The sequence below is a fragment of the Fusarium oxysporum genome, chromosome 3 (genome assembly GCF_000149955.1).
Source record: "Fusarium oxysporum f. sp. lycopersici 4287 chromosome 3, whole genome shotgun sequence".
In the NCBI taxonomy this organism is placed as follows: Eukaryota; Fungi; Ascomycota; class Sordariomycetes; order Hypocreales; family Nectriaceae; genus Fusarium; species Fusarium oxysporum.
Genome location: NC_030988.1, coordinates 5,245,630 through 5,311,631, shown reverse-complemented (window position 1 = coordinate 5,311,631; position 66,002 = coordinate 5,245,630). Strand labels below are relative to the sequence as shown.

General features: G+C 47.4%; 17 protein-coding genes across 27 annotated transcripts in view; 7 read left to right on the top strand and 10 right to left on the bottom strand.

Moving 5' to 3' along the window:
- FOXG_21831 (uncharacterized protein) overlaps positions 1-1,333 on the top strand; it is a gene marked incomplete at both ends in the record, with an annotated part of 4,686 nt that extends 3,353 nt beyond the window's left edge. Inside the window, 2 exons of the mRNA XM_018402200.1 lie at positions 1-663; positions 812-1,333. The exon at positions 1-663 is cut by the window's left edge and continues 1,712 nt beyond it. Coding sequence (XP_018254964.1) covers positions 1-663; positions 812-1,333 — 1,185 coding nt within the window. The remainder of the gene's footprint in view (positions 664-811) is intronic.
- A 1,442-nt stretch (positions 1,334-2,775) lies between these two features.
- FOXG_14926 (uncharacterized protein) lies at positions 2,776-3,769 on the bottom strand (the record flags this gene model as incomplete). The annotated part of the gene is made up of 1 exon (XM_018394997.1): positions 2,776-3,769. The coding sequence occupies one exon, from the start codon at positions 3,767-3,769 to the stop codon at positions 3,110-3,112; it is 660 nt and encodes a 219-aa protein (XP_018254963.1). The 3' UTR covers positions 2,776-3,109.
- A 2,152-nt stretch (positions 3,770-5,921) lies between these two features.
- On the bottom strand, positions 5,922-8,923 carry FOXG_14925 (uncharacterized protein). Of its 4 annotated transcripts, XM_018394993.1 has the most exons (5): positions 8,638-8,923; positions 7,394-8,553; positions 7,212-7,330; positions 6,921-7,155; positions 5,922-6,868 (listed from the first exon to the last, which is right to left on the bottom strand). In XM_018394993.1, exons 1-5 carry the CDS (start codon positions 8,845-8,847, stop codon positions 6,202-6,204), a joined length of 2,391 nt encoding a protein of 796 aa, XP_018254959.1. In that variant the 5' UTR covers positions 8,848-8,923; the 3' UTR covers positions 5,922-6,201. The 4 variants fall into 4 exon arrangements, with proteins under 4 accessions (XP_018254959.1, XP_018254960.1, XP_018254962.1 ...); XM_018394994.1 differs by having other exon boundaries at positions 5,922-7,155; XM_018394996.1 differs by having other exon boundaries at positions 5,922-7,155; positions 7,212-8,553.
- A 570-nt stretch (positions 8,924-9,493) lies between these two features.
- FOXG_14924 (uncharacterized protein) lies at positions 9,494-14,444 on the top strand. Of its 3 annotated transcripts, XM_018394991.1 has the most exons (4): positions 9,793-9,843; positions 9,894-10,076; positions 10,124-13,577; positions 13,640-14,374. In XM_018394991.1, the coding sequence occupies exons 3-4, from the start codon at positions 12,312-12,314 to the stop codon at positions 14,222-14,224; spliced, it is 1,851 nt and encodes a 616-aa protein (XP_018254957.1). In that variant the 5' UTR covers positions 9,793-9,843; positions 9,894-10,076; positions 10,124-12,311; the 3' UTR covers positions 14,225-14,374. The 3 variants fall into 3 exon arrangements, with proteins under 3 accessions (XP_018254956.1, XP_018254958.1, XP_018254957.1); XM_018394990.1 differs by having other exon boundaries at positions 9,494-10,076; positions 13,640-14,444; XM_018394992.1 differs by having other exon boundaries at positions 9,494-10,076; positions 10,124-14,374.
- Positions 14,445-16,519: 2,075 nt separating this feature from the next.
- Positions 16,520-17,477, bottom strand: FOXG_14923 (uncharacterized protein). The gene has a single exon (XM_018394989.1). The coding sequence runs from the start codon at positions 17,317-17,319 to the stop codon at positions 16,741-16,743; it is 579 nt and encodes a 192-aa protein (XP_018254955.1). The 5' UTR covers positions 17,320-17,477; the 3' UTR covers positions 16,520-16,740.
- Positions 17,478-32,276: 14,799 nt separating this feature from the next.
- Positions 32,277-33,546, bottom strand: FOXG_14922 (uncharacterized protein). Its single transcript, XM_018394988.1, has one exon. It carries the CDS (start codon positions 33,263-33,265, stop codon positions 32,333-32,335), a length of 933 nt encoding a protein of 310 aa, XP_018254954.1. The 5' UTR covers positions 33,266-33,546; the 3' UTR covers positions 32,277-32,332.
- A 359-nt stretch (positions 33,547-33,905) lies between these two features.
- FOXG_21830 (uncharacterized protein) lies at positions 33,906-35,348 on the bottom strand. The gene is made up of 4 exons (XM_018402199.1): positions 35,114-35,348; positions 34,788-35,051; positions 34,499-34,731; positions 33,906-34,447 (listed from the first exon to the last, which is right to left on the bottom strand). The coding sequence occupies exons 1-4, from the start codon at positions 35,294-35,296 to the stop codon at positions 33,997-33,999; spliced, it is 1,131 nt and encodes a 376-aa protein (XP_018254953.1). The 5' UTR covers positions 35,297-35,348; the 3' UTR covers positions 33,906-33,996.
- Positions 35,349-37,192: 1,844 nt separating this feature from the next.
- Positions 37,193-38,288, top strand: FOXG_14921 (uncharacterized protein). The gene has a single exon (XM_018394987.1). It carries the CDS (start codon positions 37,217-37,219, stop codon positions 37,931-37,933), a length of 717 nt encoding a protein of 238 aa, XP_018254952.1. The 5' UTR covers positions 37,193-37,216; the 3' UTR covers positions 37,934-38,288.
- A 1,293-nt stretch (positions 38,289-39,581) lies between these two features.
- Positions 39,582-40,103, top strand: FOXG_21829 (uncharacterized protein; the record flags this gene model as incomplete). The annotated part of the gene is made up of 3 exons (XM_018402198.1): positions 39,582-39,673; positions 39,806-39,916; positions 40,037-40,103. The coding sequence occupies 3 exons, from the start codon at positions 39,582-39,584 to the stop codon at positions 40,101-40,103; spliced, it is 270 nt and encodes an 89-aa protein (XP_018254951.1).
- Positions 40,104-40,533: 430 nt separating this feature from the next.
- Positions 40,534-41,200, bottom strand: FOXG_14920 (uncharacterized protein). Its single transcript, XM_018394986.1, has one exon. The coding sequence runs from the start codon at positions 40,996-40,998 to the stop codon at positions 40,597-40,599; it is 402 nt and encodes a 133-aa protein (XP_018254950.1). The 5' UTR covers positions 40,999-41,200; the 3' UTR covers positions 40,534-40,596.
- Positions 41,201-41,372: 172 nt separating this feature from the next.
- Positions 41,373-41,708, bottom strand: FOXG_14919 (uncharacterized protein; the record flags this gene model as incomplete). Its single annotated transcript, XM_018394985.1, has 1 exon — positions 41,373-41,708. The coding sequence occupies one exon, from the start codon at positions 41,706-41,708 to the stop codon at positions 41,373-41,375; it is 336 nt and encodes a 111-aa protein (XP_018254949.1).
- Positions 41,709-41,752: 44 nt separating this feature from the next.
- FOXG_14918 (uncharacterized protein) lies at positions 41,753-42,755 on the top strand. The gene has a single exon (XM_018394984.1). The coding sequence runs from the start codon at positions 41,978-41,980 to the stop codon at positions 42,575-42,577; it is 600 nt and encodes a 199-aa protein (XP_018254948.1). The 5' UTR covers positions 41,753-41,977; the 3' UTR covers positions 42,578-42,755.
- A 310-nt stretch (positions 42,756-43,065) lies between these two features.
- FOXG_14917 (uncharacterized protein) lies at positions 43,066-45,911 on the bottom strand. Its single transcript, XM_018394983.1, has 2 exons — positions 43,747-45,911; positions 43,066-43,689 (listed from the first exon to the last, which is right to left on the bottom strand). The coding sequence occupies exon 1, from the start codon at positions 45,376-45,378 to the stop codon at positions 43,816-43,818; it is 1,563 nt and encodes a 520-aa protein (XP_018254947.1). The 5' UTR covers positions 45,379-45,911; the 3' UTR covers positions 43,066-43,689; positions 43,747-43,815.
- Positions 45,912-46,582: 671 nt separating this feature from the next.
- On the bottom strand, positions 46,583-48,401 carry FOXG_14916 (uncharacterized protein). Of its 2 annotated transcripts, XM_018394981.1 has the most exons (3): positions 48,287-48,401; positions 46,750-48,229; positions 46,583-46,699 (listed from the first exon to the last, which is right to left on the bottom strand). In XM_018394981.1, exons 1-3 carry the CDS (start codon positions 48,337-48,339, stop codon positions 46,667-46,669), a joined length of 1,566 nt encoding a protein of 521 aa, XP_018254945.1. In that variant the 5' UTR covers positions 48,340-48,401; the 3' UTR covers positions 46,583-46,666. The 2 variants fall into 2 exon arrangements, with proteins under 2 accessions (XP_018254945.1, XP_018254946.1); XM_018394982.1 differs by having other exon boundaries at positions 46,750-48,354.
- A 295-nt stretch (positions 48,402-48,696) lies between these two features.
- Positions 48,697-50,712, top strand: FOXG_21828 (CAMK protein kinase). Of its 3 annotated transcripts, XM_018402195.1 has the most exons (4): positions 48,697-49,139; positions 49,189-49,395; positions 49,450-50,093; positions 50,151-50,712. In XM_018402195.1, exons 1-4 carry the CDS (start codon positions 48,855-48,857, stop codon positions 50,383-50,385), a joined length of 1,371 nt encoding a protein of 456 aa, XP_018254942.1. In that variant the 5' UTR covers positions 48,697-48,854; the 3' UTR covers positions 50,386-50,712. The 3 variants fall into 3 exon arrangements, with proteins under 3 accessions (XP_018254942.1, XP_018254943.1, XP_018254944.1); XM_018402196.1 differs by having other exon boundaries at positions 49,450-50,712; XM_018402197.1 differs by having other exon boundaries at positions 48,697-49,395.
- A 3,888-nt stretch (positions 50,713-54,600) lies between these two features.
- On the top strand, positions 54,601-56,769 carry FOXG_14913 (uncharacterized protein). Its single transcript, XM_018394980.1, has one exon. The coding sequence runs from the start codon at positions 54,686-54,688 to the stop codon at positions 56,660-56,662; it is 1,977 nt and encodes a 658-aa protein (XP_018254941.1). The 5' UTR covers positions 54,601-54,685; the 3' UTR covers positions 56,663-56,769.
- A 2,572-nt stretch (positions 56,770-59,341) lies between these two features.
- On the bottom strand, positions 59,342-61,931 carry FOXG_14912 (uncharacterized protein). 3 transcript variants are annotated; one of them, XM_018394978.1, is made up of 2 exons: positions 61,849-61,931; positions 59,342-61,790 (listed from the first exon to the last, which is right to left on the bottom strand). In XM_018394978.1, the coding sequence occupies exon 2, from the start codon at positions 60,155-60,157 to the stop codon at positions 59,435-59,437; it is 723 nt and encodes a 240-aa protein (XP_018254939.1). In that variant the 5' UTR covers positions 60,158-61,790; positions 61,849-61,931; the 3' UTR covers positions 59,342-59,434. The 3 variants fall into 3 exon arrangements, with proteins under 3 accessions (XP_018254939.1, XP_018254940.1, XP_018254938.1); XM_018394979.1 differs by having other exon boundaries at positions 59,345-60,376; positions 60,451-61,931; XM_018394977.1 differs by having other exon boundaries at positions 59,345-60,408; positions 60,461-61,931.
- Positions 61,932-66,002: the final 4,071 nt, after the last annotated feature.

Below are 66,002 nucleotides of genomic sequence, written 5' to 3'. Positions count from 1 at the left end.
TGGGTGCACACAATAGATTCTGTACATGGAAATATTACTTGGACTTTGTTTGCCAGTATCGTATTATCCAATAACAGGCCCGATGTGTTGCTGCGCAAGAACTTTCCGATTATCCTTGTCCCATATTCGCTTGTTGCAAGAACCGAGTCTCCCCGAAGGATTTCCAGAAAGTTTATGGATGATCTCTATCTTCATATTGAGTTACCGTATGATATGTGTGTTATCGGCCGCAAACTACCAATCACAGTCACACTGGATCTACTTCAATCTGACCTGAGGGTCGAGTACCTAAGTTATTCGATAGTGCAGAGAGGTGCACGCTGGACTAAAGACAGAGCTACGCATAAAAGGAGCGAAAATATAATCGTTCTCCTTGAGAAGATTTCAAAAGGAACAGAGCCTACTCTAAAGCGGGATGACTCCCCGGATCACCAAGAAACTGATGCGAGACCATTCCCTACGGACATGAGCGACGATGGTATCCAATCATGGCAGGGTATTGAGGAAGATCTGCCAAACGTAACTCATCGAGAACCCACTATCATCGCTGCTGAGCTTGTATTGCCGACTTGTAAGCAGATCGAAGCAGAGTACTCTTTAGACCAAGAGCCTCTAGAGCCAAGTTGTCGAACGGCATTCATCCAAGTCAACCATGATATTCAGGTCAGTTTGACACGCTCTGACGCCATCTCATCTCCCGAACTTTACCAAATAAGAAATAAATCTTCCTATCCTAATTACCTCAGTGACCCTTGAAATAATATACAGCGTTTCATTTATAACAAACAGATGTGCTAATGGTATTTTCCAGATCACAGTAGGCCTATCTCGATCAGATCCAAATCAAGGCGGCTCACATGTGAAATGGGAGGTGCTTGAAGAAATCCCAATCACAATCATTGATTGCCGGATCACCTACATGTCCAACCGTTTCCTCGACCGAATGGACGGTGGAACAATACCAAACCAAACGACGAACAAAATCTGTGGTTGTCCAGATGCGGACAGCTTTGATGAGCTTATGTCAACCGACCACAGACAACTTCCAAGACAGATTTGTATGTATCTGAGGAAGCATTATGGCCAGGACGAGGATGAAGTTCGAGTTCACGAGAAGAAACTCGATGAATTATGGGAAGACACTGTTCCAAACCTAAGTAAATCCAAAGACTGGGAAGTGTTCCAGGACGATGATTCAGCGGATTCGTTTGTGTCGGATTCTTCGGCGAACACAATTAATTGGGCCTTACCTAGATCCGAGAGGAGAACACTGTCCCTTGGTGATGAGGCGCAGAGAAACAGACATGATGAGCTACCTCCGTATGGTAATTGAACTGTGTGACGGGCCTGGAAATTATGGACGTGTTCTTTACAGATAACGTACACGATAAGCGAGCGAGACAAAAGCCCCTCATATACCTTACCTTCTTTCTGATCAATTGATGCTTAACCAAATAAGATGCCTCAATCCAATCAAGAAGCTAGAATACTTCTTGCACTTCAGGCCTATCCTACTCAAGCATGTAGACTAGAAATGCGGCGCGTTTCCACTTCTGCACCAATCAGAATCTCCATTTTCTACTACTCTAATATTCTAGTCGGTAACGGGCCCCGTTACCAGTTTTAGGCCAATCAAAACTATGGAAACTAACATGGATTTTCTGAACCCGTAACGGGCCCCGTTTCTGTTCAGGTCGCGTTTACCAGATCGCAAAACGGGGCCCGTTACATGACATGGTGATCCGTGCCACCTATGCTGAAATCATTGTGACGAGGCAAAGCACTAATCACAGGCAGACTCTGGAATTAGCTGACCTTAATCATAATAACCCTTTCTAGACTGCTGCGTCTCCTTTCTTCTACTGATAATCTCAGCATTTACATCCATCCCAGAAAACCTTTAAGTGTCCTAACGTCTTAGCATATCTTTCCAGGCATCCTCTAGAAGCCTACTTCACTAGCAAAATATTACGCCCAGCCAAGTATAGACGCTTAGGAGACTTGAGCTTTGTTATGATATCTTATACCAAGCTATTATTTGCATGCCTTGTGGTTTTGCATTGAAGACAGACGATGATCGCGTCGGATGTCACCTCAAAGAGAAACATGGCATATCTAAAAATCACCGACAAAAGGTTAATCTACTTGTCATTTCCCTGCATTTTCCCGATCCAGATGAGCTACCAAAGCAAGCAGATAGGTCCGCTCTGCACCTATACCTAGCCCTTCAGTATAGAACGGAGTGTAAGTATTGTGAGTTGCCGTCTGCAAGCCACGATATCCTATCACGGCATCTGAAAAATCATATAACCGGGAGATCAACGCTACGTATACGATGGGAAAGCGATGGCTATGCGATGACGTCCGGGATAATCTGAACTTTCAGGGTTGGAAAGCTAATGACATCCAGCGATCCTGGCTCATCGTAAGCACAGATGATCAGTAATTATTGCGGAATGCACTGCAAACTATCAACCAGTTTCTGCAAGTAGTTCTAGATTCTGTCAGAGAGTTTACCTAGAAACTGGTTTCGGATGAGCGACCGGTTGCATAAGCAAAGATCTTCATTTGATACTAGCGCGCCTGCGGGAAAGAAAGAGCTATTGACTAACTGGATGCGATGAACTCGCCGGGATGAAACCCTGGATCAAGCACGACGTGATATGCCTGTAGCACTTTCGGAGATGCCCTTAACGACCGGTCAGCCCTGAGACCATTGTTTGCGTCGACAGCCTACTACAATGATTGCTGCGAACAATGCGACGAAATGCACATGTTCTGGTCCGTGCATGCTAGAGTCTATCTCGAATAATCGAGTAACACCGAGCCACCCAAACCTCATCGTCACTTCCAAATATCAAGGATATGAACCTTTCCGCATTCTTCATGGCAGAAATCAAGCACTTGCGGTCCTCATAGAGCTCCTCTATGGACCTGAGCTGCATCTCTGTTGTTTGCGGCGTCTGACGACAGTTACCAGTGTTCGTCTTATATTCCACGCACCTAAACTTCAGCAACCTATGATTGTTGAAACCTATGTTCTCTACAGCGTGATAAAATATAAGAGAAAACGGTCAGCCGGTTCATTCTGGCTTGCTCCGCACTGGCTCTACTTACCAATCTCTTGCGTCATCTTAGCGACGGATAACACTTTCTCATCAGTATCCTCCCATAGAAATACTTCTTTCATCATGAACCAGAGCATTCGTATAACCATCGTTGCCGCCAGTATATCTGATTCCTTCCTTTTCCTGGCCGGATAGAATTCAACCAACTCTTCGCGAAGAAAGCCGATCGCATCTTCTAGCCCGTCTAAAGGAACCCCCAAGCGCCCGTCTAGCGTGTCATCAATCCACCGGAAGCCCCTTTTGACACTTTGGCAGAGGCAGCGTTCGGCATCATCCCGAAGGTTTTGGGGCCAATTGTGAAATCCTGGCTCCGACCGAAGTCGTGCCTTAACAAATAGCTTGACATCCTCCTCGACACCCAAGTTTGACATTGAAATGCTATCGGATATACCGGACACGGTCGCCTTGATGTTCTCGTTCGGACAACTTGTAATAAGAAGCTGAACTTTTTCAAAGCGTATATCCGTCTTGAGGGTTCGCACAACTTTGAGTAAACTGCGGCGCGGTATGCCTACATCTTCTCGATCAAGAAGAGAACGGAGCCGGTTGCTTTGCTCGACTGCCTCAATAACGACGAATAGATGGTCCAAGTCTGCCAGAAGATCGTGGAGAATTTCCAGAAGCTGCTGCAAGTCCGGCATCATTCCGCTTTGGAATAGTTTGGAAACATTCTTTGGAACATCGTTTTTCTGTCGGCAAAGCTGACTGACAAGCCATCGAAAAAAAGGTATCGCTTCATCTTGGTTTCGTTTATTGGAGCAATAGTAATAAATGCAGTGGACTTTCTGCTCGCCTTGTCTCTCGTACACCTCACTGATTTGGTCAATGAGATAGGCAGCAAGTACTGTTTTGCCCGTGCCCTTGATACCGTGTATCCATAAACAGCGCGTTTTCAATTTGAGCCAGTCGTTCCATTCCCCACATCCAAAAACCCAATTTCCAGCTCCTTCTTCGTGTAATTCTCTCGCGGCGTCGTGTTCAGGCGATGGATCGGTGTGCTGCAGCCAATTACAGGTCTCTCGAACTTGAGACTGTGATAATACGTGCTTGATGTTTTGAACATCCTGGCTAGTTGGATCTGGGTGAGCCTAAATGATTGCGAAAGGAAAATGTTACAGGTTCAGGGTCTAGGTTAGGTTAAACTTGAAATCCAGCAATGAAAGTATTCCTGTCGCGAAGGCTTTGTTAAATATCAGCTGTCTAGCCTGGACTCCTTCTCCTACACAAAACACCATTATGACTTAGAGAGCGGCATTATTTCACCGCTGGACGATATCGAATCAGAATCACATGCAAATATAACATAATTCTCAGTATGCGGAAACCCTTAACATCCCTACAATCAAGTTCAGGATTCTCAATAACGAGTAAATACTAGCCACTACTTCGTAACCCTGCACTAAGATTGAGTTTAATGGAAAATGGCTCTAACTCTTAGTCTTAATCATTTATCTCAGGGCTGATCAAGGCCCCTCGAGGGGAGCGGGAACTCGCGCGGCCTGTGAATCCTATAGAAAGAAGAAGAAGAAGCCGAGAGTACGACCTCATTTGACTTACTTATTGGTTTAATCAAGTAATCATGCAACCTAACGCAAGTGCAGTGCAATGGCGGAAGGCCTATGTGCAAACCCTGCATTGAAATCACAGCTTGCGTCTACAGCGCCGATGAGAGCGAAGATATGTCAGTCATGGAAAGACGCAATGACGAACTGATTACTCTGTTGGAAAAATACACGAATTATACGGCATGACAAACTCACAGTCGATCGAGGAAGCACGAGAGATTTTCAACCACATACAGACCAACGATAATCCCATTGCCGCCTTCCAGATGGTCAAGGCCTCAGATCTACTACTGTAATGCACCTCGAGTGAAGATACAATGCTATGATACGCTTCACACGGAAAGCATACAAGTCCGGCTCAGAACCTTTCGTGATAGGGGGCAACTTGTTCGACCTAAGACTCAGGTTAAGGTTTTCAGGGTAATTACGGATGCTGACCTCAAGCGCAAGGAGAATATTGCACGGAAAGCGACTAAATCATTGAATGCAGCCATAGAGCTGTAGAGGCTCAGTTGTGTCACTACAGGATTAGCAAGACAGCTGTTTACAGTCACAGTAACCCCATTTATGGATTACGCCTTAAACGTCGGAATGCATGCCTGCTAGTACTGAAAGCAAGCTCTATCAATCGGGCTCAAATAATTCGGGCAAATCCAGCCACCGGGACGTTCCTCACGGCGGCAATAGGTGTAACAGAAACACATGCATACATCGTCAGTGTATATGAGCGGCTCAGAGCGGGCAACCACTGATCTACGCACCCTACAAACCCAGCCCTAAATGCTACGTTTCGCATCCGAAATTCGAGAAGATAGAATCGCTCGCTATTTTATGAGGTAGCAGTAGAACTTGATAAGGCTTTAATAGAGTCGCTAGAAATAAATAACCCTTTTATGTTAGTACCTTGTATAGAATAAGTGTAAACTATAGTTAGTAATCAGGATAGCTTGGGAATAATACAAGCCGGTATAAGACAGGCAGTACGCACCTCAGTAAGAAGTTTTGCACGGAATATGGTAGTCGGAGTTAGTAGAGTCATTGGGATTCCTGCCTTGGCGCATAGAAGGACAAAGCTTAAGTGCTTCTACTTCACACGTGGTATGTGAACGGAGCAGAACTCGTCCTCTGGGGAACTGGCAACAATAGCGTACCTATTAAGACAATTCTCTGATCATAAGTACCAAAGTGTAGGACTATAGATAAGCAACAAAGTCATTATGCTTATAATCGGTAACCCTTACTAGCAGTCTCGCGAAGACTATATTAAGTGCCTTTACAGTTCGATTAGTATATTGATGTTTAAGAAAAATATAGGGGCTGTCATATAAATGCCTACTACGCTGGTATTGACAAGCGTAGCGAAGTCGGATTCATAGCAAACTTCTACAGATGCTTATCGGCCATGGGCATCACAGCATGCAGTGATACGCATTTTAGTGACCCAGAACACATACGCGTAGGGACGAAGCCATTCACCTCACAGGAACAGACAAGGCATAAGCAGGTTTTCATAATACGGCAAAGCCTGCCTCCGCTAGTGCCTCGTCCTTTGAGAGCATTGGAAGCCCCTGCATAGCGGATGGCAAAAAGAGCAGGTCCTCCAAGTTCTCTACTGCCTTTCCGGGTTGGCACGGCGCTGTTTCTCTAACATCTTTATCCGTAATGGTGTCGGGAACAGAGACCTGGGCAACCATAGTGGGCGCAAAGAAATTGACAATACCACCGAATGATCTGCCAAGCCTCTCGTACTCCTCTAGATCTAGAGCAGCGCCTATCTCAATATTGACATCAGTGTTCCACTCCTTAGCCAGATGGCGGAGAAGGTGGAGGGCTTGTTCGGCAACGTGATGGTAACGCGCCATTTCTGCAAGTCCATCGATACCCTGCTTCACTGCCTCAGAGAGGTGAAGGTCAGTCCTCGCTGCCGTGCCTAACTTGTGTGCCTGTACCGTTCCGGCCATGAGAGCAAGGTGGATAATGGATGAGGCCAGCGCGAAGTATGGCACGAAAGACGGCGCCAACTTCAGTGGGTATATCCGCGAGTAGGATGTGAGAAAGCCCTGTATGGCATTTGCAGCCTGTAAACAGACGTCTCGCGGTGATACCTCAGACTCGATAATACGCAAGTTGACAAAGGGCCAAAAGAGCAATAGGGTCGCAAAGTGGTAGTACATGCTAGAGCAATGGTTAATAGTTCAAGCCGTTTTGATAAAATAGATTTTCTTACTGGGCGAACAGCACTGCCGGAGTAAAGTTGTGACCGAGCCGCAGGACTTTGGGCACTCCGTTGTACCAGTCGAGGTACTCTGTATAGATGCCCAGTAGGCCCTGTGCTGTTAAGGTCTTTCTAGGTGAGTGCAGAAGGTATAGAGATTTGTGTACCCGTTCACTTAGCTCGCAGAGGCACTTATATACCGACCGCTCATTAGATGGCTGCTCATACTGTAGCTGCAGTGGCGCATCTAGGTCGAGTCAGTACACTGATCGAAATACATCGTCTCTTACGCCGGCAGCTTACCATCATCTGTGTAAGGAACCCAGACTGATGCCTCAACATCTCTTACAACAGCAGGCTTAGATGGCAGGTGCGGGGTATAGGAACAATTAGGTAATGAACCCGTTACCAGAGAAGACGCACTAGGTAAATATCATTTGTCAGCTTGATGGCTACTTATTACTTCTGTTGTTTAGCGTTCTTACTTATCTAGAGAAAATGCGCCCCAGAAAGTCGCCAACTGAACAGCAAGCTCCTCCTGATCTCCACTATCGGGGGTACAATGCAGGCCCATCTCAAAAGCCAGCCGTATGCTCTGTCCCGCATAATACCGACTCTCTGAGCCTCGACCACGATTAGCTTCTCGAATCGACATGATTCCCAAGGCTTGGATTGTGGTCAGGGAGTGGTGATCTGTCTCTTGGTCAAAGAGCCGCTGCGCCTCTTTAAAGAAGTGGTCGCCTGCCGACTGTGGGTCTTCAGAATCAGTCCTAGTAATAAGATTGGTGGAAAAGCGGCAGCCAAGGGCAAGCAACGCATTAACAAGTAAGGGCGAGCAATATCTGTGTCTTCCATCGCGAAAATCTTGAAGGAAATGCTTTTTGCTAAGAGGTGCGAATACTGGATACTCCCAGCAGAAGTACAAAGCAAGAAGATGTAGTATCAAGTTGATGTTGTTGGTAATGGCGGTCCATGCCGAAGGATGATGCTCCCATTCTCGTTGGTTTAAAATAAATGGAACATGATCTAGCCCATGGGATCGGGGTAGTCCAGCAGGCATAATGTCATCCTGCATGCCCTCGGCCCATGATGCATTCCCAGAGTGTGACGGCCCTCGACGATTTTCCGAAGAGCTCATTACTTTCGGGTCAGAATTACTACTCGTGGCGTTCCCAGGTCCCAAGCTTAGGGGACAAGATGCAGCTGCCGAAGTACCGCCTGCAGACTTAGAGGCGGAAGCGTCACTGAGGTTGGCGTTATGGCTGTCTAGCGTGGCAACGACAGACAACCCACCACCACCCGAGGGCAGCGCCCCACGAAGCCAATCAGATAGGTTTTCGACGTCTTGTCCCTCGCACGGTCGTGTCTTTAACGCCGATGCCACTTGTAGGAGAAGGTCGCCGTCATCCCCCTGCAGAATGGTTGTGACACCATCAGTGCCTTCGCGAAGTCTGCCGAGGATGGCATGCGAGTCTTGTTCTGGTAGATTCATCAGAAGATCGTAGAGCCGTTCGTAAATGTTGGCCCTTTCCTGTATTTCATCGTGTTTGCGCTTTAGGTCAAACAGGTCTTGATCGGAAGCCTGGTAATGGCACTCGAGACCTTTGTTGATACAAGCTTTGCATTTTGGACGTTCGCCACAACACTGCGTGGGAGAGATAGCGGGTTAGCGGGCTGAATCTGGCTGATTTCTCACAAGAAATATAAAAGTATTGAGCTTCGCACGTACTTTGGCCTTTCGTCTCCGACACGGTTCGCAGGCGATTTTTGTTAGATTGGCGCGGGGAAGGAGACGAGGTTGGAGCGATGGTCCTTGACTGGAGTCAGAACTAGTCCCCCCAGAACTCGGCCCTGGAGCTGGTCGAAGTTTACGAAGTTTGAAACCGCTCAAAGGCGATTGGTTGTCGCTAATAAACGGGTGTGAAGATGAGGAGGACATGTGTGAGTATGCAGAAATTCACTGACGTGAAATCATGCGGAGAATGACAAAGGGATAAAATAACGTCATAAGAGGGGTAGACAGCGTCGTGCCAAGAATTTAAAGTACAACAGTGGTTCAGAATGGCAACCAACCGCGCCCCGAATATTAATCCGTGACGCCCCACTTCACCACCTTGACTATCTGCCGCAGGGTAGGCATGATCTGTTAAATAGGCAGCTGGGAATGGGCTCCATGTTCCTTCATCGCAATATTATTCTTGTATCTCCAAAAGAAGGGGGAATTGAACCAACCACTCCCTGGCAGACGGATCAGAGAATCAAGTCGACAAATAATAACATCACCACATTCTGGTCCACATCTTATTCGCTTACGTATCGAACAATTAAAAGCCTTATCCGCTTACCAGCCATCTGCGCAGTCCAGAATCTCGCCACCATATGAGATGAAAAAACCAGTTTCGAGAATAAGAGGTTCACGAATGACACAGAGCTTTATCAAGCCTTGGATCGCATATCACGTGTTAAATATACTAAATGTTATTGAAGTCCGGGATCTTAAATTTGACTGATTGAAATACGATGTCGGCATATTTGATTGATTTGTTTTGATCTGTGAGCTGCGCTGAATGGAAACAACGACGCCCTGTGTATTGCCTAATAGCAGCTGTTAGATTACAGGCTGGGAATGGGATCCACCCCTTTTTTTTTTAGCACAATATGATCCTTGAATCCAGACAAGGAGCGGAAATTGAACCAACCCCTTCCTGATAAACGAATGAAGAAGAAAAAGATAACAATCAAGTCCACGATTAACAAGATCACGACATTCTATTCCACGCTTCGAGACACTCAACCCGGCGTATTTGTGCGTTATCCAACAGTAGTTTTAAAACTCCTTGTTTGGCCCTTATGGGTAGATCATTCAAGCCCCGGCCAAGCTTCCAAATTGAGTTAGCGCATAAGAAGTTGTCACTTGTGACATCATAACATCAGGGTGAGGGACACATTTTTGTCGTCGCACGGTCCAGGATTTATTCAATACAGCTTTTCCTCAGGATTTACCTCGCCGCTAGCTTCCAGTTGCGAATGGAATGCCAACCTCTGTTGGCCAGCCCGACATGGCCCGTAATAATGTATCACGTTCACGAGCCAACCAACCTCTGTATCGTCTTATAGATGACATAATTCGGTCTGCTGGAGAGCCTGCCATAGTACGGCAGATGATCCGTGAGTGAGGCTGAGGTTGTTTATCAGCAAGAACTAACGACAGGAAGCACCTGGGACTAGGATCGATTGGCCAGTTGAAGACCTAGCAACATATGAGGCTCGATGTCATTCGATGACCCCACTGCAGGTTAATAGCATTGTCGATTTTAGCGCTCTCGACTTTGCTGGTGCAGTAGATGATTGTTTGATATGCCCTATATGCATATTTACTATTATGACTCCGGTTGTAATACCATGCAATCATATCTTCTGCCTCGAATGCTTACAGAGGCACTATGAGATCAGCCAGACGTGCCCAATCGATAGGAAGAAATTCCGGGCAAATCGAATTCGGCTCTCAAAGGATATCGCCGAGCAGCTTGGCAACCTTATTGTATTTTGCCCAAACTATCCTCGTGGATGCACGAAGCAAACGAGACGACGGGACGTGCTCACTCATGCTTTGAACTGTTCTCATATGTCCTCATAGTTTCCCTGTTTCTTAGGTCTAGCTATTAGCTACGTATACTCCTACAACCTCGTGCTTCAGCACCAATCGATCATACAAGTTTTGTACTATTATTTTCTCGCAAGGCGCAGCTGCATCCCTCGCTCGCTTCACCACCTTTACCATCCGCCTATGACTCCTTAAGTGCATGCCTGATGGGCTCCGACATCGAGATGTCATTGTTGGAACACGAAATCGGCCCTCACTGTAAGCGATCGCGTAACCCCAACAGCAATCAGGGCAAGACAACATCCGGGAGATCTATAAACATGCCGAACAACTTGAAGAATGCGGAAACACTATTACGATGCCTTAGGTATTGTTCACAAATACCTCTTTCACACTAGGAGCAAGAACAAAGACCGAAGCACGAAGGGCAACAGATAGCGGATGTCAAGCAACAAGACCGCCGCATCAGACTCGATCGACCTAACTGAGTGTACTGCTGACACAGCGCAGACGGTGTATGGTGCTACCAGAATGCATAGGCAGCTATTCAAAGCGGCTCGACAAGCTGCTGCCCGGCAAACGCAAGCGCACACCATATGACGCCCTGAAGAGACGCGAATCTGACATCCTGGTGCAACTATGGACGGGAATGGCACGTGTCAATAGGTATCTACACTGGATAGGCGCATTGGAAACAGACATATGTGGCTGCGGGCAGGAAGAAGAAACGGTGGACCATTTCCTCTTCCAATGCCCACGGTGGGACGAGCAACGAGAACACATGCGAAATGATGTCGACCGGGAAATGATAGGCAATCTATCGTTCTTCCTGGGAGGCAAGACAGCAGAGGACGGGCACAGGTGGAGCCCGAACTTGGAAGCGGTGCGAGGCAGCGATCAAGTTTGCGATAAGCATAGGCCGTTTGGATGCTACACAGACATGAAGAAAAATACTAACGAAGCAAGCAAGATATTAAGAACTAACACAGCACAGCCTCTGGTAGATAGACCAGGCTTCAGCCGCTGACGATGGGACGCTGAACATTTGGAGAATTTGGCCTTCAAGCAGGCCTGTCGTAGGGACAAGCGAGGCAATGTGGCGAGGAGTAGGGATTGGTGAGGTTTGAGGGCCTCAGGGCCAGAAGTCCGAAAAACAATGTAAAGATATTTAACGTTGTGGGCCCTATGAGGCGTATCCTCCCAGGCGGAATAAATTCAGTCAGTCAGACAGGGGTGGGGGCGGGACGGCGTCGGCACCAGGAAGAACGAAGATCCGCGGGCATGATCGCAGCCGGCTGGCCGGAAGCGAGCAGGCCCTAATATACTAAGATCAAAATCACCACCCTTTTTATTGTTCATTCCTATCAGTCCAAGCCTCAACCACTCCATACGGTGACTCATCAACCTTGACAACTGATTCTATTTTAAATTTTCATTTTTTATTTCCTAATCATGACCCCTAAGCTTCCATCTGCGCGCAAACGCGGTAGGCCGTCACTGAACGGCGCCTCATCACCACCAGGTTATCCAACCCAGCGAGCGTTACACGCAGCGCAGCGCATTCATCAAGCATGTGGCATGTGGCCAACTGAGTTCTGCAAAGGTTTTGTACCTGAGACTTGGGGTATTCGACTTATCGAGGGCCTTTCCGCGTTGGTCTCTCTGGTAGTGGCTGCTGAGAACGTGGAGCTCGACGAGCTGCGCCGTAGATTGAAGGTTTTCGCTACTAGCCATCCGCGCTCAGATCGACCGCGACTTCGTAAGTCAGATATGCAAAGGTGAGAGAGTGGTTGCGCAGGATGGGAATTGATACTAAACAAACACGGCGATGGAATGGACGTGCGGATGATCAAGTTGATGAGGATAAGACTGCGGACAGTGAAGGAACCAAGGCAAACTATGAACCGGTTGATGAGATTATCGCGTTAGGCTCTCAACAAGATCTCATCGAATACGAATATGAAGATGAAGAAGAGGCTAAAGAAGATCCCGACTTGAATGTCGAAGAGGAAGAGAGCGCCTCTCATGAACGAAACCTTTGGTCGCGAAGCAGAGACATGGGTGATATTCCGGATGATGAGCCTATGGAGGACACCATGGCGGTCAATCCTAGGTCTGCGCCGGCCAAAACCAATGGGCAATCCAGAGGCAGTCCTATCGCCTCCAACTCAGGCTCCCACGCAGCCGAGTCGAGCGCTCGCCTTCGGCGCAGCTTTCGACCACCATGTCGCTTGGTCCATGATACCCCCCAGAGCTCTATTCGCCGTCCAGGGGGACCGGATGAACAAGCTTCGGCGTCTTCTGCTGCTACAACTCCACAGGCTTTTCAAAACTCGACGCATCCACTCGAACCACCAAGCTTCCAAACGACGGCGCCTCTCACCTCTGCTTCTCAGATCGCCCAGGGTGCTCAACGATCTGGTGTGGAATCGCTCAAGCAAACAGCGTCATCTGTTCCGGACAATCCTCAGACTCCTGTGTCTCTTTCTGCGACAACTCCACAGGGTACTATGCGCCCTCCGCAACAACCAGGCAGCCAGGGATCAGCAACCGCAGCTCAGAGCTCTGTACAGCTTCGCGCACAATCAGCAGCATCTCCACCTACACCCCAGAGCGCGCGACAGCCTGACAAACGATCAAGTAGCCAGCCATCAATACCCGTTACGAGTTCTCAAAGCTCCTCGCCTCCTCGCGCACAAGCAAGCTCGCAGCTAGCACTGTCTCGTCGTACCAGTACTACTTCTCAGACCTCCCAGAGCTTTCAGCAACAACCGAATAACCGGCCATCGGCGTCTACCATTGCGATTCCTGAAGCATCTCTATACTCCCACATAGGAGGCAATCAACCATCGATACCTCGTCCCATCGCCCCTGCTGGGGCTAACAAGCGCCCTGCTCCGTCATCGCCAGCAACAGCATTTACATCCAGCAGCAGCTTCATCAACCAGACAGCGGCGAGCATTACAGAATCACTCACAGCCCCTTCAACCAAAAGAAAAAAGACTGCTGACATTCAATGTCCAAGTTCACAGGTGACTGGGTCATTGGATTGGAACGCTCTTCTTGTAGGCAACACTTGCAAAAACAGTGAATCCGATGCGGTCATCATAAACTAACTTCCTTTCAGCCCACCGGAGACGAATTCAGTGCAAGCTTGAAGGCCGCTTCGGCTGCCTTAGAACCTCATATCAAGAGCTTCGAAGAACTTTTAACATCCATCAACGACGAACACCGCCGACTCGCCGCCGTTGAGCAAAGCCTCAGACTTACAAAGGACGAGCAAGCAAAGGACCAGGAAAAAGCCCAAGACGCGCTCAAGGATGTAGAGAAATCAATTACAACCGAGAACAAGATGCTCAGGGACCTGGAAGATCTCTACAACAAATATCCTGGGGACAACGAACTTCGCACGTTCCTGGATAAACGAAAAAGAACGGTTCTCGAACATGGAGAGGTATATACCGTAGTCAAAAGCCAACTTGACAAGAGTACTGCTGGACTTTTCAACACCGACAGCAAGATTGCGTTGGTTACCAAGAGGATTGGGCAGCTTGACGCTGAGAAGGCCGAGGTCATGAAAGAGAAGATAGGGATTGATACGGCGGCGAAACGATTGATGTTTATGTCTCGTTTTATGGAACCCGGCTGGCAAGCTAGACTAGCTATGGTTGAGGAGGCTTTGGGGGAAGAAGTTATGCGGTCTGCATTTTGATGGGGGTTTCTTTGTTGTGAGTGGTGGTTGAAGTTGTAATATAGGGATATCAGCTTTATTAAGCGTGGCGTTGGTGTGGAGGGGATACCTTTAGTTTATTGGGGCAAGTAAGGTACCGGTATTAAAAGAAAACTATCGAGATTACATGAACTTGCTATCGTGACCCAAAGGTTAAAGTACTACATGAAAAAGATTAGGCATTGAGTGCTATTACGCTGAACTCATGTTAGAGCCATGATATTTTTATGAGATGGTTCTTGAAGAACTGACACTCCTGTCAATACCTAGCTATGGAAGGAGATGCAAGCCACTAACTCTAACTTCAGGGTGCCAACAAGATAACAAAGAACACTATCTCCAGTCAATAGACTGTCACTAGTGTCGCGACACCATTAATAAGTTTTGAATAGTCCGAGATCAAGTCCTTTAGGAAGATGCAAGTGGGCGGGATATTCTACCTTTAAAAGGCTTGTCTTGCTTACCAGTATGAACTTGCTTACTTGAAATAAACTGGGTCATCGACTTTCTTGACTTACTTGAAATACTTGACTTGATACTTGAATTGAGGTCAGCGCTGACCTCAGCTTCAAAGGAGGATGTTTTCGTCTTTGTAACAAGTATATCAATGGGTTGAGGTTGTACTACCTGTTGAGACAGTGTGACTAAGGTGGCCCGACCTACTGGTGGCTGGGATGTGGATACTATTTAAGGAGCTGTGCTCCTCTCAGGCACATGTAACTTAGAACTAACAACAACACATTCAACCATGTTTTTGCTTCAACACTACCAAGTTGGCGAGGGCTATCCAAGCCACCAGTTCACGCCAGATTAGTGGTTAAGAAGCATCATGTCGCAGGGTAGGCATGATCTTCACGGCCTTATGAATCGACTGCGTTAGTAATCTAGCTGTATGCTCCAAGTAACTCTGCGGAATGGAATACCCCGCACGAGAGACAACAAAAAAGAACAATCAACACATTTTGCTGCTGCTCATCACAATCGCTTTAACCCTTTAAGCACGCTCAGTGCGACACATACTAATAAACCAAACAAGATAATAACAACTAATACAGCATAGACTCTGGTAGACAGACCAGGCTTCAGCTGCTGAAGATGGGATGCTGAACACTTGGAGAAGTCGGCCTTCACGCAGGACTGTCTGGGGAGAGTGGCAAGGTGTAAGGACTGGTAAGGTTAAGGATGTAAGGGTAAAATGTGGGGAACACAAGGTAACGAGATACAACGTTGTGGGCCCTATGAGGCGTATCCTCCCGGACGGAATGGATTCATTCATTTATTCATTCTTTGTTGGTTGATGACGGCTGTTATTACCAAAGCGTTCTCTTTCCCAGCAGGACAATATTCTGTTTTCAGTTGGGGCTTTTGGCACGGACTCATCACGTCTCCACCACTAAGCGCCATCCTGACAACGGCCAACTATAACTATGCGTTTCGCTAATTTGGGTAGCGTCAACCGGGGCGAGTTTTGATGGTTCCCACCTTGTCAATGTGGTTACATATGTTGGCGAGAGAAGATCTGCAGGTCTGCAGCCTCGTCCTGATCAAAAAGTCGTCCTCACTTCCACAGCTATGGTCGTGGGTGGAACCTAGCCCCTTAATGTTGTGGCTCGGATTGGTTTGTTTGATATTAAAACAAAGTATGGGGCCTGGCAGGGTTTTAGAAGGACTAAACATGACAGATGTTGGCTTACATGCCCAAAAGCAGCATGTTGCATTGAGAGGCTGAACACAAGGGGGCAACAAGGCCGCTGCAGGGGTCAGGGCAGCACGGATCTTAGCTTACCTTAGCTCCGCGTCAGTTCGCTAAATCAAGGGTCAACGCGCAGACGTAAATTCTATATCTCTGCCAAAAGCAATGTTACATGCGAACGAGTTGATTAAACTTGCATGCATGAGCTCCTCCACCCGAGACTATGATTTGGTTTTCATCCGGACTCCTATTTCGAAAGTGAGGAAGATATGGACAAAGAGAAGCCAACTTATCATAGAGTTAATCCTATTGTGTTTATCCTTTCGTCAGGCGCTGCTACTCTCAGTCTATGTACATATCAACAACTTCCTCGCCGTTACCTTTTGCCTATATTATGAAAGTCTCTCAGATACCGCGGGGAGACGGAGGGTAATCTGAGACGTTTTTGTGTGATCGGTATCCGGCACCTACCACATATTGATACATCATATGGGCTATCCACCCGAGCGTTTAGCTTGGTCAGCTGCCCCTGGAAGCTGGACCACCCATAAGGCTAGGTACTTCACCCCGGGTCACTGCCCTAGCGGCACGTAACTAGGAAGGAAAAAGAAATTAGTATTATGTAGTTTTCAAGCCTGGCGCCACTTGTTTGTTTGCCATTTCTTTGACATCCCTCGTCTCCATATACATCGAACGACTGGGGATATCTCCGCGGCATCCTCCGTAGACCCGTCCTTATCCTGCATTACTTTTGCTCGCATCGCGTGATGGTCCCTGCCTGCAAAAACAAGACCGTTGACTGCGGCTACTCTAGCAACGTTTGCAAGTATCGCTGGGACTCATGGGCGAGGTAGTTCTGTATGAGGGTGCAATTGCATCCTGCCTGCTGTAGAAGTTGCATCTTAAGCTCATACACCTCGACTGTCAGGTCGGCCACGCAGGTGGAAAGATCGCGGTTGATACGCTCCAGGTCCTGCTTGCTAGACTCAAGCCCCTGCTGTTCTTCCCTCTGCTTGATACGGAGCTTGTTGGCAGCAATTCTGTTTCGTTCCCGGATTTTTTTCATGCGATCGTTGTCCTGTTGGGCTGCATGAGCGCCGTTGCTGCTGGTATTGCTCGTGCGGCGAACAGGTGAATATTTCCCCGTCTTCTTTATCTGTGGATTGATATCTTGATCACCCAGGGGAGTTCTTCCAGTGGGTTTGCGAGACTCCAGGTCGTCAGAGTAGCAATTTGTCTTTCGATCTGGTGTCGTTTGTGGCGAGGGTGAGTGCCAAGGGCCCTGGCCGGATGATTCCTTAGAAATTCCATGCTCAGAAACCGGAAACAGGGATATATCCTCTACGACAGGATTGCGACTGTTCCCCGTGTTCATATAGTTCATCTCATGGCTGGTATACTGCCAATGGCGTGTCAAATCAGTGTTGTAGTCATTTAGGGGGGGGCATAAATCAGAGGACCAGTCTGCGTATAAACACTGTTTGTCGTACTGCTCTTGTCTTTTGATAAATCAAACGGGCCTAGCTGGTTTGGCCACCTCCATTGCTCCCATAGAAGGGATTCGGGAGAGTAGGATGTCCCGAAGGTCGAGTTGCCTCCCATGTCTATCGGCCTCCTGAGGGCTCTATCATCCGCGAGGTAAAGGGAGATCGCAGGGTATCTCTATACAAGACGTTCAGCTAATGGTTAAAGCAGCAGGAGAAGAGCGGAAGGGAGCTCTAAACATCCAGAAGCGCCTTAATACTCTTTGGGCTATTGTTCTGTGCTACTGATGGTTATTCTGAGTAGGCGGAGAACCGTATACTGGGAACTCGGGATGACGAGGGGTAAAGAAGCTGATGGTCATATAGGTCGTTGCAAGCGAAGCGGCCCTGCAATATATTAATGGAAAGTGAATACAGGACGCGGAGCGACCGACAGTGAAGCTTGTTTAATTGGCTTGGCACGATCAGGTCTCGACGAGTGGCGGGAAGGGAAAGGCCAAATTTGAGCTTGTGAAACTGCATAGATAATAACCCATATCTCAGTACTCCATACTATTTGAATGGATAGGTAAGGAAGAAATTCCCCTGAAAAAGTGCCTGATCTTTATAGCTAAGATCCTTGATCTCGCATCAGGTCTAGTGGCCAATAACCCGACTCGCCATTTGCCACGAGGGACGGCGCGAGAGGGATGAGGGGCGCTAGCAAGGTATCTGGATCACCGAAACATGCAAGAACCTGATCAGACTATCTGTGCGCTCGCTCTGACGGGCTGGAATGCTCTGCATTCCATCCATACCAGCTCACAAAGGGGATAGTTAAATGAGATCAATACAATCAGTGGGGCTAGCCTGGGCCTACCCCTGTAACGTTGGGGACCGTGCAAGAGTTTTTGGAACCCCCGCCCATAGGGTAGCGGAGGTTGAAGCATGTCTATGACCTCCACCCGTGAAGTTGAAAGGGTGTACTGTCCTTAATGGAGGGTTATTTAAGTTAGCTGCTTGACATAAGCCATAGGGCTCAAACATACAAACACCCCTAAGATAAGACGGCGAGACAGGACAAGAGGAAACCATAGCTATGGTCAAAGCGAAGAATCGTATTCGACGTTATTCTGGGATAGACTACTGTACTGGGGGAAATTTCAGCCTTTTGCTGAGTTGCTTACAATAATACAAGTCTATTACGCCCGGTAGGCCAACGCCCAATGGGCTCTGAAGCTAAAGGTACATACACTTCGCTAGTTATTGCCTTGCTCTCGCCAAGCCCATACAATTCTCACCTTGTTCCTTCCAGTCTAGTCATTGCTTTTCTTCTTAGTCCTCGTGATTGTTAGTAGTAGCAGGTCAACTTGAAGCCCAATTCCTCCAAGTGTTCAGTTTCCTATCTTCGGCGGCTGAAGCAATGCCTGCTGTTGATTATTTGAGGGCGTCATAGGTTATCGGTTAGTGTTGATAAAATGTTACTAGGTTAGTAGTGTTCCCGTCATCTCCGTTCCAAGCGACCTGTAGCGATCGCGAACCTAATCGTGGCCAGCACCGCGTCCATGTCTGGCTTCCATTCCTGACCGTCTGATGCTGCCTTACCTCCCAGATGAAAGGAGAGGTTGCCGCGTTTCTCATTTATACTCTGAAACATCTCTTTGCGTTGTGTCGTCCATTTCACGCATCGAAAGAGGAAATGCTCTACCGTTTCCTTTGCCCGCCCGCACGGACATTCATCCGTCGGTGCTGCCCTGATCTGATATAGGTAACCGTTCAGTCGCGCCATTCCGGTTCTCAGTTGTGCCAGCACGCTGGCCTCTTTCCATGATAATTGATCGTACAGCAGGCGGGTATGTTTACCAGGCAGAGCCGAGTCGACCCTTCTAGAATGCCTGCCCACTCCATCTGGTAGCTTCCTCTCGCTTCGCAAACCTGCCCTCGTTCGATTAAGAATTGTGGTCTTCGCTTTGATCATTCCTCTCCGTGGTGTCATGTACGGCTCCGTTGCGTAACGAGCTGACATCTTGGCTGTCTTCTGGATTTTGAGCTCGCTGTCGCGTGGTAGCCAGATGATATTGACTCTGTTGCCGTTTCCTCGGAGCTTCTCTATAGCATCATATATCTCTCGGATGTGCCCTTGGCCTGACTGCTGGCGTGGGTTACCTATAGCTTGTGCAGCCGATTTGTTACTTGTCGCGATCACAATGACTCGATACTTCATCTCCGGCAGGTAGTTGAGACCATGAGCGATCGCTGCCAGTTCGGCTGTGTACGGGTTGTGTTCTTCCCTCGTACCCAGGGTGACCGAAAAGGTTTCGCTGATCTTGCCGGCTCTTGCCACGGATATGGGGATTCTGATAGCTACTCCCATGCCGACTAGATCATTCCGTGCGGAGCTGCTTGTCGCTATCCTGACCGCCCATCCTGCTTTGGCTAGCTCTTTGATCTTGTTTTCTTCTTCCTCTCCTTGACTGTTCAGTATGACTTGTAGGCGTGCCTCCCACGGAGCGAGGGTGAATGGTTGAATGACTTCCATGGTATCCTTCGGTACCTCTCTGCATACATTCCGCGATGCGCCTGAGTGGAGATATGAAGCGCCTGAAGGCTTTGATTCCTCGTAGGAGTTCCCGGACCGGGTTGGTCCGCGGCAGCGTGTGTATGTCTACCCATAACTTGCTTGCTCGTCTCCAGAACCTTTCTTGAATGGTCGCTATGTGGGCTTCAGCTTCGGCCACTCCTGTCGCCACGCTTGTAAAGGATCCTATGATTGCTTGTGCTCCTATCCTTTGTACTCGATGGATCGCATACGCCGATACTGTTTTGCACGCATGCATCCAGACGTTGGAGGCATAGTCCACAATAGGGGCTACCATGGCTGTAAAAAGCTGCCTCGTTGTCGAGGGAGCCATTCCCTTCAGACGTTTCAGTTCCATCGCAGCTCCTAAACCCTTCGTTGCTGCCCTTGCGATGTGTTGCTTGTAGTGAAGCCGTGAGTCCATGATGACACCCAGGATCTTGACCTGATCCTTCGGAAAGACTCTCTCACCCTTAATAGTAAATGGTTCTGAGTCTACTCTGCCTGTGTACCTGGTGAAATGTATGATCGCCGTTTTTTCCGCCTCAAACGTCGCACCGCTGCGTCTCTCCCAGTCAAGAGCTTTGTCAATGACCGATTGAATCCCTCTCTGGTTGCTCTGGGCTGTCGGTCCCGATACCCACGCCGTGTAGTCATCGACGAAGGCGATGGCACCACCATTTCTATCGATCTGCGTCTGCACTAGATCTGCGTTGAAGAATAGAAACAGTATCGGTGACAAGGGCGACCCCTGCGGGAGTCCTGCTTGTGGTAGAGGTCGGCTTTCAGAACTTTGGCCATTAATTACAATGGTTGCAGTTCGCTCTGAACAAAAGGCATCGATCCAGCGCAAGAGACCCTCGGGGATCCCTCTCGCCTTCATCCGCTGCAGCAACCTCTCTTTGCACACGCCGTTGTATGCGCCTTTAACATCGAAACTAACAACGCTCACAACGTGACGTGAGCGCCATGCTGAGAAGATGTGTTCTTGCAGGAGTACGAGGGCTTGCTCTGCTGATCGTTGCTTCCGCGCGCCGAAATGGTTGGTCGGAAGCAGCCCGTGGGTCTCTACCGCGTGGGAGATTCTCTCAGCAACTACCGACTCTAACACCTTACCCAGCGTAGCGAGAAGCGAGATTGGTCTCCACGCTTTCGCAGTCGTGTAATCATCTTTACCTGGCTTCTTGAGTGGGATGATTCGAGCATGTCTCCACTGGTTTGGTATCACGCCTTCGTCCAGTGATGCTTGGAAGATGGCGAGGACGTCGTGTTTCACTGACGGCCAGACTTGCTTCCAGACGATCGCTGGTAGTCCATCTTCTCCTGGTGCCTTCCATGATTTTGTCGCCCACAGTTGACGTTCCACCTCCTCTAGAGTCAGATTTGGCATCGTTACTGGGGCTCTTTGTTGCCGTGGTCCTTCGTCTTCGATGTTGTCTGGCAGTGGCGGAAAGAACTTGGCTAACAGTTCTTCGGCTTGTTCTTTATGGCTCGTTGTTGCTGTTCCATCTGCTTTAACGAGCTGCGGTACTTTCCCAAAAGCTGCATCGTCCCCAGACTTCATGTACTTGGCTGCTTTCCAGATGTTGTCATTGTCTGCCAGAAACTCCTTCCAGTGCATGTTCTTCCGTTGTCGGATAGCATCGTGGTATTGCTTCGCCGCAGCCTTTGCCGTGTCTTCGAGATCTGCAGTGTTCTGTCCCGCACGCCTTGCGGCTCGAGCTCGATTCCTCCAGTACGTGTATATATGCCGCAGCTGTGTGAGGTCATGGGTCCACCACCGCTTTGCATATGGCGACGGTTTGGCTCTGGGTGTCAGTGCTTGGACTGCTTCCAGCACGGCCGACATTAACCTGTCCGTTTTCTGCTGCACCGTGTTTCCCACTGGCCTAACTCTCAGCGTCTCCACAATCCTACTGTTGATCTCCTTCCAGGGTGCATTCTTGAACAGAAGTCTTTCTTCCTGTTTCGGTGCCGGGACTGAAATGTCGAACACCGTCTCTATCGTGCGATGGTCCGACCCGTGCTCCGTACCATGTATTGCACATTTGATGTTTGTGTCTGCAAGCTCCTCGGACGCCAGAACCAAGTCAATGGTTGTTTCGTAGTCTCCGCTTTGCCATGTCTTTGTGCCCCGGCGAAGGAGGCTCCTAAGCATGAAATCGTTCATCAAGTCAATGATCGGATCCGCCTCGCCCTGTCTCTCCACTGATATATCGTCTCCGCCCCACATCTGGTCGTGGCGGTTAAAGTCGCCAGCAATGACCAGATCTACCGCTCTCCCCGATCTCTGTCTCACCTCTTTAATAGCTTTACGAAGCTTAGCGCATATGTCTTGTAGAGCTTGGCCGTCTCCCCCCGGCACGTAGACAGACGCCGTGAAGACCAGACGATCTGGCAGCCGAACAACCGCTGCCGTCACGTCTGGGGAGTCTATCGGCACCTGCTCGGCTTCCACCTCCTTGTTCACCCAAAGCATACTCCGAATCACCCATCTACCTTCCCTCTCTGTCGTAGGCACCATCTTGACCCATTTGTGGTGCCCCATCGGTATTGTTAATAGCCTACCCTGAATCCTCCGTGCTTGGGGTTCTTGGATGGCTAATACGGTTGCATCCTGAATGTTCTTGTCGTTCATTAAACTATCATGTACCGGTCCTTGCTTTCTGACATTCAGTTGAAACAGTCGGAATATGCTATTCATGTTGTAATGGATAGAGCTTCCGGCAGCTTCTGCTGTATGACTCATGGGGGCCGCCGCATGGGATACATTTCGGAATCATTCCTGTGCATGCACTGTGGTGATGGCCTTCTTGCCCGCATCTGCCACAGACTTGTGGTCTGTCGCATTGGTAGGCCTTATGGCTCGTGATCTCTTGGCAGTTGTAACATTGCTTGGGGCGCTCACGACGTTCAAACGCCTTTGTAGTACCGGATTCTCCTCCAGCCACAAAGAATCCTTCATTGATGAACCGCCTAGCTTCTGACCGTTTTTTGAGATATACGACCATCGAGCCATATGCCTTGGGGATATCTCTCTTGCTGAGCCATGCTATCTTTGCAACCTCGGTGTCATTTTCTCGGCCGAGCATCTCGGTGATCTCAGTTCGAACTTCGTTCCTCTCGTTTAGCACCGCAATACGGCTGGTATTATCCACTCTGATAGGGTACAGGTCGTCTCGTAGGATCCGGGCTCCTGGGGCCAGTTTTGTTTCCGCTGCGCGTTTCACAATCTCATGCTCGCTCTCGTCCCTGCAGGTGATCCTGATGCGGTGGGGATTCTTTGGGTCCCTAGTCACCGCTCGGCATCGCCACGTGGGATTATCCAGTTCGGAGCGGACTTCGTTCTCCACTGTCGCTCGGATCGTCCCGGCTGAGAGCCTAGTCTCATCTTTTCCTAGTCTTGAAACGTCAATCGTGCAGTAAAGCATGTCTGTGGGGTTCGGCGGAGCGGCTAAGGTCCTCGAATCGTTGTGGGGTAAGAACGGTGTCAGTCGTGTGACGTCAGCATATGATCGTTGAGGTCCGTCCAATGCATTCGTGGTGATAGTTTCGAGCTGCTCGCGGACGCGCTGCAGTTCCTCGGTCATCTGTTCCTTGATCTCCACCATCTGCTTGCTCATCTCGTGCACTGTCTCTTCCTGCTTTGCAATAGCTTCCTTAAGTTCCCTGGACATCTCTATCTGTTCCTTCAGCGCTTCCTGCAGCCTCTTGGTCTCCCTGCGCGACTCCGCCAGGAGATCCAGCGCCTTCTGCAGCATTGCCCTTCCATCGCTACTTCCGCTGCCGCTGCCGCTACTCTTTCGGGTTTCGGTAGGTCGGTCGATCTGTTCTTCGGCCGGTACGTTTCGCGTCGTCTGTCGGGTGTTTCGTCGCGTTTCTATGGCTGTATCTTCCAATTGTCGCGCCGTGTCTCGGACCTTGCTCGTGGGCTTCACCACCCGACTCGGGCGCTTTGGCGTCGAAAAAGGGGCGTCCTGCTCCACCACGATCTCGGCTCCCATTGGGTCCGCCATGATGGTAGGCTAACCAACCTCCACACACACTTCTTTGGTCAGGATACCCACGATAACCTGCTTATACTTGATGCGTTTCTCAAACAATCGAGCCTTCTTGGGGGGCCTGATAAGCTCCTGTCCTTCCCATGAGTTGCTTACATTTTGCCGTAATTATTAGTTCCACCGCCTTAATATGCACTTTTACGAGCACGGACAAAGACTCGCTCTGCATACACATGGTTTACTTCCCTAGAAATCTTACTAGGCGACTTACCCGGTAAGGTAACGCCAACCTGGTCTAAAAATGTGGACCTTCGGCTTGAAACAGCCACTATCAACAGCTGTTTTTTGCCGCTTCGAGGGCAGTTAAGTGGATGTGATATAAAAGCTAAGCTAAGGGGCGGCAGCATGTCATTGATAACCTGTTGAAGTCCTCCCATAATGCTGGTCAGCCAAGGCTTAGGTTTCGGCCTGGGGATGAATGCATGCCTATTGAGCAGCATCAACATGTCTCTAAAGGGAAAATAGTTAAAAATTGAATTACGTATCGGGACGTTGTTTCTCCGTGTGCACAGGGCATGGGCCTAGTCGAGCCGCCAAGACCAATCGCTCATCCACAACATCCGGGCCAACGGAAAACCCCAATGTGCAAAGATTGGAGTACATTCCTCTTATTTTTAACTGGCTCTGTGCCATTTATCGGGAGCCTGTCATGGGAGTAATCTGATTGGTTATCGCTGAATCAGGCCGGCATGATCGCATGAGCTGACTTTCATCTGTCTCATTTTTGTACACAGCTATGGCGGCTTGCTGGAGGAGACGTTGGCCAGATTAGATTTGGCATGCATATCGTCGTTTCTGCGGGCTCTGGTGCGCATTCTCGATCCTCGAAGGAGTCGATAGAAGGGTTAAAAGAGCAGCACTCGGCGATGCTCTATGCCAAGTGGAGATGACGTCTGCCGCAAAAGGGTTTCAGGAGATGACAAATTTTCCAACGCAACTTTCCCCCAAATTGTACAACTGTGATATTCACATTCCCACAGATAATTAGATAGCACCATGAAGCTTCCATATCTCCTCAACTCTAATTGTGGCGAGTCTACAAATATCGAATCGGCTGTCCTGATGTTCGGTTTCATAGCAGCCTTACTCCACTCGATCGATACGAATCGAACAGCCCTCAGGGATCGACCGATTTTCGATCGATTGGGGTTCGAACAAGCCACACAAGCCACGCGACTCGCCCTAAACGTATTCCTAAACGTATTGAGGACCATTTATGGCGCGGTTTTATTGACGCATTTAGCCGCTCGCCCCTTTTCACACCGTGTTAGGAAGTGCAGTCAGGTCCTTAGGGCAAGCTCACCGCGGAACAGGTATCTTAAAATTACAGCCATCATACCAGTAATAGCTCACATTTAGCTGGAAATTTAATAGTAACGTACATGATAAGCGAAATGGTCAGATAAGCGAAATGGTCACTTTTCCCTCAGTCTCTCCTCTTTCTATTTGATTACTTATTTCTCAACCACTTAATATGCCACAATCAATTAATGAGGCAAATATCATTCTTGCACTTCAAGCCTACCAGAATGACCCAAAATTGAGTCTTCGACGCGCTGCAAAGATCTGTAAAGTTCGCTATAGTAACCTCCTTAACCGATATAATGGCATTCCTGCTCGACGCGATATAATGCCTAATTCACGCAAACTATCTGATTTAGAGGAAGAGACTCTTATTCAGTTTATTCTCGACCTGGATTCGCGAGGATTTCCCCCCCGGCTATGTAGTGTGAAAGAAATGGCTGATCAATTACTTGCCGACCGCGACGCGCCACCAGTCGGCACGCGTTGGGCTTCAAACTTCGTCAAGCGACACCCAGACCTTAAGACGCGTTCTTTTCGGAAATACGACTACCAGAGAGCCAAGTGCGAAGATCCAACTATTATCCGTAACTGGTTTACGCTTGCGACGAATACAATCGCGAAATATGGCACCCGGTCAAATGATATCTATAACGTTGACGAGACTGGCTTTCTTATGGGCATGATTGCAAGCGGAATGGTCGTCACAGGTACAGATAGGCGTGGAAAACCAAAATCAGTGCAGCCTGGAAACCGGGAATGGATTACGGTCATTCAGGCGATTAATGCGGATGGCTGGGCGGTCCAGCCGTTTATCATCGGTGCGGGCCAATATCACCTCGCCAACTGGTACCAAGAAAGCAACCTCCCGGGCGATTGGGCTATTACAACAACCCAAAATGGCTGGACAGATAACGAGACAGGTTTAGAGTGGCTAAAACACTTTGACCGGTGTACGACCAATCGATCAACTGGTTCCTATCGTCTCTTAATCCTTGATGGGCATGAAAGCCACCACTCGATCGACTTCGAGAGATATTGCGAGGAAAATAAGATCATTAGGCTTTGTATGCCGCCTCATTCGTCTCATTTACCTCAGCCCCTTGACGTCGGGTGCTTTAGCGTGCTTAAGAATGCTTACGGTCGAGAAATAGAGATTTGATCAGATGCTCTATAACCAACGTTCCGAAGACTGAGTTCTTTCCGGCCTTTTATGCCGCATTTCAAGCCACTATGACAGAAAGAAATATCAAGCCGGCCTTTAGAGGAGCTGGGCTTGTTCCTCTTAATGCGGAAAATGTGGTCTCAAAGCTTAATATGCAGCAACGGACTCCAACGCCAGTTGAGGAGATGGCTAGCCCGTCAACACCTTGGGTCTCAAAGACCCCAAAGACCGTGCTTGAGGCTGGGTCTCAGTCTGAATATATTGAAAGACGAATTAGAAGGCATCAGAACAGCTCCCCAGAGTCAATCCTAGGCGCTCTGAAGTCTCTTTCAAAGGGAACAAAGGCAGTTATGCATGAGGTTACCTTATTACGGGGTCAGGTCCAAGACCTTCAACAGGCAAATGAGGTATTAAGCCGGTGCCGGAGGGCAAGAAGGACCCGAGTGCAGAAAAGAGGGGTAATGACAGTAGAGGAAGGAAGGCAAGTAATTGATCAGATGGATGTTGATGTGCAGGTAGTGGCCGAATCATCCCGAAGTGGTGGTCAAAGAAAGTCGGCGCGACCAAGGGTTCGGCATTGTGGTATATGCGGTAAGCCTGGTCATAATGCAAGAACCTGTTAGGTAATAATTGAGACATCTGGGGAAGAGTATAGTGAGTAGTTTTAATTAATTAATTAATTTGTTGTGTTTTTATTCCGATTTCTAGTTTAGAGGTTGAGAAAAGTGACCATTTCGCTTATCATGTACGTTAACCTTCTTTGTGGCTTTTAGATGAAACATCTTGCAGGTTTCTTTGCAGATGATATGATACGTTGGAGAAGTCCAAGTACAATTCATCCTGGCTGGGAAATGCCGGGTGGTTATCGGTTCTTTCTTTCTTTCTTTTTGTTCGCCTGATCGGCCTCATGATGGTCAAATTTTCTACTGGGGTAAAAAGTGTTCTCGGATTAACGTGGGTACTGACAGATCGTTTTGTGCCCCAACGTCGCGACGCGTAATTGCAATGCAGTCAGAGACATTCCTGCACCACATGCCATCAATTATTATCCAAATTGACTGAACTTTTGACTATGAAGCCTTCAAAATTGATCGAGACCGCTAACTGAAAAGGTTGCGAGAGGTAAAAGAACCCGCGCTCTTTGACTGATGCCAATGCTCAATGGCAGCAGGATAGTGGTTGGAAGCATGTGATGAATGACATGCCACATATATCTGGTTCACAGCCTAGCTACCTGTTCCACTGGGCAAGTTGGCAAACGGTAGTGCATATCATCTTGTGCTGCTAGCACCGAGGGGAGACTTTATGTACACAGCCGCAAAGTAGAAGGTCGAATGACTGCAGAGCCTAGAACTTTGTGTACGTTAGTAGCGAACCATTGTCTTACAAGGACGGCTAGGCAAATGTAGAGAAGGAGGCCTACAGCAGCGAGCTCGTTATACCGTCCAGCATATAATATCGTGGCCGTTATGATAGTAACTTTCCCGGCCACTGGGATGGTACTTTGAACCACGGAACTAGCACTCCGAAAGTATCGACATCCACTAGGCAGGTCACGAATAATCCTAGGGCTGAGCTAGACAAGGCGGCCCAAGATAACAGCCCAACACCCGCTTCACAGCCAAAAAGAACTTTTCGAACGTGAAGTAAAAAAGAAAGAGACTCACAATACATCTGACACTTCTGAAGGTGGCAGTAGTAGCACTGGTACCAGTGCTCCGTCGCTATCTGACGTAGCTAGCCCCAGCCCTGCTTCACAGACCAGCCACGCGAGTATTACAATCACGTGCCAAAAGTCTGGAATCACCCCGCTCGACCCTCGCTTTCTCACCAAGGTAGCTCAACCATCTCATCAACTTTAACACGCAGTATCTCGATGAAAGATGGCTTCTAAAGAGCGCTCTTTTGGCTCAGAAATAAGCGGAAATCGCCAATTCAATCATGAATTTACTCCGGTCCAAAGAGCTGCAATAATGGCGGAGTTACGGGCCGGCAAATCTCAACGTATAGTTGCGGCTAACTTCAACACCACGCAAGGTACAATATCAAAGACCAAAAAACGCTGGGAAGAAGAGGAAATACTGCAATCTAGGGCACGAAAATGGCGTCCTAAGAAACTTACGGCGCTGCAGATTGTAAGAATCAATTCATTTATTAATCGGCATCGTAAGATCACTTGGAATGACGTTCTTGAGCTTGGTTTAGATGTCTCAATCCGTACCTTAAAACGACGTCTACAGAGCCATTGGCGCCGTAAATGGCGGTCAAAAGACGGATTAAACTGTCAGAAGAAGATGCAAAAGCCAGGCTTAAATACTGTGAGTTTTGGCTCCGTCATCTTGACGATTACATACAGGTAAGTCAGTTGAAAGTGAAGCTATCACCACTGACTTTGCCGTACAGATTTGCTTCAGTGACGAAGTTACTGTACAGAATGCACCGAACAATCCCGACGGCTGGGTCTTTCGCCGACCTGATGAGAGATATAGGAAGGACCTAGTTAACATTCAGTCACACGGAAAGGCTTGTCAGTCGGTCATGTTCTGGGGAGCCATTGCTGGAACTAATAGGTCATATATTATCCCTATGATAAGGGATCCGGCGGCCAAAAAAGGAGGTTATTCCAGCTGGTCATATAGGAAAGCTCTTACAGAAGGTCTCCTCCCTTTCCTCGATAAATTTGAGCTATTTCAGCAAGACAACGCCCGTGTGCACATCGCCAAAGCTACAATAGATTGGTTGCTTTTACACGGCATTATTCCAATTAATTGGCCGGCACATTCCCCTGATTTAAACCCAATTGAACATATCTGGAAGGCTTTAAAAGCTAAATTACGAAGGATTCATCCAGAATATATCAAATTAGGCAAAAGCGAGGCTCACAGGAAATTGCTGATTAAATGGATCCAAGAAGCGTGGGAGGCCTTGCCGGACTACCTGATTTTGAAGCTCACGAAGTCTGCCGAAAACAGGCTTCGCGCTTGCATGCGCGCGCGTGGTTGGTATACAAAATATTGATCTCCTGATTCAGGGCTTTAAAATGATATATAAATGAAGCTATCACGATAATTCCCTCTATTTCAATTGCAATGTGAAGTCAGGCGGTGAGATCGGGGGTGCTGTTGGGGTGCGGGGCGATTCCAGACTTTTGGCCTGACATTTTTACAATGCAGTACCCACCTGCCGTACGTACCCACCTACCGTACAGCAAAAAAAATATTTCCCCATACAAAATGCTCAATTTCACTTATAGAGTACGTTGTCAAAATGAAAGATATTTTCATGAGAAAATGTCTGTTATATTAAGAATTGCATGGAATTGAATATTTCCACTTTGTTCCCACAGTGACGCTTGCGGTGTGGTCGCACGGAACTAATATAAAATGTCTCAAAATGCCTCCCTTATCAACCAGCCTCCTCGAAGCTTCGTCCAGAATTTTCTATTTCTCATCTTTCCTTCATCGCCTCAATCATGCCTCAATTATCTTATACGGAGGAGGAGGATGTTATCCAGGCTATGCTGGATGTCACAGATAATGGCCTCTCCCAGAACCAGGCTGCCCAGAAGAATGGCGTGCCTCAAACCACTCTTTCTGACAGGTTAAGAGGCCTACCGTCAAGATCCGAGATCACCCAACCTTCTCAACTTTTATCCAAGTCGCAGGAGTCCAGATTAGTCACCTGGATACTTCGACAAGAGGCTTTGGGCTATGCTCCTTCCCACAGTTAAGTTCGCGCCACCGTCGCTGCCCTCTTGAGACAGCAGGGCCGGGAAAGGCATATCGGTGTACACTGGATAGCTAGGTTCATCAAACGCCATCCCGATATCGAGACGAAGGTGAGAAAACGCCAGGAAGCTACGAGGTTCAATTCTTTTACCCCAATGGCCGTCAATGGGTACTTTGGTATCAGGGAGAGCGAATATGGCTGGATCAAGCGGGAGAACACGGTTAATGTTGACGAGGGCGGTATCATGGCTGTTTTTGGTAAGTATTGACCACTTTTGCTACAAACCTCACTAATCCACTAAAAACCTAGGCTTGGATTCCTTGGTTATTGGCAGTAGCGATCCCAGGAGGAAGGCCTTCCTCAAGGGCTCGCAGTCCCGCACTTGGACTACCTTTATCGAAGCCGTCACCGCAGATGGCCGTCTTCTGAAGCCTGGGATTATCTTTAAAGGCAAAGAGCTTCAGCAGCAGTGGTTTATAGACGAGTTCAGAAAAATCGCCGACTGGTATTATATCACGTCCGACAACGGCTGGACGGACAACCATATTGCAGTCGAGTGGCTCAAGGAGGTCTATCTGCCTCAAACGCAACCAGCAGATGAGTCCGATGCAAGGCTTATTATATTAGATGGTCATCGAAGCCATGTATCTGTGAGCATCTGCCTGTCCTGAACCTCCTGAACCGAAAGTGCCGCTGACACTAAATCCAGGATGAGTGGATGGCTACGTGCTTTTTGAACAATGTCTATTGTTGTTACTTGCCAGCCCATTGCTCTCACGGCCTACAGCCACTTGACAATGGCGTGTTCAATGCCTCCAAAGCTGCTTACCGCAAAGAACTCCAAAAACTAACAAGCCTGACTTGATTCTGCGCCGGTGGATAAGGTTAACTTCATCAAGGCTTATGCGAAAGCTAGGGAAGTGGGTATGACGAAGAAAAACATCCTTTCGGGCTGGAGAGTGACTGGAAACTGGCCGATTTCACGACGGAAAGCGCTCATGCATCCTGAGATTCAGCCAGACAAGAAGGAATCGACGCCTGCATCAGACGGCCACAGGGACGGGCAAGTCGACTCTGATAATACGCCAAAGACCAGCCGTCACATCAAGGATCTGTGGAAGAACAAGAGCCCTTCAACAAGAAGACGGTATTCTGTGATATCAAAAGGATTTGAAGCGCAAGAGTCAAAGATCGCGTCCCTAAGCTCAAGAGTAGCCAGTGTAGAGGAGGAAGTCGGGCGGTTGAGCAGAGGCAAGAAGAGAAAGGCGATACCGAATCCCAACAGGAAGTTCATGACACTAGCTGAGGCTCTAGTGGCTGGTGATGTTATTTCAGAGCCACATCAAGCAGCTGAAGAGACAGAGGCTGTTGAGGAAGTGATCGAGGTGGGAGGAGTGGAAGAGAATGAGGGCTCAAATTCGGAGGCGGAAGAGTTACCTGTCGCACGCACGCGTGCAGGGCGCGCAGTTAAGAGGTCAAAAGAATAGTAAAATACATTCAATTCTGAACTGGACAACTGCAATTAACTTGTTATTCCTATTTTTGGTGACTCTTTGTGAGGGGTTTGAAAAATAGCAGTTTGTATGGGGAAACTTTTTTTTTGCTTGTCGGTAGGTGGGTACTGCATGGTAAGTCTTTTCTTCCGTCTCTCGACGAATCCTCCAGGCGCAGCCACCTTGCGGTCCCTTAAGGAACCTTTCGGAACTTACTTCGTAGTTCCTCCAGGCACAAGCACAGAAGCCAATTTTTTTTTTTTTTTTTTTTTTTTTTTGAAAAAAAAAAAAAAAAAAAAAAAAAAAGGAAAAAAGAAATTATGTTTAATGGCTGACGACACAGTCACGACAAGCATAAGATTTCTTCGGTTTTGACCTAGACGCGGATTTCTGAGAATTATTTGTAAATCCGGATTTAAGGTATAAACGTGAATGTTGCATTCCCTGGTTTGTTGCACTTATGGGTGGGAGGCGTTAACGTTAATTTATTTTTATTTTTACATAACCGTATTAGTTAGGGAAGCAACGTAATAGAAGAAAATAACTACCATACTAGGATAAAAACTTTGTTATTAATTTCATGCGCTATTAAACCTAGTGTGTACATCAAGAGGTAATAAATTCTTCAATAATCTGATTAAATAGCTTGGGGTTCTCCCAGAATATAAAGTGGCTGCCCTTCTCCTTAGCTGTAAAAGTTCGGCTCTTCGCACCAGGGATCTGAGACGCAGCCCAGGCGATACCCGAAGCATTATTAACACTAATATCACCAGAGATGACCAGTGACGGGATATCAATGCGCGGCAGGACATCACGCCAGTCGGCAAAAGCGTGGTTGATGAGCAATGTGGCGGCATGTTTATCGCTCATTTTTTTATTCTCTGAAAGCACCCACTTGTAGTCTGCTTCAGAAATCTGAGGAGAGAACATTGACTTGACGAAAGGAGGGGTCTCTAGGGTCATATTATGAGCAAAGGTGTAGGTCTGCTCTGGTGTGAAGAGGGCAGCGGACCATGTATCAGCTTGCTGCTTTGTCCATGTGGGATCACGAACGAGAACTGATGACTGGTCAACGATGGCGAAATGGTCGACTCGTTGACGCTCCTCAGGATACTGGTCCCAAAAAGCCCATGTAACAGATGAACCCATAGAATGGGCAATGATGCTCACGTTCCGGAGGTTGAGAGTAGTCAAGACGTCGTTAAGATCGGCACCAAAGCGACTCAGTCGATAACCAAAGTCAGGCTTCTCTGACTCGCCATGGCCACGCATATCATACGCAGTCACGCGGTAGCCAGAATCAGAAAAGTACTTGACTTGCTTTTTCCACTCCGCAGCAGTTTGTCGCCATCCCGGAATAAACAGCAGATTCTGACCACCGTAGGGACCAGCCTGGGTATAATTGAGCTTGATCCCATCCTGGGTCTTTACTTGACCAATCTCAAGCGGCCAGCCCGTGGCCGAGGTATCGATTTTGCTTCTGATGACTGACGCTTGAAGCGCATGGAAGAAGCTGGCGAGGAGGAAAAGACCCTTCATCTTTGAGTTTCGGCTGTGAACTTGCTTCTTACCGTCGAATAATGTGAAGTTAGTGACACGGAGATCGACAGGTGGAAATGAGGAGATGGGGAGGAACGGGACAAAAAGTCAAGGGGAGCAGGTGGGGAGTAGAAAAAGCAACGGACGAAGAGGCTTTCATATTTGTACAGGTACTTGAGCCGGATCCTTCTTGATGACCCAGACCCTTCTAGGTTACCTGGACCAGGACCCCTCAGAGACCGTCCAGGGTGTGATCCAATTATGGCATAAGTCTTTAGAGTGAGACCAAAATTCATGGCTGGGACTATGACAAGGAATATACGAAACGTAAAGATTGGGATGAGTGGAGTTTATCTGACTTGGACATGACTTGAATCCAACTGTTATTGGCCAGTTCATGCTTGCATGAAAACGAGTTCGTCAGTGCTCTTCTTGTTGGACAGTGTCTTCTGCAGCTTCTGCAGCAGCTGAAACAGGGATTGCAGTGGGGCTGTCAGCAAGTTGGACAGACCAATAACACACCACTTTCTGATGGCTTTCAATCTCTCTTCTGTTGGTTCCAAGAGACATGGATAGCTATACGAGATCAAATGCCAGCATTTCTTCACAGTGCTACCAGGAATCATCAAGGTTAAACAACAGGTTCTCATTTGTTGGAAATTGTTGCCATTATGTAAGCTCTACTATACTGATTCTGATATTACAGTCCACCAACAAAAAACTGCAAGCCATCACTGCTTGGAATTATCCTCGACCCCTGCAAGTCGCACTTGACTCGAGTTCGACAATGAAGCCATCTCAATTGAGCTGATTTCGATCTCCGTGTGCTTCCTAATCCCAGCATGTCCCTCCGACTGGCCCTCATTTGTCGATTTAATCTGACTCCATTGAGATCGTTGGCGCGATCGTTCAAAAAGATTCGTACCAGCTCTCGCTGTTGGCTTTGATTGAAATTTGGACTCGTGGCTTGCACCGTAGCTGCGTGTAAAGGCGTTCTGGAAGGCTTTCCATGGAATGAATCTAATGATGGGTCGGAGTGAGGGGAGACAGACGCTGATAACGCCGCAACAATTTTCGACAATGGTCCATAGAACTGAGTTGTCGACTGTCCAATTGACGGCAAAAGTTCCAAAGTCGACTTTGGTAATTAATTCTAGTCGAACGATGGACGTGATGACAACACTTGCGACAAAGTCAGTGGGTAGCAATGATCTGTAGATGAAGGGGACTCACAAGCCACCGAGTATGAAAAACAGAATCACAAAACATTTTTGGGTGAGTGTAATCTTGAGTTGTAATACTTGCGGAATCGGTAGAACAACTAGAACCAAATCGGCCACAATATTCGGAATCGAAGTGCCAAAGAAAAACCCATTCAAGTCGACGCACTTTACATCGGGTCGTTGTTTCGCAATCGGATCCCAGTTTGCGTGTACTGGGACGCATTGAAGAGCAGAGACAATAAACTGTTCTTTTATCAGCTGCAACAAATCGAAATGGCGACAAAGGAGTGAACACTGACCGCGGAAGTAAACCAGAGAAGGATGCACACTCCAATATAGTAGATAGACCTTCGGATGTAGGTTGATGACGCAAAGACTCTCCAGTAAAACATTAGAATAGAAAACTTGAGACTGAGTTGATTGCAATAATAAAACATCTCGGCGACGTATGCTCCTTTGGCGTTATGGCTCAAGAGTTCATTCGTGATGGGCTCTTTGCCGCTAAGAAGACCAAGGCTGGGGAGGCATGACAACACACAGGCGCAGAAACCTCCCGTCATGAACTGAAAAGACAAAGACGTATCAGTTCGCAACCCTCGATAGGGATAACATGCGGATAACTTACCAGACCAGTCAGCGATAGCCAGTCATCCCACCAGAAGGGATTCTTTGCCAAGACACGACTAAAAAATCGTAGAGAAACGGTTAACCCAGCCAAAGGGAAGCAGATTGAAAAGACAAGGATTGTGCGGTTCCGATAGCCTTTTGTCATGAACTCGACGTCTGATAACTCGAGTTGGCTAGCCATTTTGACATGGAAAGATCAGTAAAGCTTGTATCGCATTGATTCCAGGACTCGGAGTCCAAGAGAGTTTAACTAAGAAACGGGAATTAGCATTTTTATCTACGCTTCCACAAGAAAAGGAGGTGACATCGTCTCTCGTTGGGCTGACATGGATGGACTACTGCACTGTGCAGAAGGTAATGTGATTAAAAGCCAAGTGTCTGACATGATGAACCTTAAAATGTGACCCGCTTGAACATTCTATGGCGGGGTTTAATCCTATTGGTTCATTGCTCCAAGGACGCGTAGGGGGAACCCGGTTGATTTATTCTTTGCTTTTTTATAGCCACGGCGACCCTGTCCAGTTCACCCGTCCTCTTGGAGGGTTAGAACCTTAACAGAATTGATCGAGGTATGGATAATGCCAGCGGATTACATTCTGACAAACTCATGCTCTGCGGAGAAGAACTTTTAGGTCTTCTCGTAGATGCTACGATACGCCGCACCATCTACTTCTCTATTAAACTTCACCCTTTTGAATGGGCCAAAAACGTCATTTCATACTATGATCAGATACTTACTAGCCACCCAGTATCCCTGTATGCCACAGCCTTCAAATGAAGCTAGAATTCTTCTTGCACTTCAGGCCCTTTAGAATAACCCAAAACAAGTCTCCGACGCGCTGCAAGTATTTATGACGTTGGATAGAGTACCCTCCGTGACCGAAAGACCGGCATTCGATCGCGATGCGATTCTGTCCCAGACTCACGGAGATTATCTGATCTAGAAGAGCATATAATAGTCCAGTTCGTCCTTGGCCTAGATTCACGAGGGTTTCCCCCGCGACGCGTTTTGTGGAAGAAATGGCCCAGATGGGTATCGAAGACGCCAAATAGTCTGATTGAGGCGACTTTACATTGTAAAGTTTACAATTAGACTTTATTAAGAATCGAATCTCCAGACACAAAGGAAGCTCTCTAACTTCTATATTGGATGCTATAGATCAGTTTGCTAAAGGAGCACGGGGAATTATGCATCAGATCGCCCTATTCAAGTCGGAAGTGCAGATCCTTCGAGAGGAGAATGAGACACTTAGCCGGCGTCGGCATGTCAAGAAGAAACGTTTGAGGCAAGGAGGAAGCCTAATGCTCCGTCAGGGTCAAGATCTGCAGGGCCAAAATGATGTTGATGTGCAACTACACGAAGAAAGTCGCGGTAATGGGTGTCTTAAGCGGAAGGCAGGGTCAGAACAACGACGATGTGGTGTCTGCGGCAGGACAGTACATAACGCACGAAGTTGCCAGATAGAAGTAGCAGTATCTTAAGAATTACATCATAATAAATTTGAGTCGATTGATGATGATTTGGTTCATTTTGCTGGGTAGGGAATCGTGAGGGTGCGGCTCGGCGCGACATTCGCTTATCATGCACGTTATCAATAAGGTTTGATAATCGCCACTTTGACTCAGCAACACACGTAATTTGTATGAGGAAGTGATCACCACAGTAGTGCCCCTTGGCTTGCATTAGTCGCGCGCTAGTCGTGCTGAATTTCACGAGTATCTACGGTATTTCGGCCTGGAGTTGTTGGCAAACTGGGTACTAAGAATCTCATTACGCAACTGCCAGAATCTTCGACAACTGTCATGTGATGTCTCGCAACCACCACCAGGAAACTCAAGACCTTTCATTGGCCAGTGCAAACGTCAGTATTACAACAAACACGTCGATATATGAGTTTTTATGCGTTATTATGTCTGGACTGGGTTATTCAGGTTCGTTCTAGAAATGCCATTGCCAGGTTTTTGAGTTTTGCGAAGACGTAGGAACCTTCGATCTGATGTCCACTCTACCAACCGACCGAGTATAAAGCAATGTATCACATCCTGATCAACTCGAATCGTTCTATTCTCCGTAACACATTCAACAAACAATAATAATGAAATGAGCAGACTTCTTTTGCACGGTTGTAAATCAACTCTCCCTAGAACACTTTCACGAAACCTGAAGCACCTCGGTCTCAAGCCTACTATCAACCAAACACGCAAAATGGCTTTCTTCCCGCGAAGCCTCTACGACTCCGATACCTCTTTCACTCCATTCTTCCGTCTTTTAGACGACTTTGATAACTACTCTCGCCAGGGAGTAAGCGGCCGTCGCACTGGTACGCCCAGCTGGCAGCCCAAATTCGACGTCCGTGAGACCGGGGAAGCATATGAGCTTCATGGCGAGCTCCCTGGCATCAACAAGGAGGATGTCCACATCGAGTTCACCGAGCCCCAGTCTATGCTCATCAGTGGCAGGACTGAGCGCACTTACACTGCCGGTACTCCTCCTGCAGGCCTCATCGAGGGCACTAGCAGGGGCGGTGCCATTACCGAGGGTGGCGACGAGAGCAAGAAGGCCAGTGCGGGGGAAGAAAAGTCCGCCTCACGTGATGCCGGCACTGAGACTACTGAGAAGGAAATGCCCGAGACCAAGAAGTCTGACAAGGCCAAGTACTGGCTCTCGGAGCGCAGTGTCGGCGAGTTTTCTCGCAGCTTCAACTTCCCGACTCAGGTCGATCAGGACTCGGTGACTGCAAACTTCAAGGACGGCATCCTCAATATTCTGGTCCCCAAGGTTAAGAAGCACGAGTCAAAACGTATCGCTATCAGTTAAGCAATCAACGACAGCTACCAAGTAATGACAGATTTGCGCTATTTGTCTTCTGGGGATCAAGAATGTTAACAAGTCAGGTTTCTATCACAGACTGGTCTTTACTGGTTGTTTAAGGAAGGAAGAGGAAATATGGACGGCCACATAGCCACATTGAGGAGTGCAATACCGTACAAACTCATGAAATTGGGTAGCTCGGTGGGTCTGCAGAGGCTGCATGGCGCTAAAGTTCCCAACTACATACGCCTTAGTTAGCACCAAATTTCAAACTTGACCTCCCATGTCTGTCCCCGCTTCCTGATTTCGACTCAATACGCGATTTCTCTACAACCGACCGGCCAGCTGACTTCAAATTCAGGGTATGCATTTATTGATATATATATATGTGCGAAGAAACGGCGTTTTTTACCGCTTTAATGAAGCTATATAGATATAACTGACGATTTAATAACGACATATGCTGTATCGTAAGTGGTAAGAGGGGGAGGCATTTTTTGGGTTAATAATGACTCTGACGGTCAGGAATAACTATGAATAACTTCTACATCAAATACAACGTCAGCATCATCGATTTGAACCGTAATTGAGCCCCCAACTAGTTCCTCAGTAGTTAGATGCATTCTCAACCATTCCACAATGTCGGATTTATTCCCTTGCGTTGAAATCTTCTTCCGGCCGGCCAATTCCTTCAACTGGGGGACTTTCATGCGTTTGAGGACGTAAATGAGGGTATCATCATCGAAATACTCGTCATGACCGAAAGAGAGCTCCTCCTCATCAGACAGCCGGTCCACAAGCTCTTCTGGCTTAATAAATATATCGCCGGCAGTCTCCCAGCCTATAGAGTCAAATTATTAATCCCTTTAATGGAAATCTCATGATCCTGACTACCGTCAGGTCTTGTAGTAATACCGGCTTGAAGGAACGAGCCTGATATTACTTCCTGCTGTGTTTTTATCTGGTCCCAAGCTTTCTTGACTATCCAAGTTGTCATGATCCTTCGATCTTTCACAGACCACTCAGTCTTACCATTTCTCTCTTCTTCTAACTCATATATTCATCTCTTCGCAGTAATACTGCTTAAACAGCTTATTCATTGTAGTATCAAGTGGTTGAAGAAGGCTTGTACAGCCTGCAGGGATCAACGCCGTAGTAATAAGCTGTTTTTTAACTTCCTCCATTACACCCTCTGTAAGGTGGAATGAGGCAGCATCCATCACCAAAAGGAAGTCCGTGAACGGTGACTTTACAGTTGAGAGATCTTCCTTTATCCAGCGCTGGAATAATTCCTCGTTATTATATACATGCTCATTGTATATCACAGTAATCCCTGGAGCATAGAGATCACCCTTATCATTAAAAATCCTTCCTTTGTCGCCTGCTGAGCCTTTAAATATGATTGTAGGGCCCAGCCGGCATTCGCCGTCGCCGAAGATGTATAAGGTTGCTGTTGCCTGCCTCTTTTCCCACCCACTTCGGGCCGTTTTTACGGAGACCGTTCTAGAACCAAGTATATCTCAAGTGCTTTGGGAGTCAGTTGAGTAGGGTATAGGCGTCTCATCAACATTTAAAATATACCGGTATATAAAGCGTCTTCTAGGCGATTGAAGGATATCCTCAATTTCCATTTTGGCCAATGCTGTCGGTTTTAATGGCGATAGTTGTTCCCCGTGTTGTACGCCACATATCTCGCGATATGCCTGTTGGAGATCACAAGTGTGAGGCGACCAAGGCGGTGGCAAGGTGTGGAAGAAGGAGGGACATTCTACAAGAGATCGTGCTTGTACATAAACAGTGGTTCCCCTGCTGCACCTTTTAGATGAATCAAGCAACAAGCATCTTCTCATTTCAACAGCTTTTGAAGCCGTCTTTTAGCGCGCTTGGCGACAACATCTCCGGCGTGTCGTATTTTCAAGGTCGCCCGTGTTTCTTGGGTGTTCTCAGCATTGTGGATATGATAGCCCGTGATGGGCAGGATATGCTTTTGTATGGATGGGTATCAGGAAATGAGTTTCCCCTGAACTGACCGTTAAATCCTGATTAGGTTAGTACGCTGACCGCGAAAATCGAAAAGCCAATTTTAGCTAACCCGATGGCTTTGACTAGCGCCTCCAACACAGGGTATAGAATCTTGCTTAGGTATTCGTCAATGATCCTTGCTACCCCCGTGTAAAGCTGCAAAAGCATATCAACTCGTCCATTCTGTCTAGCAGTCTCCGTTGCTAATGTAGCTGCGTTACTATTAGTCTGGTCTGAATAGAGCGAGCTTGGCATACCAGTGATTGTGTAGCATATTCTGCTCTTGTTGCCTTCCAGATATGACTCTGTGCTTTGCGGCCTGTGGTTGTCATCTCATGATGCTATGTATGTTATCTTGATATGTTATCTTCCTTTTTTAGTCGCTTGACGTGCTAATGGACCGGACGGAAGGGTACAATCCCACTCTTTCATCTTTACAGCTGCTTTGTAGCTTAAGTATGATTTCCGGAGCTTGCTTGCCGAAACTGGTGTAGCATTGGGGGCGCATAGGTCTATTTCAAAGTTCCTAAGTACTTTCTCTAGGGAATTTATCTGCGATAGGACAATACATCGGTTTTCTCTAGCTCGAAACAACGCGCACGAAACAATTCAAAGTCCGAAAATTGAGCAGGGGTTACCCAACTCATCTAAATCTCGCCTGAAAGGGCTGCTTTGTCCGCCTCACGAGCCTTCACTCCAACCACAAGCGCTTGCAGGTTCTTAGCGCCATGGTATCGTTTCGACAGTCTTACCGCATGAAACGGAACTTGTTTCCATTGGGGATTCATCAAGTTGGCTCTGCCGCGTTTGTCGAAATAGATGTAGACCCGGTCTGAAAGCCCCGTGTAACCGACATGGAATGTCTCGCCCCTCAGCCGAACTTTTGGAACATTGAGATTGGCGGAGCGACGTCTAGGGCGGTTGGATTTGGACTCGTGGTGCAAGACAGTCGGGACCGCTACCGTACCTTTAGGTTTCTCCGTAGTCATCTTGTCCGAGTTGACAATCAACAATTGGATAGTTTTGGGTCGAATAAGCGAAGGCTTCATGTAGGAGAGGGGTCATGGCCAAAGGTTTGATATAAGTTGAAAATGGAGCAATCACTGGCCCATGAATATCTCACCCATTTGACGGAGTGAATGCCGATCTCTGGGTCTAAGTACTTCGGAAATAATATTTGCGACTTTGGATCTCGGCAGATGGGTAAAGTTATCATAATCTGATACGAACTGAGGTTGATAAGAGGTTGTAGACTGGATGACAACGGCCTGATTTTTGTGGCAGGACAATCTACCCAACCTTCGGATGACAAAACCCCCTCATACATTTAAGCCCCCACTTCCGGCAACCCCGTAAGGCTGACGTTTCATTTTAATTTGATGCTAGTACATAGATATCTACACTTTCTTGCAAGTAGCTATCTTCAGTCAACAGGGCTCATCATTGGGATCGCTAGCCTTGGATCATCTTTGCCGACGGGATAGCGAATAGCGTCCGAGTGCTTTGGTTTCGTTGTCTGGCGCCAAAATAACTGGCTTCGATGAAGCAACATGGCGATTTTCCGGAGGACCAGGGAGCGAAGTCCACCTAACGACGCCTGCATGGTAGCACCTGCGTAGTTCGTCCGTGGTGTTCTCCAGGCAGCGGTATATTGTACACAGAAACCGATACTCTGGACATAGGGTGCACGATTAGAGGAGCATTCTAATTGGTTAGAAGAATAGCAACCCTGACTAGGGTATCCACCGCGGGGCACCATGGTTGTTGACTGAATGTCTCGTGGTCAGGCTGAATAGCTGTTCTCCCGCCCAAAACACGAACAACTTATTGACGCAGCCCGCAAGCACTCTACCCAAAGTCAAATGGACCCAGTTATCTTTAATTTCGACCACCCAAAGGATATATACCCAACCTTACAAAGATGCAGCGTCGCAAGCGTCGGAACAAGCACGACTCTCCATCTAGCTCCTCTATAACAATTGGCCGAACGTCTAGCTGTTTCATACATGGCTCTCCAGAACACAGAGTATGCAGGCCGAGGGTATGATGATCTTGCTATCGTCCTCATCGAGCCTAGCGATCGAGAAGACTGGCTATCCCACGACGACATCATGGCTGATAAAGATCACCCCTCGACTATGCGCTACCTCGACAATTCACTTCAGTTGGCGTTCCGCGGGAAAAGAGATTTCCGTAACACTATCGTTCTTGATACGAGGCCTTTCCGAAGCCGCAAAATCAAAAAAGGCGAAGCCGAATATAAAAGAAAAGAAAACAACGCCGCCGCATACGCTGCGCTTGAAGATTCGCTCGATATCCTACGCCCCAAAATCATTGTCGTCTGTAATTGTGATCACAGCTCGGTGGAAGATGGGTTGCCACCATATTTATGCACATCGGTTGAGAGAGCCGGCGAGACCGAGCTTGTGCACGGGCCAAATTCTGTGTAATTTGGCACAGCGAGCCTTTGTTACAGTAGTAGTAGTAGTACGCTGTGAAGTCCTAGAGCACTGTCATCTACGTGGTTGGCACGGGCCTTCGTGGAAAAAAAAGCGGCGCATTTCGCGTTCTCAGTTTACAGGCCCAGATGGAAATGCGCCGCATTTCCAGAGGGGAAATTCGGGGTAAGAAAATGGAGATTCTGATTGGTGCAGAAGAGGAAACGCGCATTTCTGGTCTACATTCTTGAGTAGGACAGCGTTAAATCAACTCTACACCATGGCAATAATCAACTCTACTAGGTTTAAAGTGGGTCAATAAAATCAACTCTACGAGAGTTGATTTTGGACTGTAGTACTAGGAGGGTTTGCGCGAGTTTGCTTCAGCCCCTACTTACCTAAGACTCGGAAGCACGGGAAATCAGGAGGCAGCCTTCGGAGATAGCCGATATCAACTCACGACTGTCCAGCTATGGCTGCCATGTGCCGAAATGACGCACTAATACAGTCCGTTCCGCGGTCAGCTGTAGAAACAGCTGAAAGGAACAGATCAAGTTGTTCAAGTGAATCAGACACAAGCAATTCATCTCTCAAAGTTTAGATGTTTTGCAGTATGCAAAGGTTGCTTTCAATGCTCTGACTTCTGCAATCACTCTACATTTCCATGATTCCATGAATGGCGGTTCCAATCGGCGTTAGCTCTGAGGAATTGCCGTAAGAGTTGGTCGTTGACGGCGTTTTCAGTAACAGATAAGAGGATCGAGGCGTTGCTCATTTGATTGTTGAAGTAGCCTTGAGGCTGGTGTCCGTTGTTATTTATCTACACTTTGTGGGCCAAAAGTGGACTTGTGGTAAATATCGTTATGCCTAAACCGAGGTAACCGAGAAACCGTAGCCCTACCATCGTTTTGCAGCGACGGGCCTAGATGATGAAAGCCCGCTTTGGTCAATGACGTGATAGGAATACTTACTTCTGTATATCCTTGGCAGGGATGCGATAGGCGGTTGGGCTCTCATGATTAATAGCCGCTATTTGAGCGATAATTTGGTGCTGGAAATGCACTGCTTATGCTAAGACGATTCCTGCCCGGGATAAATCTCTAGAAACGTTTCAGCCCTCCTCAATGAGGTTGAAAATAAATTAGCTCTTGCCAGACTTGCCAAGTCTGACTTGGCAGTTGGGCAAACTCCTCGACACCCTGCATGGCTAGACCGGGCTGCTTTGGTACCTTCAAAGATCCTCAAGCTTCTTGCATCCCGCTGTAGGGTCAGGGTACGTAGTACGGAAATAAGATCACGGCGCTACCGCATGCTTAGCAGACGAAACTGAGTCAACTGTCAGAGTAGTGGGCCTCTTACAGGGTTGGAAGGAACGACCGCTCTGCTGCGGTGTAAACCTAAAGGATGATTGCTCCTGGTTTTGCTCCTTCACCCGCCTCCTTCAGGTAGAATATTCTCTAGGCTCCTTAGAACCTCGATGACTGGCATGTCCTTTGTTCCTGCGCTCGCCTTCTCCCGCTCCTCACGTTGTCGAAGTCGTAGGGCACTAACACTAAGGACCTTATCCGCTTCTTTGCCCGCAACCAGAACCCGCTGCTCGAGCCTGTGAACGTTGTCGGCAAGTTGGTCGACCTGAAACTCGAGTGACGACTGAATAGTCCGCAACCTTGATTCTGTCTCAGACCGAACAGCGTCGAATGATGCTGTCTCGTCTGCCAGGAATCCTCTGATCTTGCCTTCGTCGGGATCTAATAGATCAAAGTCTGGTAGAACAATACGCCCAGTCTCGCCTTCGGAGAAGAGAGGCGATTGCTCAGGCGGTGGTTTTCGTATTGCTTGCCATGCCTTCTTCTCATCTTGTAATCTTTTGATGTTGATTACCAGTTTGGCCAGTTTCTCGTCCAACTCCATGTTTCTGGGGTTGGGCCTCAACACTACAGGAACTTTTGGCGCGTCATCTTCTCGACTAAACCAGTCTGAGAACTCAGATCGAGCCGCAAAGTCTTTTAGCAGTTGGTCTTGAATAGCACGAGTACCAAAAATAGCATTAGAATTCGGTGTGCCATGAGGAGGCTCCCTTGCCAGAGCGCGCTCGCAACACCAGGTCAACAGTTGTTTCATACGCCGAGGCTCTGTCGAGCCTTCGGCTTCAATGTGTTTGTAAAAATCCGCCGGGTTGACCTCCCGGTGGGGTATTGCTGTTTGGCCGTTCTCGATCAAAGAGCTCGCCCTTCTTCCACGGTTACCCAAACTGCTCCGCCTGTTGCTATTGCCCCCCTTCTTCCGCATCTCCTTGTTTCTGTTAATGATGGGCGTATCACTCATAGGCAGAGCAATTGTGGCTGACTGCACAGGCGGTTTGCGTTGCGGCGATTTATTCCAGTCCGGAGGCGGTCTAGGAGGTTTTGCGCGGGATTCGCGTTTCTTAGGCGTTTCCTTGACATGGGAGGTTGGCGCTGCGTCAGGTACTGGTTCTGGTTGGGGTTTAGGCTCGGGTTCTGGTATGGATGCTGGTGCTGGTTGAGGAGCCTCTTCCCCCTGTGCTTCCCCAGATCGTCTCGTGCTCCTCCTGGTTGATGGTCTCTTAGGGACGTTGATTTCTCGCTCAACCGACGCGTTAACACTCGCTTTTTGTCTGCTGCTCTTCCTCGTCATGGGCTGTGTCGTCGCGTTCGTTTCTTTCTCGGGCGGCTCCTCTTCCACAATCGTTCCATTAGTCGTCGGTGCCTTAGCAGCGCGTTGCTTCGCCGCAGGTCGTCCATTTGTAGGCTTCTTCACTGGTTCCGCCTTTGGCTCTGGCACTGCTTCAGGCTTCGGTTCATCTGTCTTGTCCGTCTTAATTCTCTTCGATTTTCGCACAAATACGAAGTCAGCGTCGTGCTCATAATCTGTCGCCGCCGCTGCAGCGAGACGCTTGCTCAACCGTCGCCCGTGCTCGTTGCTCATGCTAATTACTGGAAGCGGCCGCCGAGTCGTCACTAGAGTAGTCATGGGTGGCGCATTCGGGACCGTTGACGATGTGGTTTTAGATTCCCGAGGTCGTGATGCCGGGAAGTTGTCGGTGCGGTGCGGTACGGTCGGTGGTGGACGCGCTGAAACTGTCGCGCAGGGTCAAAGAGGCGCGTCACGTCGTGATTTACGTGCTCTCAATGATTAACAAAATGCTGCTCAAAACGTTCAAATGCTGTCGCAATGCAATTCGTGATGTCGGTCAGTTTGCGGCTTCGTAGATGGAGGTTTGCGGTTCGCGACGTGATTCGCGAACTGTATCTCTTCAATTGTCGAAAGGTTCCCGAAAGTACCTTAAATTGGCGGCTGGGAATTGTTGGATACGCGAGTAGGGTTGATGTCCAATTAAAATAGGGTTAATTTTCGCGCTTTAGGATCAATCTAGTCCCCAGGAGCTCGTCCTTCTTCTTCTGTCTCTGTTCTGTCCTTTTAGGTGTTGTTAGATACGCACGAATACGATGGGGTGAGTGTATCCAAGTGTGGACCAGAATGTTGTGATGTTATTGATCGTCGACTTGATTCTTTGATCAGTCTGTCAAAGAGGGGTTTCACCCCTCTGTTGGATACAAGAATAATATTGCAATAAGGGAAGTGGAGCCCATTCCCAGCCGCCAATCAAACAGGTGTTTTCCCTGCCACCCTGTATTGACATATCCGGGGATCCACAAAATACATGTTTCTTTTATCGAGGCACTATCACTAATGCGCTATTTTATTTGGGCACCTAGGTGCCCATGTATTGGCCGCCGCCGCAGAGTCAAACATGTGCGAGTGCGGGTGCGCATCAGAGACAGTGGAGCTCTCTTGGGTGGCCTGGATGAATAGCGGGGAAGAGAAGACAGCTTAGCGTAGCCACCGGCCCTATGAGATCCGTACTCCCGGGCGTAATAAATACTGATACTGATACTGATACTGATGCGTTCACGGGCCGGATTCGATGGAATTTAGTGAAATACAAGATGGGACGCGTGCACGGACGACCTAGCAACGTGCACGGGCTAGTTTCTGAGTAATTGAACGGGTTACTAGCACGACTGCGCACAGTAGGGCAACTGGAATGTGATTGTTGGAAAGGGTAGTTGCTAGACAGCTTTTTGCAACGCGGTCGGTGGCTGGGTGGACGAAGGGTGCAGCCACTCAATGAGATTGACGATGTGAACGACATGAGGGAAGGCATTGGCATGGACTGGTGTTGAACATTTCTTTTTATTACTATGCGGCTTTTTATACAAATTCAATTGATACTATCTATCTTGCGAACCCACTGATACTAAACATATAAAGTGTTGAGTTTGATGAGAACCTGTCGTTTGTTAGCCACATGCCGATCATGAGGAATTAAAGCAAACTCACCTTCTCAATGTATCTCACACCAACCTGAATACCATCCTCATCCTCAAACTCACTTTGGTCACCAAAGTCACTATTGTCGGGGTCGAGGCATGTCAAGCATGTCTGAACAACGTCCGCATACTTGTCTCCCATGCATGACGACAGTTTCTCCCGAGCTAGGAGAAGCAAATGACCGGCCGCCGAAGTTCGAACGAATCGCAATGTCTCCTGCTGAGAGAGCTCCGTCGGCAGATCAAAAGCGTCCGAGAGCATTGGCTTTTCTCCTTTTGAGTCGTAAGAAATGAAACTACGCCATAGACCGATCTCGAGCAAGCAGACCCCCAGACTGTAGATGTCATGCTGCATTATGTACTCGGCCTCTGGGTTCAATCCCTGCCTCGATGGATGGCGGTAGAGGCCTTTCTCCACGCTATCATCTCCGAGACGTCTAGTTCTTCCGTCTTCTTTCCGGAAACTGTCAAATCCAGCGAGAAACACGCTCAGGGAGGCGTCTTCGGATGACTGAAAAGCCAGAAATGCACCCGGATGCACGTTTTTGTGAACGAACCCGAAGGTATGCACATAGTTGATCGACTTGACTAGGTCACGGGCCATGTCAAACCGTCGTGAGAGTGAGCCGGGAGGGTCGTTGAGGAGAACGTCACGCAGGCTCCGAGGAGTCGACAATTGTTGAGGCACTCGAAAGACCACTGTGAAGGTGATGTGCTTCACACCGTGGGCTTCCGTCTTCTCCGAGAAAAAGCCCTTGCATTGGAGAAGCCCAAATGTTTTTGGTTCGTCATGTTGAAGTCGTCTTGCGAGATTTCGGACATCCTTCTTGGCGATCTGGTAGTGACTTGGCTCGTATGGGTCTAGAATATTGAGGATGTAGACCCCAGATTGGTCAAGACTAGGATCGGCCTGTTTGACCAATTTCAAATGGGAGAAAGGAATGACACAAGTGATCATGCCGGGAAAATCGGATGGTAGGGTGAGGCTGGGGGCCTCTGAAGAGGGTTCCTGATGGCTAGCCCGGATCGCCAATGTTGATGGAATCGAAACTGCGACGCCTGAGTGACCATCGCGTAATTCCAGATCAAGTTGTCGATCAGCCATTCTCAGAATCAAGAACCAGCTTGCATCGGCTTGCTTCTGCCAGATCTCCAGATCCCTGATGGCTTCATCGATGCTCTTCTTCTTGAAGCCGTACTTCCAAGGCCTTGCGATTATTCCCTCGGGATGACCATGAGTGGTGGGCGCTCCAGGAGTAGAGCAACGGCTGAGGATATTCTTGACCGTCAAGAGCTTCTCCTGTAGGACCAAGAGTGTTCTCCAATGCAACTCCTGGTGATCCTCATCCATTTTTGTCTGGATGCGCCTGAAGAAGTTCAGCTGTTCCGAGCAGCGAAGCCAGGCATTCTCCACTCGTAGAATTCGCTCCTCGAACTCATCGCCAGCATGCCTGATTGCGGAGCAAAGCTTCTTGATTTCTTTGCCGTACCTGGTTCCAGTGTTTAGCAGCCAGTTCAAATCTAACCCATACTATCAATGGCCTTACTTCAGACATAGGTCCAGTGTCGCCACGATGGCAAGGGCAAGTTCAACAGTCATGGTTGTTGTTGATGCTGGAAAGGACGGGGAAGGAAAAAGAACGTGGTGCCGGCGTTCCGGCGGGGCTTTTGAGATGGGCAAGAACAGTCACCAGCTGAACGCCTAGCAAGGGTCATTTTGGTTATAATTAGGCATCAAACAGCACTCTCAGGTGTGGCGTAGTCATTTCGGTCAGTAGCTATGTCTTGGGGGGCGGGATGAGCGATGCTATGGGGGCTGTGTCAGGATGAAGACCTATCACAGCTCCCAAGATCCCTGCAGGCTGAAGGCGGCTGAATCAGGCTGGCGCTTCGCAACAATAATAAGCAAAACTAGTTATAAATAGTAATAAAGCTGAGGGGTAAATCACGCAAAGAAGCTTTTTTTTAGCATCTCTCACGAAGGAGATCAACCGAAGCGGCACGCTGCGGCGAGCGCGCCCGTCTATAAATCAGTTCGGCGGATCATCTACCCACGTTTTTTTCTATAGTTGGTTGCTCAACTCAACTCTACGCGTGCTTTCGAGTTGAAGACGTATGCAATCTTATGCACAAAACCTACACCTGGAGGCCAGTTTCGAGAGAGACGCGAATGGCCAACAGAGGACGACCCACACAGCAAGCTCACCATCATTGATGCAGGGGACATGGATCCGGAAGAGAAAAATCGGCAAGGGCGGCTTTGGCATCGTATGGCTTGAGAATCACTTGGACAGCTCGAGAGCCGTTGCAGTGCGGGCTGTCAAGCAGATCCGGAAGTCCAGTCTGTCTAACAGACCTGAACGCGAGCTTCAGGTGATAGCCAAGTTCTCACAAGAGCCGGTACGTAGATGATTCGTATTTCTCAGCTGATTGCTTATGATGGTGACAGCCTTTCATTACCTGCTACGGCTGGTACGAGAACAACGATTCTCTCTTCATCGCGATGGAGTTTTGTGAGCATGGAGACTTGAGTCAGTATCTGGATGATCGTGGGGCATTGCCCGAAACTACAGCACAAAGTATCATCCATCAAGTACTGGAAGGCTTGGTGTCTATGCATAAAAACAACTACGCACATCGAGACTTGAAACCATTGGTACCGCGACCCTAAACTTCATTCTCGACTGTTACTGACGTACCCGGGTGCTAGAACCTTCTCATCACGAATATGGAGCCCCTAACGGTCAAGATTACTGATTTCGGCTTCAGTAAACGAGCTCATGACCAGTCTGGCTATTCTACTCTCCTCGGAACACCGGGCTTCATCGCTCCAGAGGTTGAGCTGGCATATGACGGCTCTGGGCGAGTACAAGACATCAGTCCTTTCCCTGTTGACATGTGGTGCCTAGGGGAAACAATGGCTCATATAGTTACTAATAGCTCTTGTTTCAACGACTCGAACACGTTTCGGGACTACCGTACAGGCACTATCCCCTTCCCAACCAAGGAATTTGAAAAAGAGGCGATCACAGCAGAAGCCATCGACTTTGTGCGCTCATTGATGAAGATAGACCCCTCTAGCAGAATGACGGCGCAAGAAGCAACAGAGCATAAATGGATGAGGAGTGGATCAAAGTCACTGATCAATTCGACCTCTGTCAAGCTGGATGAGCCATCCGCGGCCTGGACTGGGGCTAGAAAGCCTGCCCCCGGACAAACGGCGGCGAAGAATGTGTTAGGTGGCACCGTAATTCGCCAAAATGGGACTCCTGAAGCAGGAAAGACAATTTGGGAGAGATTGCGAGGCGCCGTATCAGGAACCTTTGTCCCAGAGCCTGGGCAAACTCGGCCAGTGTGAGTTGATGTCTTGATGTCTAAACGAAAACAAATAGCTAACAAAGCATTCCCTAGCGCAAAACCCAATGACACCGAGAATCACAACAGTGCCTGGACGGAGACTTCTACATCTGCATTTGACGACAGCTATAGCTCTCATTCTTCGCCGCCCCCCGTCAGAGAACCCAGTCCGGTTGAAGAAAGGAGCTGGAGCCAAGAGGCATCGGATGGTGCAGACAGATTTCATGATTACTTGCATGGAGATGACTACGGCAGTACTGGCTTCTATGGTTCAGGGACGTTTGACTAAAGGCAAGAGGAAAACTAGGGAGCTCTAGGAAGAAAGTTATACCACAATCTGGAGGCTATATATTGGAATTACATGTTCTCATTTAAGAGCTGCTTCCTGTGTCTGTTCGTGCTTCCTCAGGGGGTAGTAGCAAACGTGTATTTCAAGCTGGGGACAAGATGTCGGGAACGACTGTAAATACCTCAATGTGCTTGCCGAGAATCGGCAATCCAGCGGGGGATCAGCACTTAGACTTTCCGGACCATAGCACGAACTCCTGATCTGGTATAGCTCAGTTGGGGATCTGTATGCCTAGATAACTTGAAAATCCTTTTTTTTCGTCTCAGATCAACGTTCCTGTTGTATTACGGGGTTGATGTTGAACAGGTGCTGGGGCCTCACGTGCAAGCAGGGATACTTTAAGATTACAGCCGAAATGGTAAACCTCTTGAGGGGCAGATTTCAACAGAACACAAGATCAATACACCAATTCACATCAATGAACCGAATACACGTAATGTCTGACAGTTGAAAGGATCGACCTCGGGGGCCGTCGGAGAATAGAGTGCCCTTGACCGTTACATTTTCCTATTTTGGACTAGTAAACCTTTGGTGTGAGCGTTACATCTTCCTGATCGGGTTAGCCCGTTCTCACTGCCAAAAATCTCAATGTCTTGAGTGAAATCAGCAAATTTCACTTGTTTTTGGTCTATAAGGGGATTCTTATTAGAAGAGCTTCCTTCTGTGTAATTGGTATACTCTACCGATACAAATTAAGATCATCTATATATGTCCGAGTTCTTTTCTGCTATTAGCAGGGCATAAAATTGCAGGGACGCAGAGTATTGATAACCAAACCAATATATCGTCTCGTAACATGGACACTAGACTCAATCAGGCATAATATCCTCACCATTTTCCATAAAGGGCAAACTTACTATAGCAAGGTAATTAATACTATACTGCTATGTTAATTAATATATTAAATTAAGAGAGCATTAAATTTAGCTAGTATTAGAGAGGAGGACTTAGATAACTAATTATCTAAAAAGCAAAGACTTTCGAGGCCACACTATGCTCACTTTTCGTCTAGGTACCCTCAAATCAAGGTTGTCAGTTGGTTAATTTATAACTTATAAAATATTTGGTAGGCGTCGCGCTCGGCCGAATAGTTTAATAAATCGCTAGTTAATTAACCACTAACTCTTTTAGACCTATTGGAAGAGCGAAGAACACGACTGAGAGAGAATTGCTTTGAGTTATTGAGATACTGGATAAACCTTGGTTGCGAATGTGGTTGGAGCAAAATAAGCACAGAACATGGAATCATAGGACATTGAATATTATAGAACATAGCATCACGGGATAGTCCCGCACGCATCTAGACAAGCCGTACGAGAGAGAGTTCGTCATCCGCCGTTATCGGACCCTGCGCGTCCTTATGCGTTGCCATCAGCACTCCCAGATCTCCTTGGGCCGTCTCGTTCGCCTGGCTTTTCGTGGGAATGAACTTCGCCAGGCCTACTCGCCGAAACTTCCTCTCCTGTTGTCCTGTCGCTTGGACCACCAGCGCATACGCCGTATCAAGAAAGAGCGCGGAGCACAGCAAGGCGACATCGACGTCGAAGGCCGCAAAACCAGCGGCCGTCTACATCATTATTCCAGCTCCAGATTCAACTGAAAGAGGACTTTGACGCGTCTTGATTGGGCCATTACCCCTGTTTATGTTCCTCTTTCACTTGAAAGCGGGTACTTGACGAAACTGCCGCGACTCCACTTTCAGCCACGGCGGGGGCGCTTAATTGTCTCATTGGCGCTCTACTTCTGATCCTGGACGATTCTCATAGAGTTTGAGGCGATAGCGCAAAGCTTTATAACATTTGTAATAACGTAGTTCATAAGCGAGTTGGCCAGCATACTGTGCAGCTAACAATAGCTTACCCTATAGCATTCCAAAGGTTAAATAAATTAGCTAAAAATTAAATAAAAAGTGTTCCTAAAATAGTATAGTTAACTTTATTAGAAAGTATTTTTTAAAGATTTTTAAGTATTTTAGATTATATAGAAAACCTTAAAATACAGTGTATTTTACAGTGTAAATAGACTTTAAAGTTTATAGCTACGTAGGATTTTTTTTAAAAATCTAAGAAAATTAATATAGCTTACTTTAGGACTTATATATACACTATCCAAATCTTAGCTATTTTAAATCTAATTTGAATTTATAAGAATTATTTAAAAAATAGCTTTTAAGGTGAAAAGCATGCTGGCCAACTCGCTTGTGAACTACGTTATAATTAAAGTTTAATTACAGACTTCCACGCAAACAGCGCGTTGAAGACGCGCGCCTAGGTCAGGCTCAAATTTCATAGAGAGCATAATCCTTAGGAATATTCAAGCTCCCAAAGGCAGCTCTTAGTAAACGAAAAAAAAAAATTTAGGCTTAAATAGTGATGGAAATGCCGGAGCTGCAGCTAGGGAGCAGTCCTCACGGCCGGGCCGGAGTCATCAACCCAAACGAGACGACACCATGGCTCCGACATACTCGCTGGCCTGACCTATTCCGTAATCGATCACTCGAAATTATCACTACATCAGCTTACGGAAGACCCAGCCTCGCTTATAATTTGGTTGCGATTGAACTGACGATTCATCACTAAAAATGATCTGAAGAAGTCAGCAGTTCAGTGGAACATTCCCGAGCGGCATCCATCCGCCAACTTCAAAACGACGAACCTCCAACAATTCATCTAAATCTTCCTTCCAAGCTTGACACCATAAGACCGCTGTCGCTCGGTTTCTTTAGATAGCGGTATTCTTTGCATAGCCCTCTATTTGCGACCGTAATGGAGGCGTATAACTCGGCGTATTGTTGTTCGTGAGATGTGACCACCTAAGAAGTTGACAAGCTTTTCATATGTGATGCGACGGTCGCGTTTGAGTGAAATTAATACATACCGAAACTGCTGAACTGTGAGTTTTCGAGGACACCCAGAGCACAGATCTTGGTAAATTGTCCAGTGTTTGGTGAATTTTCCAGCGTTGAACAATATTCGAGATCGTTTGTGGTGAACATCTTGCCTCGCGAGCGACATCCCGCAATGACCTCCCGCTCTCTACCGCCTGCACAATAAGAGCTTTAACTGTATCATTAAACTCATGGTTTCTTTGTCAATTTACGCATAAAATAGATAAAATTCCATTCTTTTGCGGCATGATTTGTCAATGTTTTGGACGAATTTACAATTGAGGATCAGTCTGATTTTATCTGGTGGATTACATATTGGTGGGGCAGCGTCCAGAGACTTTTGGACCCTAATTTTATCTAGTCTGTGCAGAATCACTGGATGTCCAAGTCGCGTAGCTACTCGAGATAAGTTATTTCCAAGTGCATATGCGAGATACATATAAATTATAGGTATATATTCCTATGTATTAACTTATATTTAAGATTTATCTTTTTTTACTATAATAAGGGCTTATTAAATGCGATTGCCATGATATGCGCTACTGATATAGCTGACAACGAGAAAAGCATCCTCAGCCTTACGGAAGAGCCTCATAGAAGCCCTCAATCAATTGCCTTTCTCGTCACTGACACCTTGGCATATTTGCTGTAGGTGCAGCAACGCAACTGCATATCTAATCATAGTGTAAAGCCAGAACAGACTGCGTGCTTAGGCCCTCTCCAATTCCCCCGCAGATAATCCCGAAACACATATCACAAACTCCACATAACCATCGCTCTGGGCACTCTCTGAGGCCCTTACCATCGCGCTTATGGTTCTCTACGAGTATTGGACTGTTTTCGTTTTGGGCCCAAAGTCTGCCCCTAATAATACGTCCTTCTGTTCTCTCAAGTTTTTTACGCGACCTAAGCGTGAATAAAGGCTTGAATGGAGGCGCGTGGCTTCACTAGCGTTATTCGGCGAGTCTAGACTTAGAGGACCCCTGGCTCTTCCCCCTGTGTTGCCAGACACTATTGATTTTCAACTCTCAGCTGAAAGCCAATGCTAGCCTGATACGGAAATGATTAGCACTACCTCAGATGCCCACCAATTATGGAACACTATTTTAGTAATCGCCTGTTAAGTGGCATTAAGATATCCATTTACACCGAGGGAAATACCAGCTTGTATAAGGATATCGCGCGAAGATATTACTGCAACTAAGCGGCGAAGTAGCGGAAAGGACGGAATTATAGTCTGCAGGGCAGGTTGAGCCAAGAGGATATTCCCCTCGTTCACTTTCTCCCTGTTTCCAGTTCGTAAACTCGGTTCAGTTAAGCATAAGCCTTAGCCTTCCAAGCCTCTCCCGCAAGATGATCGAATCAACTTCATCGTTCATCAAATCGTCGATACCCTTGTACCATAATGCGGCCAAGTCAATTATCTTCAAATGCGCCGAGTTGCTTATGGGTATTTTTATCTTCAAGCTCTTCTCCTTAATTGCTGCCCGATCAAATCAATTCACATCATACCTTATGTTCACTGAAGATTACATTCAACGAACTCTCTACATTACATCTCGAGGTTTATCGCGTGCAGGATTGGTCGTACTTGCCTTTAGTCTTCTCAACATCGTCTTGGGACTTTATGGTACACTCCTCTGGGCGCTGGATTCCCCGGGTTATATCTTCCGAGCATCGAATGTGACAATCGCCGATTACCAGCACCAGCGAAACGAGAATCCTAGCTATATTGTCCAGCTCTCTCTCGACTCGGGCCAACTGCAAGATGTGGAAAAGAAGATTCCACAAATTATTGGCGCTGACCTGTTCGTCCCAGGCCTCAACTACACACTCACTGGCCGAGTGACCAATAACGACCTGCCAGAGGTCGTGGCGCCTGCAAGAGAGAGAGGGGTTGGTGCGCGCATCTGGCTTGATAGTGATGGCTTGTCTGTGTCTCCAGATACTGGCTCCATGGTACCTCCTAACTCCGCCCTTGACGGCAAAACTTTCGAGCCTTGCTGGCTCTTTGATAACGGATCTGCCGCCTGGAATTGCACATTCAATAATGTCTTCTCCACCAGCCTCATCGCAACTGCAGCCGGTAAACCCGAGATCCACTGGAATAATGCAACGGATACAGTTTTAGACTCGAGATACATGTTGCCCAACAGAGAGGATAACATCTGGTTCTCTCTGGGTGGAGGTGGTGGCTCCGCTCTCATGAACCAAGTCTTTACCATTACCAAAGAGAAGAGACGCCATACTTTCAGCCAGTCTACTTTCAAAGCCACCATGTTGACAACTGTTGGGACACCTTTTGCCAGGGAAGAAGTTACTGATCTTGTTCAACGAACTTGGAGTGCCAATGAGACTGAAAGAAAGAATCCGCTTGCCGGTCGGATTGTGGACAGTATGATGAATGCACAGGGCCGAAAGGTAAGCTATCAATTCGGCGCCAATACAGCCGACAATGGCAATAAGTCTGCATTGCAAAGTAACTGGGGATTTTATACTGCGGAGTCTAATGGGACGACTATGTACTCTCTCATCAGTATCACCACCACGAATATCACCCTCATCAGGTCCGAGACCCTTTCTGACGCACCAAAGCCTTTTGAGAAATGTGAGAGATCGAACTTCCAGAATGAGGCTTTTGGTGGAAAGGTCACTCGCACTGATTGTGCTGGATCCAGACCTGCCAGGGGCAAACCTGGATTCTTTGGTCAAGTTGACACAGCAGCTGTCATGGTTGCTTACGGCCTTGGCAATGGACGGTCCAATATCAGTGCGCAGTCGCTTAACAACGATGTTTTGACATGGATTAGGAATAATTCCGAGACTCTCGAATCTCTTCTCGTCGCAAGAGCATATACTGTCAGCATCGATCCGTCTCTTGTGCAGATCACCGTTGACAAGCTTACGGTGGCTATGTCTCACCTCCAAGTTGTTCTGAGCTGTCTGGCCCTACTACTCGCCATCGTTCTCTGGCTGGGCCTCATGATCTTTGCAGATGCGCACTGGGCCAGCTCTCTCATGGCAAACTTGATCAACACAACATCAGAGCCAAGGAAGACCAAGCCTGGATATATTCTACGCACGCCTGATGTAGCACTACAGTCTGGAGGCCAGAAGAAGAAGTTTCTGGCAGTGGATGGCAAGATGGTCACTTTATACAATCCGACTTCCATTCCAATGCAGCAACCGACGGCGAGTCCAGCACCATACATGGAGGACGCTAATAACTACATGGAGGCGGGGGCTTGTCAAGCGGGTTACGATGGGCCAATTGCTGCAAGAGAGGGTTTGCTGTCAGGCCATAAACAGAGCTATGCGAATGCACGATAGGTTTTGGGGGGTTATGGTTATCGGATATCCAGCATGAAAGAAAGAAATTTGCATTCTTGGTTTGAAGGCAAGTTATACAGCATTCCTCGTTTTTCCAATTCACCTTTGCTATTCTCTACTACTTATTACTAAACTTAATTAAAGACTACTTATTTAATAAGAAATAATTTATAACTCTTAATTTTAAATCTACTTATAACCTTATTTAAATTAAAAAAGCTAATAAATAAAATAAAATATACACTATTTAAATATTTAATTATATCTTTTAGATTAACTAATATACCTATAATATTCTGATATATAATTATAAATATACTTTAAGAATACTTAATATTTTTATAGTTTACTACCTAGATAATATCCTTATCTTCTCTAATATAAAAAAAGAGCATATAAAACATATCTATAAGATATTAAAAGTATTATAAGATAGTAACATACTTATTAAACTAATAAAAAGTTATTTCTATTAATTTAAGGTAACTTACCTATGATATAAAATCTTATGTAATAAGATAAGAATAAATAAATAGAAAATCACTATAATAGCTAAATAGAAAGCCCTAATATTAATCAAAGAAATATAATCCTTCTTAGGATTTACTAACTACTATTAATAATTTATTAAGAACTTTAATAAAATTACTATCTTACTTATAAAAATTACTAAAAAGGATAGATAATTTAAATAGACTAAGGAAGCATAACGTGTGTGATAAGCGAGTGTCACAGACAAGCGAGCGTCACAAAAATCCTAGCCCTTGACTTTGAAATTACTATAAAAACCTCACAAACTATCTAATTAGATAAAGCTACTCACTATACTCTTCCTCGGATATCTCTATTACCACCTGACAGGCCCTTGCATTATGCCCGACCTTGCGGCATACACCACAACGCCGACCACCCGGTCGCGCCGACCTTCCTTGACCACCACATTTCGATGATTCTGCTACTACCTGCGTATCAACATCCATCTGATCAATTGCTTGTGATGCTTCCTCTACAGTCATTACCCCTCCTTTCTGTAATCTAGTCCTTTTTGTCCTTCGGCGCCGGCTTAGTATCTTATTTGCATCTCGAAGATTTCGGAGCTCACTTCTTAATAAGATAACCTCATGCATAACTACCTTTGTTGCTTTAGTATTTGACTTTAAAGCTTTAATTATTGACTCTGGGGAGCTGCTTTTATGCCTTCTGATTCGCTTTTTAAGGTATTCAGACTGAGATTGGGCCTCGTTTGCTGTCTTTGGGGTCTTTGAAACCCATGGTGTTAATGGTTGACTAACCTCCCCGGGGGGTGTTGGAGTCCGTAGCTGCACATTAAGCTTTGAGATGATATTTTCCGGGTTAAAAGGAGCAAGCCCGGCTCCTTTAAAACCTCCCTTAATATTGCTTTCTGTAAAAGTGGCTTGAAAAGCGGCATAAAAGGCAGAAAAGAACTCAGTCTTGGAAAGACGGGTTACAGAGCATCTGATCAGATGCTCTATTTGTCGCCCATATGCCTGTTTCAGCGGCCCAAAGCACCCAACATCAAGAGGCTGAAGTAGGTGAGATGCATGAGCCGGCATGCAGGGCGTTATAATCTTGTTCTTCTTATAATATCTCTCAAAATCGGCCGAGTGGTGGCTTTCGTGGCCATCAAGGATCAGAAGACGATAGGGACCAGTTGATCGGTTAGTTGTAGACCGATCAAAGTGCTTTAGCCACTCAAGACCCAGTTGGTTATTTGTCCATCCATTTTGGCTTGTTGCAATAACCCAATCGCCCGGGAGGTCGCATTCTCGGTACCAATTCGCAAGGTGATATTGGCCTGCACCAATAATAAACGGCGCGATTGATTGACCTTCCGCATTAATCGCCTCGATCACTGTAATCCATTCTCGATTTCCAGGCTGCACTGCCTTAGGTCTTCCTTGTTTTTCTGAACCTGTGATAACCATTCCGGCCATAATAATGCCCATCATAAAGCCGGTCTCATCAAAGTTCCAGATATCATCTGATCGGATACCATATTTCGCGATTGTGTTCTGTACGAGCCTAAAACAGCCGCTAATAATAGATGGATCTTCGCATTTAGCCCTCTGATAGTCATATTTCCGAAATAAACGCGTCTTGAGCTCTGGTTGTCGCTTCACGAAGTTATGAGCCCAGCGCTTACCGACAGGTGACGCGTCGCGGTCGGCAAGCAGAGAATTGGCCATTTCTTCCACAAAACGGAGTCGCGAAGGGAATCCTCGCGAACCTAGGTCAAGAATGAATTGAATTATTATCTGTTCTTCTAGATCAGATAGTTTCCTTGACTTTGGGATAAAATCGCATCGGGATTGAATGCCATTCTGGCGGCGACGTAGCTTCCAATAGTCAACCTCATAGATATTCGCAGCACGTCGGAGGCTTAATTTAGGGTCATTTTGAAGGGCTTGAAGTGCAAGAAGGATTCTAGCTTCATCTAATGATTGAGACATACTTGGTGGTTGAGAAGTATCTGATCAGATGGAAATGTTGTAGGGTGAGGGATTTTTGGTGCATATGCTTGTCTGGTGCACATGCTTATCAACCATGTTAGCTTTATTTAATATCTAGTTTATAATATCTCTGATATAGCAGGAAAGCAAAGATAATATTAGGATAGCATATTAGGATAGGTAATTTTGTTTGCACTTGCTTAGAACTTAGGGGAATTAGGAGCTGGGCATGCATTACACTGCCAAGGATTATTATTATTCAAGATATGGATACTACTCTTAAGTAAACCATCCGTAATAATTACAGCATTAAAACAAAGACTGCCAACAGGACACTTGCGAAACTCGGCGCAAGCGTCGACCCAGCACCATTACCGCTGCAGCCGTCATCATCACCACCGTCACCATTATCGCCGTCACCGCCTCCACTTCGACCCTTACGCTTGCAAAGCGTGTTTCCCTGATCGCTGTCTCCACTTGCAGAGGTAATTGTTGGTTGCAGTTGGAATGTCTCTGTGGGATCGTCGTTATCATTGTCTGTCTTGGTGGGACTGTCGTTGTCGTTTGTCTCGGTAGGTTTGTTGTTATCGTCGTTACCGCCGCTGCCCTTGCCCTTGGAGCAGAATCCGTCGCTGGTGCAGGTTTCCCCGCTATTGCAATAGCTGCCATCGCTGCAACAAACAGCGCTATTTGGGATGCAATATTTGCCGCAAAGCTGTCTACCGGTGCCGCAACCAGCTGCCTCTCCAGTGCAGATTTCGCCCTTAGGGCAGCATCCATCGTCAGTACAGTATTTTCCCGCTTCGCAGTAAGACCCCTCGCTCGCAGAGCAGCATTCTCCTGAGCCAGCAATGCAGGATCCGCCGCAGTCGATCTCGGAAGAAGAGCAAGAGGCGGGTAAAGCCAACGAGATGCTGCCTATGCCTGCGAAGTCGCGGTTTAATGTGCCCTTTCGGCCAGAGAAGCCAGTCAGGTTCGCCGTTGCAAGCCCTAAAAGGGCGAGAAAGAAGAGAAAATGTGCCATGTTCTTGAGTGAATGAGAGAAATAGAGAGACGATCCAGTATAGCTCGGCGCAGATAGGAGGGATGGCAGAACAAGACTTCGTAGCTCGACTTAGTCGGCGAGGTGCCAGGGACTTTATACTTCTGACGAACGGTCAATATTCGCCTGGCTCGTTGGATCTTTGTAACGACGAAAAATCTGCCTTGGCTGAAAGATCGCCATTAAGGCCTGAGCAATACTCTTAAATTTGCGTACATGTTGGTTAGTGGGGCCTATGCAGATCAGAAGATGCTTGATTTTAGACTCTACCGTACTAGGACTAACTCGGGTCTCTAAGCATGACCTAAAGCAATCGTGGCCTGCCCTTTATCTGCTTTTAGAATCGTGGCTTGACCGACCGTTTCAGCAAGTACAGGTCATCCGGAAAATTAAAGCCATTTTGGAACTAAAGGATTTGCCGAAAGAAAAGCCAACGCTTACAATATTCGCTGAAATGGGTTATAAATTCTATCGACTTTGTTAAAGCGGCCCAAGTGTGTGACATGCAGGCAAAACAGGTCACAAGTGTGATGAGATTATGTCACGAGGCGTTATCAGGGTTCGCAGACGGCTTGAAGTTAAGGGACCCTTGAAAATATGCATTTTTCAGCTCGGCGGGTCACCCGAAAGTGCCTCGCGCTAGGGAGCAGGGGTCCATAGCCTAAACTAAGACCATGTTTTATTACCTGCTTGGTTTTTACTCCAAAGAGGCATAAGCCGGTCGATAGTTACTCCGAGGGTAAGACGCAGAAATTTTGATATTGTTCCTGTGACATGAACGTCTTGCACATGGAGATCAACCTTCGCGTATTGACAGGTCGCCCGGCCACAAGATCGGAAACAGCTGATGCCCATGATGGTAGTGGCAAGTTTCCTACCAGCAGAGATGACAATGCTTGTCAATCGCGAGTCTTGCATGGGTACTAGCACTTGTCCATGGAACACCAACCAAAGAATGCCACTGAGGCACAGCACTTGAAAGACAAGACCAAATGAAAGGAAGACGAGGAAGGCGCTTTGGATTTGTCTCGAAATATCTCTTGAGGTGGTAGTGTAGCGGTCCTGTGCTAAGAGGCCTGCTTGTTGTTAATCGTTGCCCTTGTAGTTGCACCCGGACAAATCGGTGTCCCTAGATGGATGTTGTGACATTCTTATCGTATTTCCTAATTACATGGAGAAAGATTTCACAAGATGTAAGTGAGATTTCGCAGTTGACAAGGTTTTACTAGAACTATGAAAGGATCTTCTTTTCTGCTGCTTTTACCTTTGCTTGGGGAGCTCAGCTGCAGAAATGGAAAATTGAAAGCCTGACAACTGATTCAAATGTACTGTTCAGTGTTAGCCTGGGTAGACTGACCTTTTCTGGTTATGGGATTTCTAGAGTGCGCCAAATTCGATAATTCCCAGCCATCAGAAAGCCCAATGCACAAGGAGAAGTTGAACTGGAATGATAGCACAGAACTTGTCTTGTTTACAGTTTGTATCTCAACAAAAACCCGGAATTTATCATTAGATCAGTATGTGGAACCAGCACCATATGGTAAGGTACGGCAGACGCTCAGCAGCAACGTAGGAGATCTTTGACGAGATATGACTTACTGATGATTGTGGCTTCCTGCGCAGTGTCAGCAAGTTCAATTTGTTCAATCGTGATTAGATAAGGGGATAGACACGGATCCTATGATAGGGCAGAGTCAGCGACCCTACCAATAAGCCGATATGAATCTTCAACAAGGCTTCCGAAAGTGCCAGAACTGTATTATTATATTTAAGTACCTTATCTAGGGAAGGAGATAACTAAGGACTATATATACCTATAAACCTCTTCTTAAAAATGAGGATTTAAACCATTAAAGGCCTTATAATAGAGCCAGCTAAGGAAACATAACTAAATACAGAGAATAACTATAGAAAAAGTATAAGTTATAAATCTAATTGTTGAATACTGGTGAAAATGAGACCGGCTAACCGGCTGACCGAACTACCGGTCAGAGAGCTGTCTCAGCACTGTAACAACCTCTTAGATAGGTCATTACTGAACAGATAGAAATAGGGTTCCAGCCCAACTATCGGACAGAGAGTGGAATACACACAATAGACCCCTATATCTGACAATTAAGAGTCTCACTGCCTCAACCAACTTTAATACCTTGAAGAACCCTCTTTCTTATAAATAATGTTCCTATCTAAGCCCCAAAAGGAAGGTCTTACGGCTACCCTCTCTAAATCTGAGGACTTCCTCAACTGGGAGCATGAATTCCTCCTTCAGGCCCATCGTCTTGGTCTTCAACAGCATCTCAAGAGCAAGACATTCCTTGGAGACGAACCAACTATCCCGGATATAAGAAAACGCAGATATACGAAGACCGCTACAGCCCAACGAACAATCCGGTCTCATACCGCCGAATCCCAAGACGGCACCCCAGACGACATTCAGGAAACGGTGAATGGAACATGGTCTATCTCTGACCTTACAGACCAAGGCCAGAAGATCTTCCAGCAGGATTTAACCTTTTATCAGCTACAAGAGAAGGTTTTCGAAAAACAGAAAAACGCTCTTGGAACCCTTCAGGACTGGGTTATCCGTACGGTCTCCCCTAGCTTGATTCAAACCTGCTGTCAGTCACACGAATCAATATACGAATGGCACTGGAACCTTCGTGCCCGGTGCGGAAGGACCGAGGAAGATGAAACGAAGGATGCCAGAAATAGGTATCTTACATTACTAAAAACTGCCCCAAAGACGGTCAGCCAAGCTGCATTCAAGTGGCTAGATCAATGGGAAGAGGCAATGGCGAAAGGGCGACAACGAGAGGTCCCTGAAACGCTCCACAACAGTGCATGGGCCTGGGACTTCTTCAATGTAACCACACACATCCTGCCTAGCTGGACTGCCTCGTACAAAATCTCTTCAAAGACTCTATTACAAAATAGGGCCCTCTCATACCGAGATGTAGGGAACGCCTTCCGAAATGAGCTCCAAGATGCAGAGGCCATGAAGGGCCGAGTGGCCCGCGGTGCGTTTTCTGCGAGCTATGCTGGGGAGGACCCCCAGGATGATGAAGGGGACGCCCACATCATTGAAGGTCAGTACCCGTCTTCGAAGAAGGGAGAAAGAAAACGCCAGAGGTCTCCTGAGAAGAGACAGGAATGCCCGGCGTGTGGACTACCCCACGAACTTACGAAATGCTTCTATGTCTTTCCAAATCAGGCATGGAAGGGATTCAAACCCCGAGAGAAAATCCAACAGAAAGTGAAAGAAGCTCTCGAGGAAGACTCGGACCTGCAGGCCCAGGTAAAGTCCCTCACAAGGAAAAAGGCCAGAACCTCAAGCACCAGAAACCCAAAACAAGCAACGAAGGAAGAGAACTCAGATCAATGACTATACCAGAGACCTATTGCCAAAGTCAAGGCCACATTCATAACACAGAGGGATGATTATCCCCTACGGAACTCCGTAATCCTTGACCCTGGAGCCACTATCTCAATCACGAATAGCCCCGATAGACTAGCCAAACTTCAACCGGCTATTCCAGGCGACTGTATCTGGGCTGGAGACCGAAAACTGCTCATCTTAGGCTACGGAACTATGACTGTTAGGCTCACAAGAACTCGAGCCCTGTTGCTCGAAGATGTGGCCTACTGCCCTCGACTCCTTACGACTCTAGTCTCCCTACGCCAACTGCGAAGGAAAGGTCTCTATTGGGACAACCGGCACGACCCAACGATCCTTCGATGGCTCGATCGAACTCTTGCATGCCCAGTTCAAGACATATATGGTCAATACGTCATTGAATATCAACCAGTAGCTATAACCCCAGCAGCTTTGACAGCCCATAAATTCAACTCTTATAGCAAGAGGGCCCCTTTGACAGGAGAAGCTATCCGCTGGCACAGCCGCCTAGGGCATCCGGGACCACAAGCCCTTGAACACTTGGTCTCAGCCTCTCAGGGGGTGCGAATTCGAGGTCCAACCACTGCTGAATGCGATGCCTGTGGCCTATCGAAGGTCAAGAGGCAGGTCAGACGGGCCCCAAGGCAGCAGCCCGGTCAGGCCGCCGGTGAACGTATTGCTGTTGACTTTCATGACTACGAAGAAGGCATAGACGGTTACACCTCACAGATGTTACTGACATGCCGAGCCACCGGATACATTTGGGATTACTATCTTACAGCCCGAACGGCAGATGCTATTATCACGGCCTTCAAAGCCTTTCTAGGTCATATGGAACGGCAACACAGCCTCAAGGTCAGATTTATCGAATGCGATAATGAGATCACGGAGGTCAAGCCGAAGGTCGGAGGCTTCCTGAGAGATAGAGCAATTATCCTCGAGCCCTCAGCACCGCACACACAAGCCCAAAATGGCGGCGCCGAACGCTCAGGGGGTGTGATCAAGGATAAAGAAAGGGCTATGCGGACAGGAGCCAAGCTTCCACATCAGTTATGGCCAGAAATCGGAAGGACAGCGGTTTATCTATACAATCGCACGCCTAGCTACAGGTCAGGCTGGAAGACCCCATATGATCAACTACACACAGCATCAGCCAAACTCAGAGGGATTCCACAACCGAAGAAACAGCCGGATCAGACACATCTACGAGCATTCGGCTGTAAGGCCTATGCAATGACCTCAGAAGCCCAACAGAAGGTTAATCGTAAAATGCGACTTAAGCCTAAAGGCTGGATCGGCTTCTTAGTCGGCTATAGGTCCTCGAACATCTATAGGATCTGGATCCCTACAATCAACCGGATAGTTAACACTCGAGATGTCATATTTAATGAAGATGAGATCTGCAACGGAGACTGGGAACAATTTAAGGACGACCTTCTTGAAGCTGATCTTAGCGAAATAGCCAAGTTCGCACAAGAGTCTGCCCTTCCAGATCAAGACAGCCTTGAAGAACTAGAAGCTGAAGACTCCTTCGAAATAACCCTTCCAATAGGCGCTCTGACCGACGATGAAGGAACCCAACTGGGGGAAGCCGACGAAACAGTCGAACACATCGGCGGTCCGTATACAACGGCAAAATTTGTCCCTTTTCCAACGCCACCAGAGTCGCCGCCATCAGCCCTTCTAGTACATTCTATCCAAACGCTCCATCAAGGAGTTCAACCTACAATCGAGACGAATGAAGGTACAACAACAGTTCCTTGGCAGGCAGCCTTCATAGCCGGAGCAAAGACCCCTCTACAGACCTCAATCGAACGGGCGCTCCGTCAGGGGAGGAATATGCACCGAAGCAACCTGCCGCCGCCCCCAAGGAAACACCAAGATCTTATAGATCATCCATTTGGAAAGCTCTTTCAAAAGGCCGAAGAAGATCACCTTCAAAGTCATAAGGAAATGAAGTCTTGGACTGAGATACGAGCTAAAGACCCTCGAGCCTCTGAACAGCAGGTCCTCAGCTGTATGTGGGTGTATGTCTATAAGTTTGATAAACATGGCCGCTTCCAGAAGTGCAAGGCACGGCTAGTGGTCAGAGGAGACCAACAAGCTAAAGGGAGGCTGCAAGAGACATATGCAGCTACCCTAGCCGGAAGATCCTTTCGAACCCTGATAGCGATAGCAGCCAAATTCGACCTAGAAATGGTCCAATACGATGTGGTCAACGCATTCGTACACGCCCCAATCAATCAGGATATCTTCATGCATATGCCTCCGGGGTATAAGAAAGCAGGGACCATTCTGCAGCTAAACAAAGCTCTACATGGGTTACGAGTCTCTCCCTTACTGTGGCAGAAAGAGCTCTCGAAGACCCTCTTAGAGCTTGGCTATGAACAGGTTCCCCACGAGCCCTGCTGCTTCAAGAAGGAAGGAATCCTC

Coding starts and splice junctions, on each gene's coding strand:
- FOXG_14925 (XM_018394993.1), bottom strand. CDS start 8,847: ATGTCCTCCTCATCTTCACACCCGTTTATTAGCGACAACCAATCGCCT. Junction 8,554..8,637: donor GTCGGAGACGAAAGGCCAAA/GTACGTGCGAAG, acceptor TCTCCCACGCAG/TGTTGTGGCGAACGTCCAAA. Junction 7,331..7,393: donor GGCGCATTTTCTCTAGATAA/GTAAGAACGCTA, acceptor ATATTTACCTAG/TGCGTCTTCTCTGGTAACGG.
- FOXG_14924 (XM_018394990.1), top strand. CDS start 12,312: ATGGGAATTGATACTAAACAAACACGGCGATGGAATGGACGTGCGGAT. Junction 13,578..13,639: donor TGGATTGGAACGCTCTTCTT/GTAGGCAACACT, acceptor ACTTCCTTTCAG/CCCACCGGAGACGAATTCAG.
- FOXG_14923 (XM_018394989.1), bottom strand. CDS start 17,319: ATGAACTATATGAACACGGGGAACAGTCGCAATCCTGTCGTAGAGGAT.
- FOXG_14922 (XM_018394988.1), bottom strand. CDS start 33,265: ATGAAGGGTCTTTTCCTCCTCGCCAGCTTCTTCCATGCGCTTCAAGCG.
- FOXG_21830 (XM_018402199.1), bottom strand. CDS start 35,296: ATGGCTAGCCAACTCGAGTTATCAGACGTCGAGTTCATGACAAAAGGC. Junction 34,732..34,787: donor TTCTCTGGTTTACTTCCGCG/GTCAGTGTTCAC, acceptor ATAAAAGAACAG/TTTATTGTCTCTGCTCTTCA. Junction 34,448..34,498: donor TTTTTCATACTCGGTGGCTT/GTGAGTCCCCTT, acceptor CTTTGTCGCAAG/TGTTGTCATCACGTCCATCG.
- FOXG_14921 (XM_018394987.1), top strand. CDS start 37,217: ATGAGCAGACTTCTTTTGCACGGTTGTAAATCAACTCTCCCTAGAACA.
- FOXG_14920 (XM_018394986.1), bottom strand. CDS start 40,998: ATGAAGCCTTCGCTTATTCGACCCAAAACTATCCAATTGTTGATTGTC.
- FOXG_14918 (XM_018394984.1), top strand. CDS start 41,978: ATGCAGGCCGAGGGTATGATGATCTTGCTATCGTCCTCATCGAGCCTA.
- FOXG_14917 (XM_018394983.1), bottom strand. CDS start 45,378: ATGACTACTCTAGTGACGACTCGGCGGCCGCTTCCAGTAATTAGCATG.
- FOXG_14916 (XM_018394981.1), bottom strand. CDS start 48,339: ATGACTGTTGAACTTGCCCTTGCCATCGTGGCGACACTGGACCTATGT. Junction 48,230..48,286: donor ACACTGGACCTATGTCTGAA/GTAAGGCCATTG, acceptor CACTGGAACCAG/GTACGGCAAAGAAATCAAGA. Junction 46,700..46,749: donor GTGTGAGATACATTGAGAAG/GTGAGTTTGCTT, acceptor AACAAACGACAG/GTTCTCATCAAACTCAACAC.
- FOXG_21828 (XM_018402195.1), top strand. CDS start 48,855: ATGCAATCTTATGCACAAAACCTACACCTGGAGGCCAGTTTCGAGAGA. Junction 49,140..49,188: donor CCAAGTTCTCACAAGAGCCG/GTACGTAGATGA, acceptor TGATGGTGACAG/CCTTTCATTACCTGCTACGG. Junction 49,396..49,449: donor ATCGAGACTTGAAACCATTG/GTACCGCGACCC, acceptor CCCGGGTGCTAG/AACCTTCTCATCACGAATAT.
- FOXG_14913 (XM_018394980.1), top strand. CDS start 54,686: ATGATCGAATCAACTTCATCGTTCATCAAATCGTCGATACCCTTGTAC.
- FOXG_14912 (XM_018394978.1), bottom strand. CDS start 60,157: ATGGCACATTTTCTCTTCTTTCTCGCCCTTTTAGGGCTTGCAACGGCG.